This window comes from Enhydra lutris, unplaced genomic scaffold (assembly GCF_002288905.1).
Source record: "Enhydra lutris kenyoni isolate GAN:26980312 unplaced genomic scaffold, ASM228890v2 scaffoldscaffold16, whole genome shotgun sequence".
Classification (NCBI taxonomy): domain Eukaryota; kingdom Metazoa; phylum Chordata; class Mammalia; order Carnivora; family Mustelidae; genus Enhydra; species Enhydra lutris.
The window spans coordinates 20,751,123-20,823,211 of record NW_019154100.1 but is presented as its reverse complement, the minus strand read 5'-3'; the positions used below and the strand labels follow the sequence as shown (position 1 = coordinate 20,823,211).

At 36.7% G+C, this 72,089-nt stretch overlaps 1 protein-coding gene across 1 annotated transcript; it reads left to right on the top strand.

Annotated features, from left to right (window-relative positions):
* Positions 1-12,925: 12,925 nt before the first annotated feature.
* Positions 12,926-61,081, top strand: LOC111147178 (transmembrane protein 196). Its single transcript, XM_022503067.1, has 4 exons — positions 12,926-13,072; positions 52,677-52,733; positions 56,852-57,106; positions 61,022-61,081. The coding sequence occupies exons 1-4, from the start codon at positions 12,926-12,928 to the stop codon at positions 61,079-61,081; spliced, it is 519 nt and encodes a 172-aa protein (XP_022358775.1).
* The last annotated feature ends 11,008 nt before the right edge of the window (positions 61,082-72,089 follow it).

Genomic DNA, 72,089 nt, shown 5'->3' with positions numbered 1-72,089 from the left:
CACTCTTCTGCTGTCTTCTGATTTATAATTGTTTATTACATAAAATTGGCATAAACATTCTCCTGAAAACATATATTATATGAAAGATCACATTGTTTTTAATTCAAATTTAAATTACTATTTTCAGAGTTTCTCATAAAAGTCAGTATGATGGCGGGCCGGGAAGATATTTTCTCCACCCACGAATTGTGTAAGAGCTCAAGAGATCATACACAATCCAAAAAGTTGGAGAATAATTTTGTCCTGGACCCATCATGGTCTGTCCTGAGAGGGTTATTGTCCAACTCAGCTCTTCTCAACCAGGGGTTTCATAAGAATTAAGCCCTACAGTCCTAAGGTATTCATTATATATAATGAATTATCTTTTCTCCTATGTTCTGAAAATAGTACTGCCTACAAACCATCCTTGCTAAAATTGACAAAATATTCATTTTCTGTTAATTTTTTTTTTTTTTTTTTTTTTTTTTGCAGAACCTTGGTTGGGAAAGGGTGGCCTAATCCATACGTGATCCATTTTAAGCCTATTCCTTGATGACTTAGAGTATCCATTCATCTCCTCTCAGCTAGTGGGACTTTTTGACATCTCCAAGGATCCTTCCTGTACCAAGAATCAGATATAATAGCTCCATCAGATGTCCTTCCACCTCCCAAAATCCTGCATGAACACAGGGACCAGATTTTATCACTCACAGGGAAATTACTTCCTCTAATTTTCCCTGAATTCTGGGAAATTCAGTCTTCCCTATCTTTTCTTTCAACCCTACCAAGAGACCTCCAATTCTTTTCCTTCTACTAAAACAAAGCTTTTGGCTTTCTCTTGAAGCAAAGCAAGTCTCAAGATGAGTTTGCTCTTTTGAAAGAAAAGATATTACCCCAATTCTTTCTGAAAGAGCCTAAAAAGCAGTAGGGCAAGGTAAGTTCTCAGTTTATTTAGACATGAGCATCTGAATTATCTCCAGGTTCTTAACTGTTCCTTCCTGAGGTACAGTATTAAGTGAGTTTCCTGACCTTCCTCAAATCAAGGCACATAGAGAAGATGATGGAAGATGTACAGTCTACTGGGGAAATTGGTGGGAATTTGGGGACATTCTGGAGTTGTATCTGGAGTTGGGGATTGTATCTGGAGTTAACAGATTCAGAAATAGAATTTTATTAAAATATAAATCATCTTATGTCACTCACCTTCTCAAAACCTTCTAATTTATCATCTTAGAATTAAATACCAAATACTACCATGGTCGAGCTGCCTTAAGTAATCTAATCCCTGGCTACCTCTTTAACCTCATTTCCAGCTATTTTCTGCCTAACTCACTAGGCTTCAGCAATTACAGAAACATTCAGTGCCCATTTCTGCCCTTTGCCTGCTTTGCTTTTTCTCCAGCTCTTCATCAGGTTGTCACACTCACTGCATTCAAGTTTCTCTGATCATGTGTCACCTACTGGACACTATCAAAAATACCCATCTATCACTTCCTTCCCATACCTTAACAATTTACTTCACCATCTGAAATTATGTCATATAATCACTTATTGACTTGTTCATTGTATGAATCTCCCACAGAGTGTAAACTCTTTAGGGCAGATATTCTGTCGTATTTATGGTCTATCCCCAGTAGCTAGAACAGTGTCTGGTGCACAGTAGGCATTCCATGATGTTAACTATTATTCATCATCAGTATTTTCTCATGAACCAGTATTGCCCTATCCTGCTCAGAAAATGTTTCCAGGATCTGAGCCCATACACAGTCAAGATCTGTGTGTGGGGGTGTAGGTAAACTAATTACAATAACTGAGAAGAAAATTTAATTTAATTTAACTTGTTTTTGATATTACATAATTGTGTTCTTCCTAACTTCTGAAGCCCTTCAGAAGAGAGGTTGACCTACTTCTTTAAATCTTCTACTGTAATGGGCAATGCAACTGTCCAGTTATTTGGTAAACCTAAAATTTTTAACTGCCATTTGCTATGTACAGAGTTCTGAACAAAGAACACTCCTAAGTTATCAATGAAATGTGAAAGCTGCTTTTATTCTTCAAGATCTTACTAATTGAAGAAGCAGGAAGTAAAATAAAATAAAATACTAATTTTATTTGTGTCTCAGTGACCTCAGAAAGTGAACTGAACTAATGATGTTTCTTACTTATTCCCAGCAACTGGCATACAAGCTGAGAGGATAGAGTGTCAGCTGAACAAAAAGTGTTTGCTTTGAAATCTCAGAAACCTTATGCTTACTCAGTCCTTGTGGCATATGATCTACCACAGTTATGGCTTATCACTGGAAGAATAAACTCTTCTTCTCATTGTAATTTCCCTATTCCCTTATTATTCCTTAAGGGCAGAAGAATGTATATTTATTTTAATTTTAAGATTTCTGATTAAAAAAATTATTTTTAAACTTCTGATTTCTTAGCCTAGCTTCTTAAGCTGGGAATATTTAATATAACTTTAATTTTCAAACATTATCATTACCTTAGAATTTTAAACTAAATTTACATATAATGACATTCTGTGGAGGTATTGAGATTCATAGATATTTTCCCACCCACATTAAGCAACCCCAGACTGCTGTGCTTTTTAGTTCCTGTTTCTCATTGTATAACTTTTTCTGATTAAAAATTAATACAAGTTTTTGTTCACAAATTGAAAAGTACAGAAAGTATAAAGGAGAGAATAAAAACATCTATAATCACCACCTAGAGCACTAATAAAATGTGTAATTCCTTGCAGTGTTCTTTATATTCATACTTGTTAAGAAAATTAGGATTGTTTTGTTTACTTACGTGACTTTTATTTTTTTTAATTTTTTTATTTTTTAAAGATTTTATTTATTTATTCGACAGAGAGAGATCACAAGTAGACGGAGAGGCAGGCAGAGAGAGAGAGAGGAGGAAGCAGGCTTCCTGCTAAGCAGAGAGCCCGATGTGGGACTCGATCCCAGGACCCTGAGATCATGACCTGAGCCGAAGGCAGAGGCTTAACCCACTGAGCCACCCAGGCGCCCCTTACGTGACTTTTAAAGTGCAGTTTCAAGTCATTTATTGCTAGATAATATATGATTTTAAAATATAATTTTAATGACTGTAAATTATCCTATTTTATAACTTTACAGTTCTTTAGTTTTAGTCTTTAGCTGGAAAATTAAGCTGGTTTTAACTTTTTTCTTCAAATGATACTGTTATAAACATTTTTATATGTAATCCTTTTGATTATCAATAGTTTACTAGAATAAAAATGCATAAGTCAAATTACCAAGTCCTGATTTATATTACTAAATAGGTAAAATGTATAAATATATTAAATATATTACTAAATACCTTTTAAAAATATTGTACCTATTTAGATCTCTACAGTATTTATGAAAATAGCCATTTAACTTCACCCCAATGATACTAATTATCATTTTAAAATAAAAAACTAGCCATTTGTTATATTTGTTTGGGTATGAACATGGTTTGTTCATACATTGGGCTTGTTCATACATTGTGACATTTTCAATCAAGTTGCTTTCTTTTTGGCTGGAAATAGCTATTTATATGTGAAGAATGAAACTGTCATAATTGTTTCTCACTTTTTTCCAGGTCATTATTCGCCTTTCACTTTTTATTTTTAAATGAGTCGTGAGGGAAGCAAGTAGAGGGATTACCATGTTGATTTGATTTTTCGTAATAAATATAAGTAGTTGAAGTTGTGGATAAAGTCCTGGAAAAATAACATCTCTGTTTTCAGTCATTCTCTTTTTATTTTTATTTTTCATGTATTCAGCAGATATTTGTTAAGTATTTATTCAGTGAGTTTATAAGCTAGTGTCAACTCAAGATAGGGGAAACAAATATTGACCTAGTAAGATATATACCCAAATTTCTACAGTTTGTAAGAAAAGCCCCTAGCCAGATACTTCAGCTATCTGATAGCTGAACTGGACAGGAATCTCTTAAAACCAGTTTGATTATAACTATAATTCCCCATTTAAGGGACAAGAAAAGGGTAAAAATCATTAAATCTTGAACCTGTCCAAGAACGATTCAGATAAGCATATATTTGAGGGAAATATGAAAAGCTGAAAGTTGGGATGTATACATGATGATTAAACCCTAGAGTAGCTGAAATCTGGAAATAAAGAGCAAAGCAAAGCGTAAATGAGCAGAAGCTTGTTAAAAATGCCAAAGACAACAAAAATGACATTTTTAGAAATGTTCAGAACAAGAAGAATGAGACCAGAAGAGGCCCACTGCTTGGGGGCATATGACATATAATTCTGGAAGGACAAGCTAGTGCATGCCATGACAGAAAGAGCATTCAAAAAGATTCCAGCAGGAAAAATTTATGGGCCAAAGCCAACAAGATGAAATTAGATAGTGATAAATGAATGAACCTGCCCTTAGATTAAAAAAAAAAAAAAATCAACTGTCTGAGTACAAGATTGGGGAAACAGGACAGTCCACTGGAAAAATAATCTGAAGTTTTAATTGGTTGAAAATTTGGCCTGAATCAGTGGTTCAGAGGGCACATTTACAAAAATATAGAACTACTGAGAAAATTATCCTCCACTACTTGCTTCTTATTGGATGGTATGCACACGTTATACTTCAAATATGTATTTTTACTTTAGAGAAACAGGGACAAGTTAAAACTCCCTATTAGCAGTGGTCTGGGTCATTTTTTAATGATCTTGAAGGGACTTGGAAATTTCTCCTGTAAACACTGGATGTGACATAGTCATGAAAATTGCAAGATATTTGCATGATTATGACAATAAAAATAGTGTTTACTTGTTTTTTGTTATTCCAGAAGATAGAATTGAGTGCAGTGGATGGAATTCACAAAAATGTAAATGCTGGTTTAATATGCAGAATTTTTAAAATGTAATCTGTTCCTGGTGACTGGAAGAGTTGAGGAAGAAGTTAGGAATGTGGTAGAAAGGATCTAAATATAGAATGAAGTCAAACAAGAGGGTTTCTCAAGGTTCTATCACTTCTACCATTCTGTGCTAATCTACTTTTGTATTTATTAATGCAACCTAAGAGCTTGTTCTTATCAATTTCTTTGCCCCTGGAGTAATTATATAAATGGCCCCCAGTTGAGATACATATAACAGAAGTATTATATCTTAGCACTCATTTTTTTAAATATAAGGGTATCAGAAATTAGAAATGGGTGTAGGTTGAGAAGAATCGATATTAACTCTTCCTTCAGGGTTTGGTAGAATTCCCCTGTGAAGCCATCCAGCCCTGAACTTTGATTTGCTGTAAGTTTCTTGTGTACTGATTCAGTTTCATTACTGATTATCAGTCTGTTCAAGTTTTCTAGTCTTCCTGTTTTAGTTTTGGTGGTTTATATGTTTATAGGAATTCATCCATTTCTTCCAGGTTTTCTGATTTGCTGACATACATAGTAGTGTTTCATAATATTCTCTTGTAATTGTATTTCTATGGTGTGAGTTATGATTTCTCCTCTCTCATTTGTGATATTATTTATTTGGGTCCTTTCTCCTTTCTTTTTAATAAGTCTGGCTAACCGGGGCACCTGGGTGGCTCAGTGGGTTAAAGCCTCTGCCTTTGGCTCAGGTCATGATCCCAGGGTCCTGGGATCGATCCCCACATCGGGCTCTCTGCTTAGTGGGGAGCCTGCTTCCTCCTCTCTCTCTGCCTGCCTTTCTGCCTGCTTGTCATCTCTGTCAAATAAATAAAAATAAAATCTTTAAAAAAAATAAGTCTGGCTAAAGGTTTATCAATTGTATTAATTTTTTCAAAAAACCAGCTCCTGGTTTCATTGATTTGTTCTATTGTTTTTAGCTTCTGTATCATTTAATTCCACTCTGATCTTTATTATTTCCTTCCTTCTGCTGGCTTTAGGTTCTATTTGTTCTTTTTCTATCTCCTTTAGGTATAAGGTTAGGTGGTTTATTTATAAAGAACTAATAAAGGGGCGCCTGGGTGGCTCAGTGGGTTAAGCCACTGCCTTCGGCTCAGGTCATGATCTCAGGGTCCTGGGATCGAGTCCCGCATCGGGCTCTCTGCTCAGCAGGGAGCCTGCTTCCCTTCCTCTCTCTCTGCCTGCCTCTCTGCCTACTTGTGATCTCTGTCTGTCAAATAAATAAATAAAATCTTTAAAAAATAAATAAATAAAGAACTAATAAAGCTCAACATCCCAAAATCAAATAACCCAATTAAAAAATGGGCAGAGGACATGAATACACATTTCTCCAAAGACATCCAGATGGCCAATAGACACATGAAAAGATGTTCAACATCACTCATCATCAGGGAAATACAAATCAAATCTACATGAGATGTCACCTCACACCTGTCAGACTGGCTAAAATTAACAACACAGAAAACAACAAGTATTGGCAAGGATGTGGAGAAAGGCGAAACCTCTTGCATTGTTGATAGGAATGCCAATTGGTGCAGCCACTCTGGAAAACAATATGGCATTCCCTTAAAAAGTCAAGAATAGAAATACCCTATAATCCAGCCAATTGTACTAGTAGGTATTTACCCAACGAATACAAAAATACTAATTCAAAGGGATACATGCATCCCAATATTTACAGCAGCATTGTCAGCAATAGCCAAAGTATGGAAACAGCCCAAGTGTCCATCAGTAGATGAACAGATAAAGAAGAAGTGGTATATTTAGAGAAAATATAATATTACTGAGCCAATAAAAAAGAATGAAATTTTGCCATTTTCAATGACAAGAATGGAGCTAGAGAGTATTATGCTAAGTGGAATAAGTCAGGGAAAGACAAATTTCATATCATTTCATCATATGTAGAATTTAAGAAACAAAACAAATGAGCAAAGGGGGAGAAAGGAGAGAAACAAACCAAGAAACAGATTTTTAACTGTAGAGAACAAACTGCTGGTTACCAGAGGGGAAGAGGGTGGAGGGATGGGTGAAATAGGTAATGAGAATTAAAGACGGCACTTGTTATCATAAGCACCAGGTGTTGTGTGTTGAATCACTATATTGTACACATGAAACTAATATTACCCTATATTGTAACTAACTGGAATTTAAATGAAAACTTAACAAAATAAAAATAAAAAAGAAAGGACGTGGTGTGAAACCTGCATCTTTTCTGGCTGCAAGAATTTGGGCCTTCTCCTTTGTTTTAGCTGTTAATTTTCCTGGCTGTGCTAGAATTGGAAACTGTATCTTGCATGGCATCTCTGGTCTTGATTACAGAAACAATGCAAAAATATTGCTTCTGGTTACCAACATATCTACCATTATGATGCGCAGTATTCCTTTGTATAGACAGAAGTTTCCTTCTGGCATATCTTGTAATTCTACTTGAATAATATTTCTTTTAGTATTTCTTATGGTGAATATCTTATGTCTTTATTAAATACATTTACTAAGTAAATTATTTCAGCATTTGGTCTGAATGAATCTGTTTTCCTTTCATTTTTAAAGCATTTTTCTGTGTATACAATTCTGGGTTAATAGAGGGTTTTTGTTTGTTTTTAAATTTCAGTACTTTAAAATGTCATTCATTTGTCCTCTGGATTGAATAATTTTAAATGAGAAGTCTGGAATTCCTGCATCTTTTCCGCTGTACATATTTGTCCTTTTTCCTCTGACTGCTTCTAATTTTTAATCCTTATCACTGATTTCCAGCAATTTGATTGTAATATGCCTTGTTGTGTTATCCTACTTGTTATTTATTGAACTTCTTGGATATGTGAGTTTGTAGTTTTCACCACATTTGGAAAATAATAAGCCAGTATTACTTCAAGTATTTTTGCTTGCCTCTTCTTCTAGAATTTATATTATATCTATGCCTCACTTCTTGAATTCCCCTACATGTTAATGACACACACTCTCTCTCTCTCTCTGTCTTTCACTTTTAGTTTTTCAGTGATTAATTTATATTGTGGGCTTGGGGTTTTTTGTTGTTTTGGGGGTTTTTTTTGGCTGTAATTCTAATTTCTGTTGCTATATCTTAATGTTCACTGATCTTTTCTTCTTTAGTGTCTAATCTGCTATTACTTTCAAATGTACTTTTTTAAATTTCAGATATACCATTTTTCATCTGTAGAAGTTGTACTTTGTTGTTATATCTTCAATTTATATAGTATCACATTAATGTTTTCCTCTTCATTTTTGAACATATTTCTAATATTTATAATAGAGATTTTAAAATGTTATCTAATTTCATCATCTCTGATATCTCAGTTATCGATCATATTTTCCAACTTTTTTTGTATTTCAGATAACTGGATAGTGTATACTCTGACTTTTACACTGTTGAGTGATGGTTTATCATTTTCTTTAAGATGTGTTAAACTTTATTAAGTTACTTACAGAATAGACTGATATTTTAGAGGCCTGTTTTGAAGTATTTTCAGGTCAGATATAGAGTTGCCTTTACTTCAGGTGTAGGTTAGCCCTATTACCTATGTGTGCCCCACCTGAGTTCCACTGAAGGCTGAGTGTTCAACGAAGAGTCTTGTTGGCTGCTATGAATCTTAACGTTCTGTGACATCTTGTAAGCTTCAGATTTTAGTTTTCGAATCATTCTGCTTGAGGGCTTATGGAGTTATATCCCATGACTGTGTGGCTAAGAATTTAACAGCAGACTCAAGTGATCCCTATGGAGATCTATTTCTCCATGAAATACCCTCCTTTCTAATACTTTGTCCTGAAAATAGCCTCCAGAAACTCTGCTATATACCCCAGAAATTCAGTAAGACCACCATGTTCTGCTTGGTACTCCTTTTCTCATAGAAAGACCAGAATAGAAAACCTTGCTTATTTCTCCTTTCCTGAAGATTACAGTGCTGCACTGCTTGTCATATAGTATCCGAACAGTTTATTTGAATACATTGTATATAGTAGGGAAGTAGTCCAATCCATTTACCCTATACTGGCCAGGAGTAGAAATACCCACCCATACTTTATTAAGAGTAGAAATACTGTAAAATACATCATTTGGGGTTTTTTTTTTCATGATAACAGTTGTTAGTAATCAAAGAATATTTCAGGCATAAATGGGAAATTATGATAAATACAGTACTAAGTACACTGTGCTTTCTCTAATTTTTGTAAGCACTGACAATACTATTAGATAATGACTTCTAACATCTACTATCGTAGTAGATAGTAGAAAAGAAAAGACAAATTCACTTTTAATTGTCTCTGCTTCTTAATATTTGAATAAGAAAACATATCTTCAAAATATTGTTTTCTTTTTCCCTTTTTTAGCAGTCTCTTTATCAAATGCTAAGTCTTTAGATAAAATCATTTCTAACCATGTTGACTCAAGAGTATTAAGATATAGACTTGTAACACTTAAAAGCTGCTAAATTGTTTGTAATGATTTTGTGATTTTTTTTTCTTTTCCTTAATCTTTAGACTTCATTAGTCATTCCGTCTAGTGCTTGGGTCACTATATAAATTTAGTTTATAAAAGCTTGAACACTTTAAATCAGATTCCAAAACTGATCAGTTTAAAATTTTGACCTTTCAGTTACTAAATCTATATCAGTGATTGAGTTACTTATTTCTTCCACTTGATTCATTTTATTAAGACAGGTGGTATTTTTTTTTACCAACTCTTATAATTTCTGTTACCCATATATTAAAATTTCTATAGGTCTTATTTGGGAAGATGAAGGCACGAGTTTCTCAGAACTCTTAAGTACTTATTGGCAGAACGTAGGTCCTTAAAGAGGGTGATTATGAAGGATTTTTTCCTGATTAGCTAATAAGTTTAATAAGAATTATTTTAAGTTACCTACACATTCATGTTCACTGTATCATAAACAAGCCAGCAGGTGGCAAACTTGAGATTTTTCAAACTATGGCTTTTATTGAAAATGTGTAAGATTGAGCCTTGTATCGCTGGATCTCATGAATAGCTCTTATGGTGTAACATGACATAAAAAAAAATGAAACCTTTTTATTGTAGAGCCTTTGGTATTTGCATAACAATGTACCCTATTTATGCATATATTTATTTAGTTTTAATTTGATTTGCTGTTTTATCCTATAATTCTTTCTCTAACAAATAGTTTTGCAAGATATAAAATGCCAGTTTGAATCCATTTTTGTTATGGTTTCCATGATTATGAGTAAATTTTAGTGATCCTTTTGCTTACTTTTATATCATTTAAAAGGGTATGCAAAATAGACTTTTTTTCCCAGAACAGGTAATATTCTCTTGAAAGACTAATAGTATCGATCCCCCTGTTTTTAAACACAGAACATAATTTCCTATGGATAATTATTATTTTTCATTTTATTCCTATCAATGTTTCTGTTTAAGTGTGACTCACTTGTAATTATTGGTAAGTGAAGATGGCTATAGTTTCTTCCATATTTTTTGATTTTCGTAAGGTTTCGGCTTTGCTTTAATGACCCAGGATCACTCAAGGTTTGTTATATTCAGGCATATGATTAGGCTTTGGGGTATTTAAGTAAACATATTTCTAGCCATCACATTCAGGGATAATTCAAACATAATATGTGACTTACTCATTTCTTTCTCTCTTTGAAATCCACCTATTGTTAACACTACCTGTATGTTCCTATAAAATTAATTTCCCTTCCTATAAGTTACACTCCTCCCAAATGTCTGTATTAACCAATCTGTTTTAGTAATTACTGTAGCTTGTTATTCTCTTTCAAATGGAGAAGAATTTAAAAAAAAAAAGGAAAAGATGTAACTAAAGACAGACCAAAATTAGGCAACCTAGATACTTCATTATTTCTACATATAAATTGGACCATTTAGATGACTTCTACAAGATTTAAATAAAATCAACTGTGTTTCATTAAAACCCAAAAAATATTTGAAGGATTCTAACAATTGGCTGTCTGGCAGACTGAGTTTTCAAGATACAGAAAATGAATTCACGAATGAGCATAAGTGTTTAAGTTGTTCCCCAAATTTCACAAAAACTGAAGACTCTTTAAGGCCTAATAAGTTATCATTCTTCCTGCTTTTATATTTTTAGGAGAAGAGAGGACTCAAGTTTTTTAAAATGTAGAGTATAAATATAAAGAAAGTATATTATAGTGTAGAATTGAATTTACACTATTGAACAAGCCCTGAACCAAATTTAAGAAAACTGAAATTGGCGCTTATGCTGTATAGATTGTATGTCACTCAGCTTTAGTGATCTCAGCATTGAGGCTCTAAAAAAAGAAACTTCGAATCAGAGAGATGCCTGCATTGCACTGGTTTGCATGTATTCAGAGGTCAAGGTGTCCTGGTTTTGTATAAGGTTTCTTAACGGTCCTTCCTTCTATTTTCCTTCCATTTATCTCCAATTGTGAAACCCAGTTTTTGAGAAAGATGGCTCATACCCCCAAAACACCTTCTCATCTCCCCCGCTCCCTGAGTCTCCCTGATGAACTACCTTGTGATTTTTCATGAGGTAAAACCAGGGACATGAAAATGGGGCCCAGACACAGCAATTCCTAGACTTCCGGAGTCCCATATGCATCAGACTACAATACAAAACACCCAAGCTAGTGTTGGCTCCTGCCTTAATGATTCTGAATGACTGTCAGTTGTTCAACGAGCCAGATTTTTGTTTTTAATAATGCCCTTTCCAATGAAATACTTAAATGTATACATCTCTTGAATTCGAGAACACAGGGTTCCAGTTTGTGCTCAGTCTGACAATGTATCCCAAACGTGTAGCATTGCTGCTGGGTAAGAGTAAGGGTCTGCCGTTTGGAGAGGAACAGCGACCAATATCCCCACAGAAGACTGTCCCTCTAGTTGCGTCTCCACACCATTCTGCCACTGACACACAAAGGACAGGTCGTGACAACGGAGAGTAGGTACTCCTTATGAACAGGCTTGAGTCTCGCTCTTTAGAAAGAGGCGTTCCTGGGTGTCCTAGGGAGTCTTAGGGAATTTAGGAGTCTGGCCTTTCTCCACCCCTCTGCTCTTTCTGCCTTTCTTTGCCCAGTGCGCCCCCACCCTACCCCGTGCGCACGCAGAAGAAAGTTTCACACAGAATGAGCCCCACGTTGACGTAGGCATCCCTCCCCTTCCATCTGGATAAAAGCCCGGAAGGGAGCGAGTAGGGGAGATGAAGAGGTAGGAATCCTTTGGATCACTGTGGTCAGGGTCGCGAGGCGGGGCTGGTCAGGAGCCAGCCAAGAGTAGACCCACATCAGCTTTTCCTTCCTCCATCAACCTCTCAAATCCCAATGAGGTCACTGAAATGAAAGAGAATCAGACCAAGAGAGAGGGGGAGGAAGAGGACGACGACGAGGGAGAAGAAACCCAGACGGGGAAAGGCCATCAGACAAGGTCGCTTTTTCTGGCGACACAGCAACAGCGAGGAGCGTGGTACTGAATATATCCGCCCGCTCAGCCTGGGGACCGAAGGACTCGCAGAAGCACTTTGTGTTACCACGAAAACAAAGGAGAGAGACGAGAAGGAGAGAGAGAGAGAGAGAGAGAGAGAGAGAGGCTCTGAGCAGTTCCGCTTTGGATCTCCGGGAAGCAAGGTTCATCTCCTCCGCCAGGAAAGAAAGGGGAGTCTGAAGGGTCTGGGAGGTTAGAAGCGAGCAGGTTTCCTGCAGAGACTTGGGAAGCGGCAGAACTCTGGACAGCGCCTCGCGAGCGGGGCTCCTTGCTCCTGGTTTCTGGCTGCCTCTTGAAAGAAAGCCCTTCTACCGGTGCACTCTCTTCTCCTGGACTCCGACCACCGAACCAAGGAAAATTCCTGCCTGAACGTACCAGGGGGTGGAACGACTCTTTTGCTCTGGCCCAGTCCGGGAAGAGGGTCTCCGGTTCTGGAAATCTAGTCCTTGTGGATAATGCTTCGCTGGTGAAGAAAGAAAAGTTTTGGGGTCTGGTAGGGGGCGGAAGGGGTAAGGAGGATAGTGGAAGGAAGAAGGTAGATGGTTGGTTTCCCTCTCTGATCTGGAAGGAATGATGACCGAGGAAGGATGTGCACCAGCGGCCAGATTATTGGGAGCCTCTTGGTGCTCTCTGTGCTGGAGATAGGGCTGGGGGTATCCAGCGTGGCCGTGGGGGCGGTCAGCTTCAGCCTGGCCCTCCGAGAGCACAAGCCGCAGCTCGGAGACTCGTCCCCGGTATGGAGCGGGGTGTGTGTACGTTGAGCCATTTCACTCTCTCTTTACCTCTTTACGGTGATGGTCAGTGTGCGTGCGTTAGTCACTCCCTCCCTGGGGAAGAAAATCATAAATCTCCTCTGGCTTGCATGTGGGTTCTTGTTGGCAGACTCTGCCTCTTTATGTTGTCCTTTTACTTACTAATTGGTATTTTTTTTTTCTCTTACCTTGGCTTAAGACCAAATTAAATGGCTTTGTTTAAAGTTGGGGGTGGGGGATGGGAGTTTCCACTAGCTGAAGCTGCACAGGCTGCCTAGTGGTGCTGATTAGGGAGTCACACCTGTCAAGGGCAGACTCACTTAGCCTGTTTCTTTTACAAGGAAAAACCAAAATGAACGTGTTACATCATTTTCTTGTATCAGAAGCAAGAGTAGATTTATGCATTTATTTCTGGGCAACAGTGTCCAAGGTACACTAAAGGTAACACTGATAGAACAAAAATGTGTGAGTGTAAAAGGAGTATTTTATCCCAGAAAATATTGCTCTTAATCTCTTTGCTAGTTTTCTGATACTTAACATCTAAAAACTCTTTTGTAAGTTCTAGGCAGTAAGTTGAACAATGAATGCTATGATATGTAACAACATTCTAATTGGAGAATAACTCAGCTTAAAGAGTACCTAATGCTCAGAGAAAAGGTCATTAATTTCCTCTAGGTCAGATGTCAGACCCAATGACCTTGTTTGCTTTGGGTGAATCTCCAGGAAAGACTCAGAGACCCAATTCTTCCACCAACAATCAATAAAATAACTGCACTATTCCTAGTGTGGGCCTAATAGTGAAAATAATTTTTTCTTCTCCTTTAAGTTCTATAGCTGGTTTCTTGGTTTCTAGCTTGTTTCCAGTTTCCAAGATAATTTAATAGGATGCTGTTCTGTCACTGATGATCAATAGGTGTAATTAACAATCATGGTTTGGTTATTTGTGCTTTGAGTCACTGAGGGGGAAAAATGACTAAGTTTAAGAAAATCTTTTTAAAGTAATTCATTCCTGAAGGAATTCTAGCATTTTAAAAACTGGTACAATTGTGCTGTGGAAAAATAGTTTTTTTTATTTTAATTTTTCAAAATGAGGCAAATGTTTTTAAATTGCAAAAGTTAAAAGGAAAAGTAATGGTGGTACTCAATTTTTACACTGAGTTTTTCCTAAGAATCCTTGTTCTGAATTCAGTAAGTTACTATAACCTGCAAATAATTACCCTTTTCTTTATTATGTAATTTTTAGCAATATACACTTCAAATTTAAATATGAAAGGCTAAAAGGCAAACCTTAAATTTGGTCATTCTGTATCTTATGTGTTATTATTATTATTTAAACAGAAATAGACTTCAAAACTTCTGTGAGACAATTGTCAAAAAAATATATAATACCAAAATTTAAAACAAAGGTGAGAAAAAGTGACCTTTTGATGGCTTGCAAGAGAGGAGACACAAATAACTCTTCAAATTACTTCCCCTCTTAAATGTGAGAAATTGGGTGAATAAACGAAGGTTGTCTGTAAATGATATTAAAGTATCCATTTTATCTTCAAGAATTAAAAAAATGGTTATATTTGCTTGGCGTATTTAAGAAAAACATTTTTTTTTCTTCCCAGACAATTTACCATTATCTAAATGAGTCAACATACGTATTTGTACAAAAAAAAAAATAAATTTTTGAATCAGTTCTATAAAAAGCAAGTAAAAAAATAAATTTTTGAATCAGCTCAATAAAAAGCAAATAAAAGCAAGTCGTGATAATGACTGTATATATAGTCATTATCATGAAGAATTAGTTCCATTTTCAACTGGTTCTTTAGAGTAACCAAAATTCCCCTAGGATCCTTGAACAATGTTTTGAATTCTGTTTTAAAAATATTTTTAAATGTATGTAATTGAATGAATGAATTTTGAAACTAGGATGCCCAAATGGATCACTTCTTTGATCATTCTTATAAACTTAAGTTAAAAAATCAAATTTGTGAAGAAATACTCAGTCTTGATCATTACTTATTACATTATAGACGTGCTAAATTGATTTTTTAAATTGTTTTTCAGAGGTCATTTGTGATATAGTCTGAATTATCTCATATCTGTCAATGATGAATTCACTTAACCATTATCAATAGAGGGCTTACCATTGCACTCTTTGACACAAAGACTATTAAGATGAATCAGAATACCTAGCGGAGGAAATGAGAGGAGTACATTACTAACTTTATCAGTGGTGAGAAATTAAGGTTTGACTCAGGGAGATACAGGGGCAGATATAGTGGAGAGAAGTTGGGGAAGTCAATGAAATATCCATGGGAGAACAATTGTTTTCTCTAGACCTTGACAGTTTACTGGGACTTGTAATTTATGTATCACGGTGTTAAGTTAATGCATCACAGGTGAAATCTGAAGTCTACCTGGGTGCAGATCCCAGATCTGTCATTTACTATCTGGATGACTACCAAAGTTTCTCATATTCTGTAAAATAGGGTTGTTAAAAGGCACAAATGAAATAACGCTCTTAGTAAAAGCATTGTGCGTAGTAAGCATTGAATGAATGCAAGCCACTAATACTGGGTGCACAGACTGACAGTGAAGGGCATGAGAAATGAGAGCCTTTCAAGTAGCCTGGATGAAAGCACGAACTGGGATGGTATGGGTTATATTCCAGATGAAATAGTCTCCTCTATTTTTCTGGTGCTTATGTGTGAGGGGAAGATAAGGATGGAAAGAATGGTTGGGGCCAGACCACGAGAGGCTATGTGCCAGTTGGAGGCAACAGATTTATTTCCTCAGACTTTTAATAATAATAATAATAATAATAATAATAATAATGCCAATTCTCACTTCCCGAAAAGATTCAAGGAAATGCAAAGGAAAACTAGATCAACATTATTGATCTCTTTGGTATTTTAGGAATTTAAAAATCTGTATTATTTATGAACACTAGATGGGATTTTATAATAATTAACCTGTCATGATAACCACAGTCTATAATCAGTGTGTTTTGATTGGTGTCATGAAGTCTTTTTCAACACATTATTGTCATTATTACAAGATCTTTGAATTAAATTTTTGAAGTCAAATAAAAGTGTACTAGGAAGGTATTACTTTTTATGTATGTATTCTGACATCATAAGCTTTCTATCTAAGTCAAGTGCACTAAGAATTCAGGCAACTATTTTGATCTTTGAACCCAAATACACACATTTTTTTAAAATGTGCCTTAAAAATAAAATAGTAAAATAAAATAAAGAGCTTAAAAATTCATGAGATGGGTGCTTATATTTCCAGTCACTATTTCATAGTCAGGCAAGGGTGCTCCCTGTGATCAGTTAAAGGTGTGGACAATTAGGAAAAAAATTATTTCACTGAAATTGTATAGAGAAAGAAAGCCGTGAATTCCTTACAGGGTTTTAGCTTCTTCTTAGTTACCTCTTATAGCTAATAGAGTCACCTGTTGAAAGCCTAAAGGAAGACAATACTTTCAGATAACAATGAGGGAACCATTGGGTCAACTGCTTTGGAAAAGACAGTCATGTAAAATATAACTGATTGTGTAAGATTTATTGACCAGAGTTAACCAGACAGGGCTGTTTCCAAGTTACTATGCAATAGTCACTTTTCTCTGTCTCCAGTGCATCATCTCTAATGGAAATGGACTGTATTTAGTGGTACAGAGATTAATGGTTCCAAGAGGATTTATTTTTGTTGTTGTTGTTCTAGATTGGCACTTAGAAATATAGAGATTCAGATTGTTGTGTCCAGAACAACATCTGGTGCTAAGTTGTATTTGATATCTACCATCCCAAATTCCATCCATCTATATCTAATAATTATTCTATAAATTAAATGTGTTAAAAGGAAGTGTTCTCTTAAAGATTTTATTTATTTACTTGTCAGAGAGAGAGAGAGGGAGAGCACAAGCAGGGGAAGCAACAGGCAGAGGGAGAAACAGGCTCCTTGATGAGCAAGTTGCCCAATGCAGGACTCGATCCCAGGACTCTGAGATCATGACCTGAGCTGAAGGCAGACACTTAACCAACTGAGCCACCCAGGTGCCCCTCAAAGGAACTTTTCTAAGCCTAGTTTACCCCAAATGTAAACACAGTCTTCTTAAATAGTAATAAAAAAATATATACCTAAATCATACAAAGTTTGAATGATTCTTATTGCTTATTTTTCTAGACAATACTTTATTTGTATATTATAGCTTTCTCCACTTAATAAATCTGATACTTTAGGTGAGTGAAATTTATAGCATAATCAAGGCCACCTGTTATGTGGACTCCTGGTTCACCATGGCAACAACCCAGCCATTTGTAGGTTTGTGTTGAAATCCATCTACTGTACATTCTGATCCATACTATAGCAATATAAGAGAGGTGCTATACATAAATGAGAGCTGCCTCAAAGTATTAATTTTAATGAGTAAATCTAGTCCAATTCATTTAAGGAATAACAAACACAACAAGGTCAAAAAAGCCTCTCAAACATTTGACATTACTTCAAATATATAAAATTTGAAGTTAATATGTCTCTAACCAGATGATGTATCACTTTTTTCCAGATTCAAAATATATAACATAAAAGATTCATATTTCCTAGCATGAGATGAAATCATTGCCCCATCTTCATAAAATATTACAAATATACATTTATAACCAATTTTGGAGTTAGTTTTAGTCATATGTTATTCATGCACAAATACTCATTTCAAAGGATAAATAAGAATCAAAACTAAAAAGAATCAAAACTAAAGTTCTCTACCACCTCATCAAAATTAGTCACCATTATAAATTTAGTGTGTAATTGCACAGATACTTCCCCACATAGAAATAGTATCATTTGAACATACAGATCAATTTTAAGTTCTTGGATATATTAAAGCCCATTTGTGGACTCTGTAGACCCCAGATAAAGAATCTTCCTTATCTGATTCATACTGTTATTCTTAAGTGCCACTTTTATCTACTGGGGTTAAGGCTATTAGATACTTGGCAATTAAATCAGTTAGACAAGCCAAACTACTAGGAAGTGTAGTTATTATTCAAGGAACTATATTGTGTGCCAAAGAAATACACGTAAAATGTCTATATCTGGTATTGATTGATAATGCTATAAAAGAAGAAAAATGGTCACTCTTGCCATTATCTGATAAGATGTTTTGTTTTAGTCTGTATTTCATCCACATATAAGTGACATGTGTTTGAATTTCTGTCTACAGCCTATGACAAATTCTGTCTCAGGATTTTGGCTGGTATTCAAGGGTATAACTGATCTTAAAGACTTTGGCGTAGAACTATTAGGGAATAATTGATAATAGTTGCTTGGTCACCCAGTTGTTGACAATTTGCTTGATAGAAACATGATCTGAAGAGTCAAATCCCTTATTTGTATGATTTTGCTTAAAACACTCACGTTGGCTTTAAATATTGACATGATTATTAACCAGATCATCCAATGCGTGTTTCAAATATGGCCAAGAAATTTAACTTTTTGTATATTCACTTAGCCCTCAGATAATATTTAATTCTGTGGGTAGATGGGAAGCATAGCCCAGCTATCCAAACAGAAATGCTTGTCTTCAAAATTCCATAAAAACTAGAATAGAGTTTGGTGAATATGTGTGTATATACCCACTGAAGGGGAGAAAACCCCAATAATTTTATGTCCAAATGATGTTGGATCATTTACTTGTGAATTAAACAAAATTTCATTCTACTACTGTACTATATATACTTTTATATAATCTTATTCATTTAAATGGCATTTTGATGTATGAATAACTAAGGTCAGAGTCTTCAACTATATTTGATTTTACTGTTTTGGTAATTTGGTAAAATTACCAGGTGGTCACTCTGCAGATAGATGTTTATTTCAACATGCCAAGTGGACAATTCCAGAATAAATGGATGATAGTATATAAAGACTCTCATTCAGCATATTTCTAGGAGAGAGAGAAAGAAAGGAAATTGTATGACTGCTTTCCTCTAGGATATAGGATACTATGCGGATCTTCTCATGAATGCAGATCTAATCTATATATACTTTATTCAAATTGAATGACAGATTGGATTCATATATCACACTCCATATAACTGTGCTACTGGATCACTTATGTTTCTTCATGAAGTCAAGGAGAGAAACACAAGTACCAGTTTCATGGGTTACTCTCAGTACCAAGCCTGGCATAGAGTGTTCAGTGAGCATTTGTTGCTTCTTCTCTCTACTGTCCTCATGCTGTCCTATGTCTGCCTGGGACCTAGACCACACAAGTACTGGTTCTAAACATTTCTCTAGCACCTTCAATCAACTCTGCTCTAACTCATCTTTTTAACTCCTCAAAGTATGTGTCATTTGCTTTTGATTTAATTCATGTATATATGTTAGCAACTACAAAAATGCACCAAAATATCTACACTGGAGAGGTCATGTAAAATATTCAGCTTAAAACTGAATAGGGAAACAGTTGCTGCTATAATACACATAAAAATATTCAATAATGAGATAAATTAGACAATTATCTAAGTTAGGCAAGTCAAAAAGTGGGGATATAGGAACCACTATTTATGCCACAAACAAAGTCCTTGAAAACATTTAAACTATAGGAGCTCTTGTCATTAGTCAAAATAAAAGTACAAATTAATACTTTTAATAAAGATACTTAATATCCTGGAGACTTCTAAGTTTTGCTTAAACTATCCAAGCACTTTTGAAGCAATGTTTATTACATGTTGTATTATTAATAGATGCATCAATGAAATATCTAGATTTCAACAATAGTTCTTATAACATTAATTAGTGCTCATGGTTTTTAGCATCAGTATCAGAAATTATCAGTTCTGTTAGTTCATGATCTATTATTAAATATTGAACAAAATTATGTGGTCAAGATGTAAGAAAATATTAGTGGTTAAGAAGACCACCATGGGAGACAGAGTGCCTTGAGCTATTTCTCCTGTAGAAATAATACAAGATGTGATTTATTATTAGTTAACTGTGTTCCAGATGCTTTTATATAATTATTTTTTCCAGTCTTAATAACTCTGTGAAGAATGTAGTATTTTATAAAATTTATGAAGGGAAAGGGATTTACCTAGAACCCACTATTGTTTAATCAGCTGAGTTAGTATTTAAAGCTGACAGTCTTATTTTAAATCTGTACTTTTTCTATTGCATTGTGTGGAACAAGGGAAATTGTCATGAAAAATTCATTCACTGAAGTCTGACCTCATTATTTGCTTTCACCCCTGAATATATGAATCAGGCAAAATGGCATAAAGACCAAGCCCCATCACTGTTTGTCTCTGTTTCCCAGAAGAGAATGGCATAGTCAGCTGATCAACAAGCACAACCTCCATATTCCCGAAGAGTGTGAAATATTAGACTAAATTGTTCCTACCTTTAGAGCTTAGGCTTTAAACTTAAAAAGTAAAACAAAATTATGCATCTCAAATGATCATTAAATATTATGAGAGCAAGTCAGGAAGACATAAAACAACATATTTAAACATAGTTCAAAATGAGAGTTATCCGTGAGGGACCAGGGTTGACTCCCATATGGAGGGAGATCTTTATCCAGGCCTTGGAGATTGGGCAGCTTTCCAGTGGGCAGAGGAGAGAAGATGTGCTAATCAGAGCTATTAACATGTGTAAAGTCATGGAAGGAATAATAAAATGGAGAATTTGTGGAGTATTGAGGAGACTGGACTTGTTAAAGCAGAGATACGTTCACATAATAACTGGTGAGTGAAGATCTAATTCATCTAAATGCAACGGGACCAGTTTTTAAAATGTCCTAAAAGAGTAAGACTCTTCTGCCCTTGATTCCTAACTAAACTTGGTGAACTCTGCAGGGTAGAACTTGGTGATCAGAAGGCCAATGCGGTTGGGCTAGGCATTGCTGCTCAAATTCAAGGCAAAACACCAGCCCATGATTCCACAATGTGTGTCTTCTTTCAAAGAAAAGAAAGACTTGGAAATCTTGGGACTTGAGGGAAATGTAAATCTACCATCACAATCCTAACACCATTTCAAGTGACTTTCCTGTTGGTGCATTTGTAAGATCATAATTTCCTTGTGTTGAATTATTCTTACAGCTGCCTGACATATAAAAATAATAATGTATTTATTTAATTGGAGACATCAGCATGACATTAAGAAATGAAAATAGATTTTGAAGGTATTAAGACTTGGGTTCAAATTCTAACTCTAGCATTTGAAAGTTGTTTTAAGTTTGAATGAGTTACATTACCTCCCTGAGCAATCAGCTAACTTATCTGTAAAATAGCCATACTACTATCTATCTCACGGAGTTCAAAAATTTAAAAAGTAATATTTATATAAAAGGCTTTATACATATCAAGTGTTTAATAACCATGACTAGCCCACAGCAATGACTACATGCTAGTGCTGTATTTCTGGAAAATCAATTTTCTGTATGTGGTTTCTATTTGTATATTAATAGACATTTTATTTTTATACATTTCTGAGGGAGAGTTTCTTGTAAGGCCATTGATGAGATTGATCTTGGACTTAAGGCTTGGTAACAGTTAAGTCATATACCCTGTCTTAGAAAATATGTACTTTTCATAACCAATTTTGAACATTAATAGTTGTGATTTAGTGTGCATGTCCCAGGGTCCTAGGAATATTTTCTAGGTCAATATTGGGATAAAGAGGTACACTTTTTTTTGTTCTACCAAATGGAGATGTGTATTTGATTTTATCATTATTTTTGGCTGGGCTGTTGGAATTCCTAGTTCTTTCTACTTGTTTCCCACCAACTATTTTTGTATATTGTTTACACTGAGGAATTAAAATAATAATGATAATAATGATATTAATAATAGTAACACTGGCAGTTTATATTTACAATATACTACATCACCTAAAAATTCCAACTGCTTCGTTGTATCATTTATCTCAGCAGATGAGTTTCTTCACTTAAGGGATGAGAACCTAAAGGATTTAGGATTTAGCGGTCAAAATCACCTGCAGAGAGTGTACTCATGTGTTTGTGTGTGTGTGTGCACATGCATGTGCTCTTATGTGTGTGCAGAGGAGATGAAGAGATAAGAAACTCATACAAGGAAGTTGGTAATTGTCACTGATATGCAACGTATGCTGCATGTAGGCTGTTGTTTCCTGATTTGGGCACAAGTTCACGATGTTGTGATCCTCTGTGAGTTACAACTTATTTCCATTACTGGCTGGCTTTCAGAAACTGCCAGGCATGTTGGATGGACATTCTTCTGTGGTGTTGACAAATCTTGGGAAGAGCATAACTTCTACCCTCTAGTCCCCTGGAGTCCCTGGCTGTTTTCAATTCTGTGAGAACAGGTCACAAATCATAGACTCAAAGCTGACACATTCCCAAGGGAATACTTATTTTGGTTTCATCCTCACCAAATTCATCTCCTACATTATAAACTTTGTTGTGTTTTCCACATGTATCAAGTAGTGGGTGTTATATTTGGAGTATTGTCCAAATATAATACAGCATCTACATTAATTTTACTTAAAAGAGATAAGAATTCTTAAACATATAAACAGAAATAATGCAAATTGGTATAACCCACATTAGGTTAAATTACCTTAAGCCATACACAAGTACTTACTACATTATTACCATGAAATAGATCATACAGAGGTCCTGTATAATATATATAAACTAAATGTGTGTATATATATATATAAAGTAAATGTGTATAATATATATTATATACATATTTTATATATATATATGTATATATAAAGTTGTCTTAATAAACAGAATGTTATTGACAATATTTCCATAGTTGGGTGTTCAATATTGATTGCATCTTCTTTTGCTTCCCTCCAGAAATAATCATTTCTTTAATTTTTTTATTAGTTTTAATTTTAAAATTCATTTATTTATCATAATTGGCTAAAATAACAGAAATCTGAGCTCAGGAAACAAACTGCTCTGATTTTGTTACTGAAATCTATGAGATGGTTTTATTTTGTCTCATATTAAAGATTAGCATGAGTAATGACTATACATAAAAATTATTTGGACAATTGACACTTAAATGTACTGCAGATTCAAAGTCCTTCTTACCCAAAATTCACAAGTTTAGTTAAAATTCTCCTTTAGTTAAAATTTCCTCCTATTTTTGGAGCAGAAACAGCTCTAACATTAAAAAGCCTTATTTACTCAGCATACTCAAACTAGTCAACAAATTATTTTTTTTAAAGGAAAGACTATCACAAAGCAGAGGTGAACAGAACACAATGTATAATGCATTAAATACAAGAGAGACTGCATTTCACAAACACTGAAAGAGAGATGTGAAAGAATGGCATTCTGAGAATCAAGGCTTTTTTTTTTTTTTCTGTACACTGAAAGAATTGGGTACTGGGGCTGTGGGAAGTTTCTTAGGTTTTTGAACTTGGATTCATGTAGAAGAGTTTGACATGCCAATCAGCTACATACTATGTTTGATGATATCTTCTGGGATTCATTCTTGGGATTGTTGGTTTCATTCAGTTGCTTTACAGTCTCTGAAAAAGGTTTGTCTCACTACCTGCTGTGCATTCCCATTTACCACTGTGGGGTTTTTCTTTCAATCTCTCCCCTGAGTGCTTTTGGTTTGATTTCTTTATTCACTATGGTTGCCTCTTATCCCATGCTATCTGTTAAGCCACCAAGATGGCCTGATGCTTATCACAACAGTAGATCTGTTGTACATCTTAGCCTCTTGGTATTTTTTTTTTAATTGAGAAGGTAATCATATTTGTGAGGGGTCATGGCTTTATTGATAAAAATGTACATTTACCCTTTTCCAGTTGAATTTTTGAAATATTGAACATTTCAACATTTTCTGCAGTGGAGGAAGTATGATATACAAATCTATGTGCCTTGTTTTTTTCAGTGCTCCGTTTTGGGGTGGCAAATAAGAAATTAGTTCTAGCTTAAGGGAAAAAATAACACTGCATAATTAGCAGGGTTTTCCATGGACTAAGAAAAGAAAGAAATATAAATAGGAAAGTGGAAAAGTGACTTCTTTAAAAGATGAGCACTATGCTAAAAATGCAAAAGAATTGGGAGAGGGGAACACCAAGGCCATTGAGATCTGTAAATCTAAAAAAGGAAGAGAAATCTCAGGGAGCTGTATGGTGGGAGAGCATAGCTCAGGGCCTGGGATCCCTAGGGGTTAGGTTTATGGAGATGTTGTTGAGATCGGTGGTAAAGACACTTAATGGGCCTGAGCAACATGGTCTGCGCTGGGTTGGGATGAGTCAAGAAGAGGAATGACAATGTAGTGTGAAGTGCCACAGTAAATCAGAAGAGTCGGGTTCCTAATTCAATTCTCATGAGTCAGACGCTCATTCTCCTTAGTTCTCTTTCCTATAAGATTTAGTCAACAAATACTGATTCTACAGCTACAGCATTTTACAGTCTGAGTAAGGTTTTGAGGATTCTAGCTAGGAATAAAATAATCATGATCCCTGAACTTCTGAAGCTTAATCTTGAAAAATATATAAACAATGAACAAATAATGCACAGATTAACAATTACAGGTTGTGACATGTTAAACAGGAGAAATGTAAGCTTGTGAAGAATATAACTTAATGGGAGAATAAAAAAAAAATAATGGGTGAATCAGCAAAAACATCGCTGAAGAAGCAAAATCTTATAAAGGATATTGAGGCACTACCCAGATGAAGCTGGGGGGAAATATTGTTCAAACTAGAGGGAATAGCATGGGTAGAGACCCTCAGACAAGAAAGGTTTGATGTGTTTGAAAATCTGAAAAAAGGCCAGGGTGACTGGTTTATGGCAAATGAACAGGAGGAGACAGAAGGTCCTCACTGAGGTGAAGAGACAAATAGGGGGAGAAATCACTTAAGGCTTTATATGGCTACAGTGTTTTGATCCCCCCTTAATTATAAAAGGAGCCTATTAAAAGTAATACAATTTAGGCAGAAGAGTGACAAGATTATATTGGCGCTTAAAGAAGCTCGCTTGGGGCTGCATAAGTCTCAGCTGCCTGGGCGGCTCAATCAATTAAGCATCTGCCTCCAGATCAGGTCATGATCCTGGGATCCTGGGATCAAATCCCACATCAGGATGCTTCTCCCACTGCGTGCCACTCTCCCTGCTTGTGCGTGCTCACTCTCTCTCTTCCTGACAAATAAATAAGATCTTTAGGAAAAATAAAAAATAAAAAAAGAATGAGTCTCAGATTTGGGAACTAAGCAACTGATAGGATCCCATGTATTCTTTGGAGAATTAGATGATTAGAAAAGGAAAACCTGTGTGTGTGTGTGTGTGTGTGTGTGTGTGTTGATGCATCTGTGTGTCTGTGTAGGATACAGTTGTGTAGGGTGGAAGGGTGGGAAGAGATCAAGAATCTACTTGTGATCTATTAAGTTAGAGTCACCTGTGAGATTGGAGACATGCTGTAAACTATCAGATGGGTCTACAGTCCAGAACACAAGACTGTGCTAGAAAGCTAAACAAGGGAATAGTCTATTAATACATTAAGCACATTTAAAGATATTTTTAAAGTCATGTTACTGGTTGAAACCACCCAAAACAAAACCTTTAATTAATATAAAATTCAGAAGCTGGATCTTGATGAAGAGGTAGAAAAGAGAGACTGAGAAGTTGTGATCAGAGAAATGTGTGGAAAACCAGGAGACCGTGGTATCAGAGAAGTCCAAAGGAGAGAGCTTCCGTGTAAGATGAGGACTGTAACGTGGAAGTCATTGCAGATCTTAGCGAAAGCAGTTGAAGTAATTGGACATATACTCCAGTGCGAAGTCTGCTAAAGAAAGAATGAGAAGTAAGAATATGGAAACAGTAAGTAAGGTGGTGAAGGGTCTGTGTAAACAGAGCAATTGATGTAAAAGGATTTAGAGTCAAGGAAGGTTTTTATTTTGAAGGGAGATTTTGGAACACTTTTCCTTGCTGAGGTCAATAATGGAGGAGAAAATCTGAGTAGATGAAGGATGATTGAATTTAGAGATGAAGCGCAGGTTTTGTATTGCTAAATTTTATTTTTGTATATTAAGAAAAGAAAGCAAGATGAGTATGACTGAAGATACAGTTTGTCACACTTAATGGCAAACAGTGAGTGGAGTGTCTGATGGCTCTTGTTTTCTATCTGATCTGAGGTCTGGCATAGCTGAGGGTAAAGAAGAGACCACCATTAAAATGTTTCCTCATTCAGTTGAGAATTATAATTAAGTCACACAGTATAAACTGGATGGAAACATAGAAATAATTCATCCTTTTACAGATAAGTAAACTAAAGCTCAGAGAGTTAGCCCTGCTGTCTGACTGTAGAACCAGGACAATAGGGCAAGTCATCTAATTCTGAGTCCAACACAGTTCTCACAGATGCCTCAAAATATTAAGTAATCCCTAAGCTAAATGCTCAACCAAAAGGAAGATGCAGTTATTCGGTCACTGCCTCACATTGAACAGGAATGATCTCAAATTATTGGCACTGCTCAACTATCATGAGGATATAAGGATTTTAACAAATTTTAAGGGACTCCTCCCAGTTGGGAGTTTCAAGGAAACAGTTTTCTTCAGAAACTTTGGCATGTTCTCCATGGTGCTCTTCCAAAGCAACAGGGAAATTGAAGGTAATTTTTAAAGTTTAGCTAGTATTTCTAAACCCACAAGAGCTAGTCATCAATTAGGTAAGCAAGCAAACTGTGCTCAAGAAGCCTTTAAAAAAGAGATTCCAAAGCTCATTTATCAAACTATACACATTTGAAGAGCTTGGACAGAGAATGTCAAGGTCCTGTTGTTCTGAATACTTTCTGTCTGAGGGTTTTCTTTTTAATTCAAACATATAGAAATCCTAATTAACAATCAAATTTAGTACATAATTTGCCTGAAGCAAGTAGTAACAAATGTGTGTGTGTGTGTGTGTGTGTGTGTGTGAGTAGTATGCCTTCAACCAATACTGTTTTAAAAAATTGTCAAAATATTTTATAAAAATAGATGACTTTTAAAAAGGCTGTATTAACCTGTACCCCTGAAGCAAATAATACATTATATGTTAATAAAAAAGGCCATATTAAAAAAGGTACACTTTTCCATAAATGCATCCTTGACTACAGTTATAGCAGAGTGTATTTACTAGTGATAGGGTAAGCTGAATTTTCTATTGTGACATTAAGACATTTTCTTTCTTATGAATGAAAATCAGTATTCACCACCTTTAAACCCTAATCACTTATAAAGTAAATGATTTTCTCAAAGGGACAGTGTTTTTGAGAAAGAAATATAACTTTAACTCATGATTTTGCTAATGTCTTTTCAGCTGTAGCTGGGGGGTATCACCAAACATCATAGGGACCCAGACATGCAAAATAGTCTTAGAGGGATATATGAGGAGTTGAGGAAGTTTCAAGGTAAAAGTATTAGATGAGTTAAAGATAGAAGTTTGGCAGACATCCCCCAATGGGTTATCAGGAAAGCCAGGTCCTTGAAAGTAAGTTGCCTCTGGAGCTCACACATAACTGAAATTAACTAATTTAGGAAGGCTTCCTGTCTTCTGGGTGATTAGATATTTGGGAGGGAGGGGTGCCTAAGTAGCTCAGTTGGTTAAGCCTCAGACTCTTGATTTTGGCTCAGATCATGATTTCAAGGCCCTGGGATCAAGTCCCATGTCGGCCTCTATGTTCAGTGAATGAAGAATTTGCTTGAAGGTTCTCCCTCTGCCCCGTTCCTCTGTTCACAGGCTCGCTCGCTCGCTCACTCTCTCCCTCTCTCTCTCTCTTTTAAAAAAAAGAAAAAGAAAGAAAGAAAGAAAGAAAGAAAGAAAGAAAGAAAGAAAGAAAGAAAAAGATACTTGGGGTGGAAACTGTCTTCTTCAACTTGTGACCATAACTAGAATTAGGTATCATCTAGATTTGCACAAATAGAGTAGCCATTAGCCACATATATCTGTTAACTACTTTAAATGTAGCTGATCTAAGTTGAGATGTCCTGTAAGTATAAAGTACACACTTGGATTTCAAGGATTGAGTATGGAAAAAAGAACTATTAAATATTTCAGTTGTTTAATGTTGAGTCCATGGAGAAATGGTAATAACTTGAATATATTGAGTTGAATAAAATATATTATTTTTCATCTTTTTCTTTTTTAAGATAACTATAAGAAACTGCAAAGTTGTATAAGAGACTCAAATCTTTGGCTTATGTTAGATTTCTAATTTCTCTCATCTAGATACATTTTTCCTATGAAGAGAAGTAATTATCCAGTCAGAAAATCTTCATGCTTTGTTTATCTAAGATGGATGAGGAAAGCCTTCAAGACTTTGAGTTATTAGTGAACTGAATAATTTGTGAAGTGAATAATTTGAGTTATTAGTGAACTGAAAGGCTAAATTGGCTTAGTTGACTGGTAGAGACAGCAGAAACTACTAAGTTTTCCATTGGCACTTCCCAAAATGGACACCCAAGTTACTTGCCCCCATGACAAAGTGTTTCAGTCTTTCTTGTTGAAACGGTGAAATCCAAGTCTGCGGGTGACTTCTCATTAAGAGGATTACAGGTATCATTTGCCAAGTACCAAAAGTGTTTTGAGAGAAGAGAGGCTTTTCTCACTTCTCCTACTAACTGGAAATTCAATCATTCATTCATCCATTCATCAGCAAGTATTCATTGAACTTTTTGTACGTGTGAGGTTCTATGTTAGTGCTAAAGTTTTAAAGATTACAAATAGGTAATACCTGACTAACAGTTCAGAACCTTTTGGAATGACAGATGGGTAGTGAATAATTACCACAGAATATGATCAGTACATCAGTATTACAACAGACTTGAATATAATATATTTTGTTAGGTTCTGACTAGGAGTGCCTGGAGGGGTTGAAAAGGCTTCACAGACCAACTTAATATATTTACAGGATCTTGATGTTTAAGAAAAAAATTTCCAATTAGAGGGAGAATATAAGCTTTTATTGGCACCCACCATGTACCATAGGAAGAGCACTTTCACCTGGATTGTTTCTTTTAACCCATAACCATATGATATGGTTATGGGTTAAAATATGGTCTCCTCATTTCTGTAAAGGGAATGGAGAATATCATTTCATTACAAATGGCATATTCTGTGTCAGAGAGCTGTGATAGTGTCATGGTAGATACTTAAGAAATACCTCATAAATACTAGGAAATGTCTGCTAAAAATGAGTGGGGGGAGAAAACAGGGCCACTTAGATTAGTGATCAGAGAGTGTCAGAGCAAGAAGAAATGCAGGAATCCCATCTAATCCAACTCCCTCACTTTAAAGGTTAAGGCCAGGAGAATTCAGTTGAGTTGCCTAATGCAGTTAAAATGACAAAGGAAGACTGAATGGGAGCATAGGGTTCTGTTCTAAAGTACAGATTTTTCTCAAGAGTGCCTGATCATAGCCTCTCAGCCCAGGGATTACAAAGAAGAGTTCCATCAAAAGATGCACTTTGGTAACAACATTTACCAAGCCCTACTATCATTTACTCTAAGTCTTCAGCTTCTTTATATAAGATTCCTTTGTGTATTCTCCTGTTTAGAGTTGCAATTACAATGTTTGTGATAATGTTTTCACATCATCTCCCCTTTTTAAAAATTCTAATAATTCTCCCTCACCTTTCCTTGCTTTCCTAAATAGTTGCTCCTTTAACAAGACCTTTAACAAGATCTTCTTGAGGCAGTTGTAGTTATACAAAGCCTCAAGATATACAGGACCCTAGAGCTTCCCAATTAATCAATTTGACAATTACTGGTCTTACTTTAAATGAAGCACTTTGTTGATAATTTGGAGGTAGATAGAGATAATTATTTGTACTCTGGATCCAGGAGCTTTATAGCTGGTAGCACAGACGTATGCAAACAAAACAAAACAAAACAAAACAAAACAAAGAAACAGATATGGAACACTTAAATTTTTCTAAGTGCTTTGCCCCAATTGTTTTATCTAATTATTTACAGCAGTTCTATGAAGTATGTTCTCTTACGCTTTCAATTAAAGAGAAAACTGTGGCACATAATTTAAGAAAATTCCTCAAAGTCACACAGATTGAAAATGATGAAACCATGATTCAAACTCAGCCCATTTGACTGTAGAGAAGCCATTCTTATTCCTAAACTATATTGTCTCCTACTAAATCCAAATAAATACGGTTAAATACAGAATGCAGTGTAGGAACATCCTGTGGATACACAAAGGAAAGTAAAGAGAGACAGAAGACTTCATGGAGGATGTGCCTTTGGTGGCACGTCTGAAAAAATAAAGTAGTGAGGGCTTATTGGGAAGGGAAGAAGGAAACGCATTCCAGACTGGCAGAGACGTGATGCACAGAAAGCTTGAGAATGGTAAAGAGCATGTTGGTTTCAGAACATACAATGTGCCGAAAGAAGAGAGTATAGAGAGGTAGGCTTGACCTAACTGTGAGGAACTTGAGGAATATAGAGTATACTATGGAATTTGAATTGCATACTTTTTAAGAAATGGATGGTTCTAAGAATGTTTTAAAGGTTCTGAGGATAGGAGTAACATGAGTCAACATGTATTTTAGGAATAATCACCTAGGCAGCAGTGTGAAGAATTAGAGCCAGGGGGATTATGTACATCTTTCAGGTTAAAATTTAGAATCAGAAGGAAGCTTACTTTAGTGGGAATGGATATAAAAAGGGCATTCATGAGAAGTTTTATGGAGGCAGATTCAAGAAGACTTGGTGGGAAACAGCTATGAAAAATGAGAGTTGAAGAGATTGGAAATTAAGGCTGACTCTCTGCCCTGGTTAAAGAGAATGAGAGTATACTGTGCTCAGAAAAACAAAAACAGAGGCAGGTTTGTAGGGCAAGAAAACAAATTAAGTTTAGACAAGTTGTGCCTCTTTGATTCATTTATTCATGAAATATTCATCCATCAATTTATAATAGACCTTACGTTATATTCTAGAGTTACTGTAAAGAACAAGAAGATAATGTTCCTGCCTTCAAGACACAGTCTGTGGTAGGGATGCAAACATTAAACAAATAAATATACAAGCAAGTATTTAATTATGATGCTACAAAGGGAAAAAGTCAGAGTGCTGTAAGAGCTTAAAATGGGAACTCAGTTCAGACAGTTAAGAGGGGGTCTTCTATGAAGAAGTAATATTTAGGTAATATTTAAATTGGAATAATAGTTAGCCAGTCAGAGATGAATAGTAGTATTTCAGGCTATGAAAACATCAGATGTCAAGTCTTTGAGGGAGAAGGAATTTGATGAGTTCCAAGAAGTTAAGAGAGAAATCAATGAAGACTGAGGCTGTAGAAGAAAGCAGATTATAAAACACTTCATAGACCATGTAAAGATTTTGAGTTTTTTCTTAAAGGCAATGGAATAAAATTGAAATATTTGAAATGTGGAAGTAAGTTCAGAGAAAAGTGGGTTTGATGAAGGCAAGGATGGAAAAAAACAAATTTGGAAGCTTTTGCTATAATACGGTTGAGAGATGATAGTGGTTTGGAACAGAGTGGAAGCAATGGGAGTGAACAGAAGCAGATATATTTCAGCTATATTCTGAAGAAAAAAGAATACTGTGTGGTTCACTGACATACATGAGAGTTTGAATGAGGTGTCAGTAAGGAGTCCCAAATGTCAAGAGTGAGAAAACTCAGTGGATGGCTATGCTATTTCCAGAATTGAGAAGTTTTGGAGGAGGATAATATCTTCAGGGGGATGATGACAGTATTTTCAGGAGAATATTTTCTCAGTATCTTCAAGAAATGATTAGGACGTTCTGAGTGCCAAGTATTTTTGTGAGGCACCTCAGTGCCTGATTTTTTCTGGTTGACTAGCAGTTCTTGGATCACACCATCACCATGCCTAAGCCAGTGGAAAAGATAGTCTGCCTCCCTGAATGATGAAATAAAATTTCTAGAATTTATTCTCATTCCCTCTGGTTGGCCTTACTTGTATCTTGTGGTCATCTCTGAAGCAATCACTGTGATGAGGAGGATAGAACATCCAGTTCATTAAAGTTGGTTCACAGGGCTGTGGGAGGTAGGAAACACATGACTGAAAGTGAGGGACAGTGACTTCCTCAGCAGAAAAAAGAGGTAGGATTGCCAGAAAATGGGTAAATAAATTATAAAGACCAAAATAATGGCTTTCTGCCACCAAATATAATAACTGAAGCAGTAGAAGTGAATAAAGAAAGATAAAAATGTGTAGTTTGACATTGTGGGAGGGCATCTTTGTGAAAAATACAGTTAGAACTCTGTTTCTGAGTTCAGATGGAGGCCAGTACTCGATGTATAGATGTGAGTTTTTGGCAGAGAAGTAGTAGTGAAAGCTGCAAAGAGTACAGAGTGAGAACTGACCCTTCAGCAATACCAGCAGAGAGTAAGGGTAGGAGAAAATGAACCCAACAGTGGGACTGATGAGTGAAGGACAGAAAAGAAGGAGGGCAGCCAAGGGTGTGGAATGGAATCCTGTGCAGAGACTATTCCAAAAATAAAAGAATAGTCAGTAGAGTATCATTGATAATCTTGGAATGAGCAGTTTTACTGAAGGTAGGAATAAAAACTATATGTATTACTTTATTCAACAAACAATTATTGAGAACCTACTGCTTGATAAGCACCATGACCAAAGACCTTCCTCTTCCATTCCAACAATTTCCTAAGTGTGTACTGTACACCAGGGACCATTCTAAGTATTCTGTTTGGGAGCAGGGTCTTGGTGGTAGTTATAAATATGAAAAACATCTCTCAAGGAGCTTAATGTCTAGTGATAAACATAATAAACATGAAAATAACTGAGTCAAAATGTAACAAGTTCCAAAAAGATGCACACAAGATACTATGAGAAATCAGAAAAAAAGATGGAATCACATCTGGTCAGAAAACTTGAGATGGGCCCTGGAGAATAGGTAAGAATAAGAACAAAATTTTGTAAGTGGAAAAGTAGATATAAGCAAAGATGATACAGTGAATATATACAAGGATTATTAAGTCCAGTTTGGCTGTAGGCTATCAGCAGGAGACCAGTTTGCAAACTGGATTGGAACTATCCATCTAGGCTCTGATAACAAGCCAAGACATTTGATGAGTCATTAAAAAAAATTGTATGAAGGAGTGAGGTACTAAAAATCATGCTTAGAATGGACTTCAGATGATGTTCCAGAAAGAGAGGCAGAGAGGCTCTCTAGAAAACTCTAAAATAATCCAGGGGATTATCTGGCTGGCGAGGGCCTGAATGAAATAAGAGGTCCACTGTGGGTGTGTAATTCATGGCACACAGCAATGGATTGGTAGAAATGATACGGAAAGGGAGGGAATCTGAGTTTTGTGAAAACAGTGGTTAGAGTGATAGAAACAGGAGAGGAACGAGGGGAAGCAGATTTGAAACTCCTATTTTGTGAGTGTAATCTCCCTGCTGGATCTCTTTTGTTGACTCCCATGCATCTGGCTGTGAGCACACTGAGCTGTAAAATGATTGTAGGCTGAGCTAAAAATAGATGAAGCTTTCATGGTGACCAACATCCTGTGTTATTCTCTGGTCTCTTGGAACAGGGACCCCTTTAGATGTGACATTTTGCTTTGAAATACCACGTTCAGCGGCAAACATTATTGGGAACACTTAGAAGACTTTCTCTACATCAAATAGAAATTAATACATCTGATAATTACTTTCTAAAAGATACTCCACTAGTAAGCCTTAAAGTCTTGTTAATTGCTGCTCATCATATCACTGCTGGAAATTAGAGAAAATAATAGTGCATACATCAGTGGGTACATACTGATTTGATATGGAACAACCTACCTCCATGAGGGAGGGAACAAAAGCAAAAAACACAGTTTTTGGCCCATGGCAAGATTCTGTGAATGAGAAAAAGACAAAACAAAACAAAGAATGAATATCTAAAATATTTTTTTATAATTCCTGTCAGGAATTCAGATACTGGTCTGTACTTATCAGAAACTAAAAAAAAAATATATATATATATATATATATATATATATACACACACATATATATATAATATTAATAATTTATTAATAACTTCACGTATTTGTGGTTTATTGGGTAGAGAAATTATACCAAGTGTATCATAAACATCATAAACATTATCTCATTAATCCTTTTAATAGCGCTGCAAGGTAAGTTTTAAGATACTTGTAGTAGTGTGCCTATTTTACAGATGGGGAAGTTGAGATTCAGAGAGTTTAAGTAGATGCTAGAAGTCCCACTAATTTGTGTGGCATAGCCAAATTTAAAGCCCATGTTTTCCTTACTCCAAAGTCTGTACTCCTAACCATTGTGCTATATATATAAAGATATGCAGTATCTTTTAAGCTCTGCCCATAAAGAACAGTACTGATTCTAAATCCCAGACCCTAGTCGACAGCACCCACCAACTAACCTATCCCCAGATTGAGAAATGTCCTGGGGCCTACATATGACTCCTCTAATGCTCCAGAGTACCCCGCAAATTCAATATGAAAAGCCATCACAAATGCCTTTTTCCTACTTGTAATCTCATTCTGCCAGCTGATGCATAACCATCACACTATCTATCTTGTCAGGGCAAAGGGGTTATTTTCTCTCCCAATATATGTGTTTCCTCTTCATGCTATTTAGCAGAAAAATCATGCCAACCCCCTTCTTCCTACTTCTGCACTAAAACCCAAAATAACCGTAATATCCCTTTTATCTAATCGGATGTTCTTCTTACTGTTTCCCCCTGAAATCAGAGTAAAATCTTAAAATCACGTTACATTTTAACCAGTCCCTTCAGCTTGTTCCAGCCACTGTAGTTACTCCTCACAGACACCTTCGGGAACAAAACACTATTCATGGAAACGAGCATTATGAAATTGTAATCTTTAAAACAAATATTTGAAAAGACATAGTACATGATTGTTCCTCCTTCACAGATCCTGAAGCTGTATTTTGGTTACAAATTGTGCAAGCCTCACTTTATTTCTGAGGGAATGATGTCATTTCTTTTGGGTTCTGTAAATTATAGAACTACTCATAAAGGAAAGGAAATGGATAGTGGATGGTATTTGTTTATAGGCTTATAAACGTTGTAGACCCAGTATATTTTAATCTGTGTTGTGCTTTCCGAGAGTACAAAATGGCCGGCAACTGGTATAGAACACCAGAGGGCCAGCGCTTAAAAGTGTCTCCCACTCGACAGCCAATCTCGGTAGGTAAAGGCTGATGAGTGTTGTATCTCGTGAGATGAAGATACCAGCAGGGAGGGCAAATGTTATGGGCCAGAAGAAATAATGATTAGGAACATCAAAGGGCTGGAAATTTGTTAGAAAGAAATCTCCTGGCTAAAAGAAGGTCTGCCAATTTATTGATTTGCTTACCAGGCAATTCCATGGCTGGCATTTTTTTCTTAAAGAGACACAGAGACAGTGGGGTTACTGGGGTGGCTCAAGTCAGTTAAGTGTCCGACTTTTGATTGCAGCTCAGGTCTTGATCTCAGGGTTGTGAGTTTAAGGCCTGCACCGGGCTCCATGCTGGGTATGGAACCTACTTAAAAAAATGAAAAGCAATAGAGAGAGAGTCAACAGAAGGTTTAAGAAAGAATGGTCATGAAGATGGCATGCTTGCCCTAGAGAAAACACAAGGTTAAATGGTGTATTTGTCATACTCTGGGGGCAATGGGTGGGTATCACAGGCATAAAGGCTTCAGGCTTAATGAAAGAAAAAACTTTCTGACAATCAGAATGACTTTAAGTTGAAAAATCCCGCCTCCCTTAGTGAAAGAGATCAATCCTAAACTGAAAAGACTCTTGTCGAGTCAGAATTGCAAATAATATTGATGTTGGACACCTTACGATTCACTGGCATTCTAGTTTCCAAAGCAACAGATGGAGCTTAGCCTCAGTAAGCAGAATTGTTTGTGAAAGTTGTTTTTTTGGAAGAAAGAGGATTAAGGGAGGAGGGGAATCTGGAGGAGCTGTTAAGTAATACAAGGCAAACTCACAAAAAGCCTTGACCTTCACTTTCCCTGAAACCAGGACTCTCCAGGACATTTAGCACTGCTCTGGATTATTATAGAGGATTCTCACATACACATAAAGCAGGAAAATGGTGTTTTTCCCACATGGATACTAATTTTTTGTGTGTAAAACCCACCCAAGTTATAGGATGGATTTTAAATGGATGCCCTTTGGGGATTCTGTGACTTAATTCAGATAAATTATTCACATGGTGGGAACTTAAAAGTCATCAAGGAAAATATTTTGATGAGCTCTTTCCAAAGCATACTTTATGAGGAGGTTCTCTCCCACTTTTAAGAAAGTTGCCTCTGTTGGCTTTTTTCCTGTCTTGTTATGTTCATTAATTCCTAAATGCTAACGCCATAGATCAACATGGCGTCATGTGATCAGAACAAAGTTCTGGAAAGATTAAATGAAACATCCTATTATTTTATAAAACTTTACATTAGAGAACTGGGAAAATATAAAAGAGCTAAAATGACATTAAAATGACCAGTGATCCCACCACTCAGAGAAAGTCACTGTTTACATTGTGATATTATTGCCCTGGCTTTGCATGTATGAAAATAATAATTTTTGCAACGAAGGACAAAATGTGCCTAGTTTTGTAGTCTCCTGTTTTGTTAAAATGGTGTTATAGCATTTCATCATGGCCCAACATATTCTAAAAAGAGAAAAATACCATGATTTCAAGTCCTAAATTTTAGTACCTTAGTTCAGTCTTCTGCTTTCACATAGTTCCATACAACTATTTAAGACTACTATTACCTGCACCTCCCCAAAACAGGTTTGCCTTAGCTCATTTTGGTAGACTACTCTAACTTTCTACCTGACTTTAAAGCTGAACTAAATATATTCTTTATGACCATAAACTCATTTCTTTTTCTTGTCTCTATATTAGAGAGTTAAACATCCTTAGAATTTTAATATTCCCTTTCGATCCTGAAAATTAGAAATCTTTTGTGACTGCTTTCTTCCTTAGAATAATAATACCATTGTCAGAAAGGTAGGATGAGACAGGGAAGAGTGCACACACTTGGGCATCAGAGTGATCAGGATTTGAATTCTGCTTCTGCCATTTCTTAGCTGTATACTCCCGGGTCTCTTTTGTAAGATCACTTAGATTTCTCTGGACCTTCACTTATTCTTCTGTGAAGTGGACTGTACATGTGGATTGAGAAAACATGCTTGAAGTTTCTTGATTATTATAATCCCACGCTAATACTTATTGATTATAAGTTCCCTTCTATTTACGGTTTGATAAGCCGTCCTGTCTCTTCTTTCCAAGCTCTGTCATTATCCAGTTTTGGTCAGCCACTCAGCGAACACCTCTGAAGCTGTAAGGTTGAATGGAGGAAACTGGAAACTTTTCTATTGTCTTTACCTATGACTTTTATTCTAAAGGGAAATCCACAGAACTGAATGATGTCCAAGACAATAATTAATAATAGTAATAATAAATATATTTATTTATTGGAAATAAATGTATTACATGAAAAGGTTAATTAATTGAAAGGAGAAATTTTTTTTAAAGAACTGCTCCCATATAGAAGTAAGACTGCGACTTAAGTTAAATTGAAAAACAGGGCTGTGAATTAATTGGTAGCTACTGCCACCAAGTGGTAGGAGAATACTTCCTTAAAGACTAGGATCCAGTAGCCTTTAGGGGGGAAAGTTCCCTTACCACAATTTAGTAATTTATCTGTGGACCTGCACTTCCTTCATCTGTTCCCATTGCATCACTACCCTAACAAAGAGTTGGGGCAAAATTGTTATTAGAAAATCCTAAATTAGTTTAGCCACTAGAGTTAGAAAGGCCAGTGTTTACCAAATGCCAGCGGTATGGTATGAAAAATTTGTCTGAGGATCAATTTTCTCAACTGAATATGTGACTTAAATTAGGTGATGTGTTTAAAATGTTTAGCCCAGGGACGCCTGGGTGGCTCAGTTGGTTGGGCAGCTGCCTTCGGCTCAGGTCATGATCCCGGCGTCCTGGGATCGAGTCCCACATCGGGCTCCTTGCTCTGCAGGGAGCCTGCTTCTCCCTCTGCCTCTGCCTGCCATTCTGTCTGCCTGTGCTCGCTCTCTCTCCCTCTCTCTCTGACAAATAAATAAATAAAATCTTAAAAAAAAATAAAATAAAATAAAATAAAATAAAATGTTTAGCCCAGAGCCTGATATCTAGCAAGTGCTCAACAAATGTTATCTCTTATCTTTTTGATAATGGCCATCCTAATGAGCATGAGGTAATATCTCATTATGGTTTTAATTTGCATTTCCTTAATGACTATTGATGATGAGCATCTTTTCACGTACATGTTGTCCTTATAGAAATGTCGATTCAGGTCCTTTGCCTGTTTTTTAATTTTTTTTTTAACTTTTTAATATATTGAATTGTATGTGCTTTTTAATATATTTTGGATATATATTTAGATATTCTGGATATTAATCCCTTATCAGATATATGATTGCAAATATTTTTTTTTCCCATTCTGTAGGTTGTCTTTTCACTTTGTTGACAGTTTCTTTTGCTGTGCAGATGCCTTTTTAGTTTGATCTAGTCCCACGTGTTTGTTTTTTATTTTGTTGTAGGTGCTTTAAGTGTCGTACTCAAAAAATCATTATCAAGATCCATGTTAAACAGCTTTCTTCCTATACTTTATTCTAGGAGTTTCATGGTTTTAGGTTTTACATTGAAGTCTTTAATGCATTTTGAGTTAATTTTTGTGAGTGGTGTAAGATAATTTCATTCTTTTACATGTGAATATCCAATCATCTCAGCACCATTTATTTCTCTGTTGAACATCTTGGTTCCCCTGTCAAATATTAGTTGAGCGTATATGCTTCAGCTTATTTCTGGGCTCATGAGTCTATTCTATTGTTCTGTTTTTCTGTTTTAATGCCAGTACCATACTGTTTTGATGACTATCACTTTATAGTACACGCAGAATTCAGGAAGTGTGATGCCTCCTGCTTTGTCCTTTTTATCTAAGGATTTGTTTGGCTATTTGGAGTCTTTTTAGGTATCAGTTATAATGTCTCTTTTTTTTCATTTATAATTTGTTTATTGGGTCCTTTCTCTTTTTTCCTTGATTAGTCTAAGTAAGGGTTTATCTATTTTGTTTATCTTTTCAAAGAACCAATTCTTAGTTTGGTTCATCTTTTCTATTGCTTTTCCATTCTCTCCTATATTTGTTTCTGCTCTGATCTCTATTATATCCTTTCTTCTGCTGACTTTGGGCTACACATCTGGTACTAGCTTTGCTCTGGGGGCGTTCAGCTCTGCCTTCCTGCTCTCTGCTCGAGTGCCACTGGGCCGTACAGCTTCAGGACTTGTTGCCAGCCGTTCTGGTCAGATGGGCCCAGAAAACTCTCCCCACAGCAGGGAAGGCTGTGAGTCAGCTCTCTGCCTGGGCATGGGCAAATCAGGCTCTAGGGCCCGCAGAACTCCTCACTGGGTATCTGAATCGGGCATATCTGCACCCTGTTGAGTTCCCTGGTTAGTTTGTGTGTGCCTCTGACCTGGTTCTACAGGTGGACAGAGATGCTGGTTGGGGTTCCCTTGGGCAATACCAGCTCAGGTACAAACTCAGTCTACTGAGATCCATGTGCTGGGGGTTGCAAACCTCTCCCCTGCTTCTCTATCACAGTCACATTCCTGATGGTTAAATCCCATAGATTCCCCTTTAATCCTCATGGTATGAGGTCAGAGTAGGGGCTCCCACAAAATGACCCACAGTGCCGGTAGGGTTGGTTATCCCTCCTGGGTTCTCTTTTTTCTCGCTGGACGAACCAGAGACTCATGCAAGACTTTGCTGCACGGTGACGCGTGGTCTGGGGGAGGGGCAATGTGGTCAATATGTCGTTGCCTTTCTTACCCTACAAATACAGTCTGTCTTGGTCTCTGTGGGGCCGTGGGGTGCTTCAGTCTCACCCCCGTGTTCCACGGTTCTTTCAGTGGGGTCTTCTTGAATAGCTGTTACTTCTCATGAGGGGGAACGAAGTCAGGAACAATCTATATCACCATCTTGATCACGTCACCCTAAGTTCTAAATCTAGATCTGGCTGTAGTTCCTTCCTGCTGAGGTTCTAGGCAAAGTATTAAAGTCCCCCAACTCCCACAGCACTATAAAGAATATAAATTAACCAATGTTTTGGCAAGTGGCCTAAACTATAAAATCTGTCTGTGGATGCCAGTTATAATTTTATACACTAGGAACCATAAAGAGTCATCTATTATCAACCTTAAATAAAAAGAAAGGTAAAAATAGCACAGCTGTTTCTGCACTTACAGTAAATTGTTACCTGGCTTTCTATATTCGGTAGTGGCAATTAACCATACCTGTATACATTGTCCTGGCTAATTTATGGTCACAACAGCAAACAGCCCAAGACGCTGAGGAGCCTGAAATGTCTTCTGTTGCTTCAGAGATAGACTGCAGTGCCACTTCTGGTCACCACACTCCACTTCTTTGAAAATGGATCTTGTAGCCATGTGGTAAATCTCAATCAGAATGTCAGTGTATTTCATAGAATCCTACTTCAATCTCTTGTCAGAGCTGGACTCTGCACCCTAAGAGGAGGCCATTCAGTCACTCTCCAAACATTCCCAGAAGGACCTCACTCCTGTTCTGAGGAAGCCCAGGCTACATTGTGGACAGGTCTGTTCATGAGAAAAATGCTCCTGGTAATGAGTGGAAATTTCCCTCTGTCTAACTCCTAGCCCTTATTCTTGATTACAACATTTAAATCCAGAAACTATAGGCAACACTTTAAACCAACACCATTTCCCAGATACTCCAATGAACAGAATTTTTGATAATCCTGTTCCAACCTGTGAATATGCATGTCCTGCAGGACCAAATGTACCTATTCTTTATGATGTATCTTTCCTCAATCAGGTAATCTCATAGATAGGCATTTTTATGGTCTTGGTACTTTAAAATGAATAAAAATAAAGGTCCTCAGAGTTATTTCATGAAATCTGGATAGAAATCAGAATGAAGGGCACCTGGGTGGCTCAGTGGGTAAAGCCTCTGCCTTTGGCTCAGGTCATGATCTCAGGGTCCTGGAATCGAGCCCCGCATCGGGCTCTCTGCTCAGCGGGGAGCCTGCTTCCTCCTCTCTCTCTGCCTACCTCGCTGCCTACTTGTGATCTCTCTCTGTCAAATAAATAAATAAAATCTTAAAAAAAAAAAAGAAATCAGAATGAAATGCAAAAAAAAAAAACAAATCACCATTTTTATCAAATTAACTCATAGAATCCTCAAAAGAATAATTTTAATTGGGTGGAGTTGAACCCGAAAGTGGCCCCTGACACTTTGTCTCCAGAAGTTTGGTATCCTCTTGGACTCATCGGTCCTGGGTCCTTCAGATGGGACGTGGGATGGCCCGGGGCCTTCAGAGCTGACAAGCTATGCATCAGGAAGGGGACCACTGCTGTGCGTCGTACAATTCCTTCCCTAATATTGCTCTTGTACCCTCTTTGATTTTTTTATCAAGTTCTTTTGAAAATATCAGCTTATTTTAGTTATGGTAAGGTGATAGACAGGGACTTAACTGACTTTAAGTTTTATCCACAGCTGAGGCCAAGAATGATAGTGACTGTGAGGAAAAAGAGAACACAAATTCCAGACGAAGTTTAAAACTAAGGTGATGGTCATTCTTTTTTTTAAATTTTTTAATTTTTTTATTAGTATATAATATATTGTTCGCCCCAAAGGGTACAGGTCTGTGAATCATCAGGTTTACACACTTCACAGCACGGTGATAGTCATTCTTGTATAGCCGTTCTTCCCACCAGAGAGATTTCTCTCATAAGCTTTTCATTAGGAACGTTTTATGATTTGTCTATTAAAAAACATATTTTTTGACAAGGTGTTTCTAATTTACTTAGAGCTAACATGAAATGGGGTATAATGCACAATAAGTAATAATTTGGGAACCCCCATGTTCTGCTCTCATTGAACTTCTGCCACTGACTTACTGTATGATTTTTTTGGCTTCTTAATTCCTCTCCCCACAAAGTGGAAATAGTAGAGTGGTTGTTTTAGCCTTCCCAGAAATACTGGGAGAGAGAACCCAAATAGTAAGTGTTGTGAACTTCTGAAAAAGTAAACTTTGGAAATTTGAGAATTTATCCCAACAGAATACTTGAGAAAGTATTTCCATGTGGGGTCCTTTAACAGGAATCAAACTAAAAGAACTGGAAGATGAGGGTAAAGGTCCATCTGCTAAGATATCTTGTAAACTTTATTCCAGTAAGGCAAATAATCTTTGTGCTGAAGGATCTTGCTGGAGAGTGCAGCATTTAATATTTTCTCCAGAGCCCATTACCCAAGTCTGTTTTTTAATGCTCCAAAATTATTTCTTTTTTTCTACTTTATTATTTTTTCCTATAATCTTTGTGGGTTTTTCGGTAAAAGCACACCTTAACTCTAGGAAATAGAAAATCTGTCAGGCTTAATCTTTTTGCCCCTTTAAGAGCCAGTACCTAATGTCTGGCTCTCTGACGTAACATTTTCTTATTCACTGTAGTATCACCTTTTAATACTATGAAGACTGTCCATGCAACTTTACTGGGATAATACAGTTGCTGAATAATAAAGAAATGAATCAGTGGGAGGTTGGAAGAAGGGTTCAAAATTATTTTATGATGGTCCTCTTTATCCAGAGAAAGCTGAAAGCCATCACATCAATAACATAAATCACTGAGGCTCAGAAACCACCATTCAGAACTGTTCTGAAGCAATTCAGAAACTCAGCATGTTCCCTGGATCCTTTATTAACTTAAGTTTATAAATCTTCTGCACCATTATTGTACTTCAATTAAATGATTCCTTCCAAAATTTGGTCCTCAAAAGCCTCACTCTCCAGAGTCGCTTCCCAGAATCTGTTAGTGTTAACAGCCTAATTTGTGTTCTTAAGAGATATTATTTTAGATCTTTAAAGGCAATGAGGAATTTTTAATCAGCTCTCAGTTTTATAAATTTTCCACTGACCTCTTTTGAGGATTGATTTACAAGTTTCCCTATTTACCTTGCTTGAAGGCTCTCTGGCAGATTGAATGAGGTTACAGGAAAGATGTCATGCATGTTTGCCAGTATTTAAAATCAGTTTGAAGTTAACTAAATAGGGAAGTGGAGAGAAAGGACACTTGTACCGCTAGTAAATTTCAGGTGTGTTAAAAATAGTGCTCTGCAACTGTGATTACCCATGGAGTTTGGAAACATACTAGCTTACTCTTTCCAACCTAATGGTTTTCACAGTCCAATTATGTATGCTGACAGTCTCTGGCATAAATACATTCAGGAAGAAAACTATTATTTCTTACCTGATCCAAAATATTCGTTATGAGAACTGTAGCAGACATAGAAACTTGGCTAAGTCATATAAACTATAATGCTGAACCACAGAGTGGGAGTAAAATTCTTCTCTGTGTTAACTTTTGCAAGACTCTAATCACCTGTTCCAGACTCTCTTAAAAGAGAGAGGGAGACAGACAACAATAAAGAGAAAAAGTTGGGCAAGAAAACTTCCCTTTGTTAATGTCCTTTAAAGAAACAGTTCTCTTCCTTAGAGGCTCTCTGTGGAGCACGGAGAGCTCCACTTTTGTTTCAGTCTAGGTATTCTGATCACCAGAAGTGATTTATCATCGGGAAAATGGGGTAGGGGAGGAGAAAAAAGCATAAAGACCTTAAAAGCCACTATTCTTTGATGGGGGAAGTGAACCTGTCAAAGAGAAGCCACATAAAACTTGCCATGCAAGTGCGTAAAATGTCTACAGTAGGATCCAGAGAAGACAACATCAGTTTCCTTCCCTACCCTCCTAATCATGGTTGATAGAAATATGAATGAGCAAAACACCCTTACTTCTCCTGGGTTGCTTCTGATAACTGTCTTTGCCCCTGGGAATGAAGAGACAAATACTCTCCATTAAATCCTTCAGGAAAGAGAAGAACCTTCCTTCATCATATAAGCCTAGGGAGTCTCTGGAGTCTGGTATTAGACATCCATCTGTCGCTGCCCCCTTCAGGCCTTCTATTCCCATGGTGGGTCCCACATGTGGCCAGCTCCGGGTGGCGCCAGCTCACCTAAGCCAAACGGGAGAAATAAATCAGTCCTGCGATTCTATACCTAAGGTTCTCCTGCTCTAAGGAGCAACACAGTTACTGCGGAACTTATCCAAGATGCAGATTCTGGGACCCCACCCCACCAAAATTTGATTCAGTGGGGGCCCATGACTGTGCATTTATAACAGATATCCCCATGTCATTCTGATAAAAATGGTTCACAGAGGCAATTACTTGAAAAAGTCTTGTCAAGGCTTCGTAACTGAGGTCACATAATCTGAATTGGGTCTAATCATGAAGGCAGCCAAAAGTGTTTACTCGGATTATCTGGTTGTTGAGGGAAATCTTGGTACTTGGAACTGGATAAATATTCAGATGGAATTACTGTATGAGACATCTGCCCTCAACTGGGAAGAGATCCCTTCACTTTGAGATCTTACAAAAGATTTCAAGGAGGATTCATGTGGTCTGGATTGTTATACTTGTGACATAAGCTCTAAAGTTTGATGAAGTTGTTTTTAGGGACCCTACTCTGCCTACCATAGCATTCTCTTTTTCCTCAGAGGGAACATGTATAGATGGTAGTTACCTGCCTTTAGTTATGGTCCATCCAGGAACAGGCCATGGCTTATAATTATAAAATGAGGAACTCTTCTTTTTCCTTTAGAATCTCTGCTTTCAGGCAGAAAGGCTTGCCAGTCATAGTATCCAAGGGCTTGAAAGAACCCCAGAGTAACAGACCAATTGATCTCACGTTTCAACAAATTTTATTCTGATGTTTTTAATGTCCTGAAGCTTTTGGTGATACCTGTTGACTGTTTTTTACATTATTTGATCTTGACTAAATGACAGGTATCTGATTTCTTCCAGGAGCAAGTTTCTGAATGTGACTGGGATAGTATGTGCATCAAGGGACAGTGCCTGTATAAAGGACATTTAAAGGGGAGATTGAATTATAATCAGTCAGAGCTGTTTATAGAACAGACTATGTGATAGTAAGTAACAGCATTCAGTTGAGAGTGTTGAGACACTGCCCAATTTCTAGTTACACCAAGGGGAAATACCTATGCTTTGTCTATTGAGAGAAAATAAATCAACAGCTGGGATATATAATCATAGGGCCCTTTCCCAAGCCATTTTCTGTCTCACATAATTAAGAATACAAACTAATATAATGTTATATGTCAATTATACATCAATAAAGATTTTTAAAAGATTACAACCTTTTTTAGTTTGGGAAGTTACTCACATTTTAAAAAGATCTTCTGGCAGTTATCATTCAGTGTCAAGGTAATATTTTTTTCAGCAATTTTTTTTTTAATAGAAAGTTCTACTCATGCTAACATCTCAAGGACATCTGAGGTTTGGGAAGGAAACTTTTGAAACCCACAAAACTAGGATTGTGACATTTAAAAGGTCAAAACCATCCAAATTATTTTCAAATGCCACCATTGAGAAGAGAATTAACCTAATCTGACCAATCATGAGTGTTTCAAGAAAACAAAAAAGTTAATGGGATTTGATTAAATGAAAAGAATAATTGCACCCAGTTTTGTATCTGTAATTGGCTAAATCTGATTAGTTCCTGCCCCTCCCCAGGCATCCTGTGATACATTCATCCACCCATCTACCAATTCATTCATTCAGTTTAAAATTCCATCTTGTTATCTAGAAACTTCTTTTCAACAGCATAGCTGTGGCAAAGTTGGATATAAAAATAGATGATCTCTCACCCTAACAGTACCAGTAATGGCAAATGAAATAACACATTCAATTGCACTTTTATGTAGCATGAGGTTCAAAACTGTTTCTTTGCTCCATAATTTCTTTTCTTCACTCGCTCGCCCATCGTGAAAGAAAATTCCCTTTTTCAATACATTTTTTTCCCTAGAGAACTGAGAGACAATCAAAATGCTTTGCAACATAAATACTGTATTTCAGCCACTACTATGACTGTGTTGAACTGAAAAAAACTTTCCAAGTAAAAATGAAATGTGGTGGTCATGGAAGCTACATCTACTTTATGCAGTGGCTTATGATTCATTATATTTAACTGATAATAAAACTATTCATCCTGATAAGGACAGCCAGAAAATCACTATCACATCAGCAACAATATCAGGGAAAATATGAACTACATTAGCACAGTAGCATTTTGTGTGCTAAGCTACAAAATAATTCTTTAAGAGACTCCAGTTATCATACTTGAACAGGTGATTGAAGTAGAATAAAAATATACAAGAACGGGGACGCCTGGGTGGCTCAGTTGGTTAAGCAGCTGCCTTCGGCTCAGGTCATGATCCCAGCCTCCTGGGATCGAGTCCCACATCGGGCTCCTTGCTCGTCAGGGAGCCTGCTTCTCCCTCTGCCTCTGCCTGCCATTCTGTCTGCCTGTGCTCGCTCTCTCTCCCTCTCTCTCTCTGACAAATAAATAAATAAAATCTTTAAAATATATATATACAAGAACGGGTGGTAGCAAAGCGAATCATCAAACTTTCAATCCATGTACACGGAGAGATACACAGTTTAACCAGAAATAGATTCCTTTCCAATCAGTCTCCCAAAATTTAATATTTGTTTTCTTGATCATTTTTCTCTGTCTTTTAAAGAAACCATTAATTTTGACAAAATTATATAAATCATTAAAGCTTATCAAAGTATTTTTTTAAAAGATTTTATTTATTTTATTTGACAGACAGATCACAGGCAGATAGGCAGGCAGAGGTGGGGATGGGGGAAGCAAACTCCCCACTGAGCAGAGAGCCTGATGCGGGGCTTGATCCCAGGACCTTGAGATCATGACCTGAGCCGAAGGCAGAGGCTTTAACCCACTGAGCCACCCAGTTGTCCCAAAGCTTATCAAAGTATTAAGTTCAATTTGTGGTTCAGCTCATTATGTTGAGGGGGGCAAGTAGCATTGTTTCTACTTTCTAGTATGTGTATCTTGTGTAATGGGCAGTGAATTTCAGTGAAGATTGTTTCATCTGAGATGGTTCAATGTGATGTGCCAAAAATTTTAATAGCTCTCTTAAAACAAGATTGGCCCACTATCTTTCATAATCCCTTCACCTAACACTTCCTTGTTCTTCTGGTCCCTGTTTTTATCTGCTTCCATTACAACCACGGTTTCAACATTTTCCATTATATAATTTAAAATTGAGAAATTCTACAAAATCCCTTTTTTTACTCGTAGTCTTTTCCCAGAATAAACTTTTCTTGGACAGAAAGAAATACTCCATAAAGTATTCATTAACGAGCATCTAGGTCAGAGAGAAATGAAACAGAAAGGCAGACAGAGACAGAAAGGCAGAATGAAAGAAGAGGTTTTCATTCATTTGTTCATTTTAGGGATCTTTTAGCAACTCCCTTTCGTTCTTTAACTAGTGGACTGTTTTTTCCCTTCTATTTTCCCTCTTATGAGGAAAACTGAATGCATTCACATTTAGTCTGATTGCTTACACTACTGAATTACTTATTCCAGCTTATTTTATAGTTTCACTTTATTTCCTTTCACTTTTCTAAACTTCCCTGACATCTGTTGGTTCAGTCCTTACTATCAAATTGTATTTTTCTCTTTATTTTTATTTTCTCAGTCTCTGTATTTTAAGGCACAGATTTAAAGTTGTACTTTCCGTCAATATCTAGAACTAGTTAGCTATTCTAGTTATTATTAGGTATTATAATTATTATGTTATTCTGCTAAATGATAAGACTCTTGGAACTCTCTTTACATCCTCTTTACCCCCACCTCACCCTGTATCAGGCCAGAGTCGCTTGGGATATCCATTCTAAACAGATACTAATTTTTCCAATCAATACTTTTGAATGTAAAAGATTTATCGTTTCGTTTTCTTTTGTGTTTTTCTCCTACATTTCTTTCTTATCTCATGGTTTTCCCTGCTTGTTTTCCTTAGCAACTTCTAGTAATTCTTGTAGAGTGTGTCATGTACAATGTTTTGGAGCCTGTATTAGCCTATTGCTGCTGGAACAAACTGCCACAAACTTAATGGCTTAAAAAACAGAAATTTATTCTCTCACAGTTCTGGGGGCCAGAAATCTAAAATAGGTCTGTGGGGCTAGATTCCTTGTGGAGGCCGCAGGAAGGAATCCATTTCCAGCTCACAGAGGCTGCCTACATCCTGGGCCTCACAGTCCTCCTCCCCCTCACAGCCAGCAGGGTGGACTCTTCACATCTCCTTCCCTGTGTCTTCTTGGAACCTTCGGTCTCTTTCCGCCTTCTTCTCTTCCTCTTAAAGGACCCTTGTGATTATATATTTAGGGCCTACCTGGACAATCCACAAAAATCTCACCTTGAGATTCTTAATCATATCTGCAAAGGCTTTGTTGTTGTTGTATAAGGTAACATTCATGGATTCTGGGGGATTCGGACATACGTCTCTTGGAAGAGCCACAATTCAGCCCACCACAGTGCTTTTGCCCAAATGATCCTGTCTTTTTTTGTAATCTCTTGTGTGAATGAGAATTTGACTGGATGTCAAAAGTTCAAATGTACTTTTTTTTTTTCAGAATCTTGTCTGTATTTTTTCTTCATATATTCTCCTAGGCTGTTAGTGCAGAAGACAGTCATTCTAGTTAGGAACTGATTGTGCTATTACAGTGATTATCTTTGGTGCATTTATCTTTTCTATAATTCCTCTAGTTAGAGTTGCAATCTGTATTTGCATAAATCCTGGAAATGATAAGCTTTGCTACCCCTTTGCCAGGGGCTTAAAGCATTTGCTTCATAACAAAGAAAGCCTAAGGACAGAGCAGAGCTTTGCTCTGCCTACCCCTCCCTCACCCACACCCACTTATGCGACAACCCACATCCCCTTCTCCTGTCTCTGCAACAAAACACACAGCGTGTGTCCAGAATTTCCTTACAGAGCCTTATTCTTCTTTGAATTGCAGGTATTTCATTGCCTTGGACTTCAGCATTCTGATGGGCTCTCAAAGTTACCCTGTCTTTGTTTTTTGGCTTTTTCTTATTGTTTACGTGGGATGACATCTTTGTTCTTTTTCCATCTTAAGCAAAAGCAGAAGGCTCTGTGCATGAAGAGCATCCACTCAAAATACAGAATGCTATTTCCATTACAGCTCCATTTCATCCTACAATGAATCACACCCTTAGTCATCTATTGAATTTAATCTAAGTTAGAATCAGATGAATTCCGCTCAGAGGGCTAACTAGCTTCATTACATAGTTGCACTCCCTGTCATTAGATCATTTCATTTATATAACTTTAGAGTAAAAGCAACGCAAATAACTCTCCCTGGGTTTACATAGCCCATTTTCTCAGAAATACAATTATTTGTCTCATGTAAAAGTGTGTCTCTAATTCAGATATACATGTTTCCAGCTGTCAATTTTATTTTTTTAAACAGATCTCTTTTTCACTTGTTTCATAACGTGGTGTGAGCGCTTTGCACCCTTGATAAAGTTATATTGAGAAAAAAAAAGTATTTTGAAATATAACAAATTCCCTATATAATAAGTTTCACTTAATTGTAGACTGTTTTATGATTGATCTTATAATCATTCTTATTACAACAAAAATTAACAACAGGAAGGGCAAAGAGAGCAATTATAGATGACCAGGTGTTCATTGAACACTTCTGGTTGGATTTGCTAATATGATGTCCTCTACTAGCACTGAAAAATCCTTTTGAAGAGCATTTCATTACATTATTAGAAATAAATTAACTCACTTAAAAAAGCCTTAGATTACTTGGGTGATTTGTGACCTTGATGAGTGACCTTGAGCAAGTCACCAAGACTGTGTGGACCTGTACTTCCCCATGTACAAACTGCAAGGACTAAGTTAAGTCATCTTTTAAGATCCATTCCAGTGTTGGGCGCCTGGATGGCTCAGTGGGTTAAGCCGTTGCCTTCGGCTCAGGTTATGATCTCAGGGTCCTGGGATTGAGTCCCACATCAGGCTCTCTGCTCAGCAGGGAGCCTGCTTCCCTCTCTCTCTCTGCCTGCTTCTCTGTCTACTTGTGATCTCGCTCTGTCAAATAAATAAATAAAACCTTAAAAAAAAAAAAAAGATCCATTCCAGCATTATGATTTGGGGTTACAGACTGCCCGTGAAATTGGAAGATCGTTTACTGCTTTCTTGTGCCGTTTTTATACTTCTCTATAAACTGTGATGGCTAAATTTCAGCTAACATCCCTTAAAGCCTCCTCATAAATTTCATGATTTTATATACTGCCCATTACATGTGTAGATGTTTTCTCAAACTACAAGTTTCCTCCAGGGAATGAGGATTTTGGATACCCTGACAGAAGTAACTATCAGGAAGTATTTATTCTCCAGGCCTGATTGAGAGTAGAAACATACTGTTTGATTCCCCTTGTATTCCACCTCCCCCACACCCTCAAGCCCAGACCTTCCTTCCTTAGTGGACCATAGAAGGAAGTAATTTTATTGCCACTTAGATGTTCTAACCAAGTGGCTGGGAAGGAGAACTGGGCCTAAGCTCCTGAGGACCCCTCGAGCTTGGCTGTGAATAAATAATGGCAATGTTTACAGATTTCAGAAGAGATCCAAGGAATGCAAAACTACATTGCTTTCAAATTACTTCAGGAATGAGTTCTGGGTGAGTGGACTTTCAGGGTGAGTAATGGGTTAGTCAGGCAAGCAAGGACAAGGGCATGCTGATCTGAAGCTTGGAAGCACCAAGGGGTACAAAGTGGAATGGCTTGAGCACAGCCTTAATAGACATGAGACAGGATCAGTAAGGAAGAGTCCTAAGGACTCTTAAGGACAAGTTCATTTGGACCCAAGATACAAAGGTGGGGGGTGACCAGTGGTTACTCAGAGGTAGCTTTTTAAAACTTCTGAAAACTATACGAGTATTCAAGTTTTATAAAGTTCTGAATTTTTATGTTCTCATGGTTTAAGGTATTAAAATTACTTTATTAGATTAATAATATGTTAACCCTTGTTTGTCATAGGCTTTCTAAATATGATCCCAATTTATTTTTTGCTTTTGAGAGGTGTGTTATTTTTTACTATACTTGGTTTTTTTTATACATTTACATATTCAAACTGTTTCATAGCTATTTTGGTGTATTATGTTAGGGAAAGTTTATAAACTGCCCTAATTCCATTGGATCTTGATCTTTTTGCCATTAGTTTGAAAGATCATCTATGTTTTAAGCAATCCTTATATATCCTTGTGCTCTGATCTGTCTTGCTGCATCATTGCCTGCTTTATAATTATTTTGTTCCCTTATATGGAAAGATCCCTGCAAAGGGAAACTTCAGTAACTTATTATTTCTTTTTCCAATTTTGGTGATGTTTCTCACAAGCATTTTATTTATTTTAGATAATTCTTAGAATATTTTTATGTATATATTTATAAAGTCTACCGATGTGTGAAACCCAGTTAAAACCACTTATATTATTAGTTCTGACTTGAGACAGCACAATTTTAAAAGAAGATCAAAAGGAAAAACTTAACTGCACTGCAAGCTTTATTTGCTAGTCTGAAAGCCCTTAGTGAGCTTATTATTTATTGACTGTATTATTATTATTTATATGGTTTGCTTCCAGCCAGATGTATGTATAAATGCACATTCAAATGACTCTGTTTCTAACCGAGTTAAATGATTTACCATTTTCCGATAACCAAAGTATCTAATAGTGTGTCATTGGTAGACTATTTGATGCTTCTTCTTTGCAAAGCAATTATGTCACCAATGTGCTTATTTACAAGAAATGACAGGCCATCAACAGCTTCATCTCCTTGAGTTCTTCCAACGTGTGCACAAGTACCATATTTCTGGTAGAATGAGACATAGTTTGAGAGGTACAAAGAATGTCCCTAAAGGACATCTCCCTTTCTGATGCCTTCTCTTTTTGTTTGTGTGAGATTCACTACCTGTAGTAGAGCCCATTGATTTCTAATTGCTTAGAAATCAATTATGAATGAATATATCACACCACTTTTCTCCCTAAGAAAGTAGAAAGGGATAAGAAGACAATGAAAGAATACTGGGTGCCTGGGTGGCTCAGTGGGTTAAGCCGCTGCCTTCAGCTCAGGTCATGATCTCAGGGTTCTGGGATCAAGTCCCGCAGCGGGCTCTCTGCTCAGCAGGGAGCCTGCTTCCCTCTCTCTCTCTGCCTGTCTCTCTGTCTACTTGTGATCTCTCTCTGTCAAATAAACAAATAAAATCTTTAAAAAAAAAAAAAGACAATGAAAGAAAATAGGAGGAACAAAACTCTAAATCTATTTACTTCATAATTTTGCCTGATATAAAACTGACTCCGGTTTTGCTTAAGTACCAGGATTACCAATATCAACTTGGCAAAGAACAAATTTTCACTAAAGTTAGCTTTTTTATCTCTTACTCTTCTAGAATGAGGTATTTTCCTTTCCAGCTTTTGATGGGAATGTAAAATTTTCATTCTTCCCTGGAGCAAGTGTCATGAGTGAGCTATAAGCTAAAAAAAAAAAAAAAAAAAAAATAGAGGTTTTCTTATCTTTGAATATAGAATAATTTTTGTTCTTTTCCCTTCCAGTTCCTTCTTTGTGGCATATGTGGAATATTGTGCGCCAAAAAAAAATCTGGACTTGTCGTAAGTTTCTGCCTTGTTTGTATTTTGCATTGAAGTATTTGAAATGTAGGAACCCGAAAATGGAAATGATGACAAGCCAACTTTCACGTACTGAATATTACTCATTTAGGATGAAAAGAGGACTGACAAATAAATAGTGGCTTTTTCATTTAAAAAAAAAAAAAAGCCCATCAAGAATATTAGAGACTATGACAAAAGAAAAAGAAAGAAAAGCTTTGAGATACTCTTTAAATGCATGAATATGGAACCCATAATGACTGCTGTGGTTAACAGTCTCCACTTTTCCAGTTTATAGATGCCTAGACACTCAGATACATGAATCTTTCAATAAGCTAAAAAAGACATGGCTTGAGTTCATGGGAAATTTAACTGTTTAAATGTGGAACTGGGCCTACGGATTACTGGCTTTGACTGTGAAGTCAATTTTGCAATGCAGCAAAACAGCTGTGTTGTTATAGTTACAGTTACTTCCCAATGATTTTTTTAATTTAATTTATTACTGTGAATGCAAACATAAGTGTTTTCAGATGTTATACAGTACTATCATGGGTTTCCGGGGTATGGAACTTGCTCCCAGTTAACTCTGATAATGGCTGGAGGAGAACTTCTGTATGCTGAGGTGGGGATTCCCCACTTCCCTCCATGATGTTTTTTTGGAGAGTTCAAAAGAGGGAAAAAGCATTTTTTATTTTTTTGTGTGCGATAGGAAAGATCAGAGACCGTTGTAAGTTAGCAAAATTAATACTACACTTGGACCCTAGAAAGCGGTCTTTGATCCTAAAAGGAGGTTTCCAGGGGGAGGCCAGTTATCTCAGGAGGGCAGGGATGGGAGTATTAGTTATTTTTGTTTAACTACTTTTTCAAATCACATATTGTGTGTGTGTGTGTGTGTGTGTGTGTGTGTGTGTGTGTGAGGATACCTCTTGTGACCAAAAAAAATGAAGCACCTATTGCTTTAGCCATGTGAGATGTAATTTTTAAAAATTACCTAAACAGAAACTTTTAGATAAAAATTTTTGGAGGCTTGTAGTTTGCATCTATGAATGTCCCATCACTTTTTAAACATGACCTTCATTCTCTCCCTACTTTTATTTTACCGGAGTCTTTATGGCTATATAATAACAATTTTTTGGGATTTGGAAGAAAGAAAGAGAGAAAGGGAGAGAGAGAAGGAGAGGAAAGAGAGAAGGAAGGGAAGGAGGGAGGGAGAAAAGGTGGAAGGAAGGAATGAAGAGAGAGGGAGAGAGAGAGGAAGGAAGGAAGGAAGGAAGGAATAAAAGAAAGGGGGAGAGAAAGAGGAAGAGAAAGGAAGCAAAGGGCAAAGACAGAATGAGGAAGGGAGAGGAAAAATAGGGTGAGGCAGAGGAGAAGGAACAGGGGAAGGAAAGGGAGGAGAGATGTCTTCATCTATTTGGGCTGTTATAACAGAGAACTGTAGCTGGGTGGCTTATAAACCACACAAATCTCTTTCTCACGGGGCTGGAGGCTGGACCCGGTTAGTGTAGTTGGGTTCTGGTAAGCTTCTCTTCCAGGTTGCGGATGTTTGACTGTGTCCTCATTTGGCAAAACGGGAAAGAGAACTCTCTAGAATCTCTTTTCTAAATACTGACCTTAATTAGGAGGACTCCACCTTCCTGACCTAATTATCTTGCAAGATTATCTTCCTGACCAAATTATCTTCCCACCTTCAAATACTATAGTATTAGGGATTAGGCTTCAACAGTTGAATTTGGAGGGACACAAATATTCAGTTCATAGGAGAAGGGAAAAGAAGGAATTTTTAAAAAGGCACTAGTGTCTTTTTTCTGTCTTTCTAAATTCTCTTAAGAGTTATAAAAAATTCATTAGAGCTGAACTTTTTATAAACTACCATTCACTTTAACCTCTTTTACTCTTTGATATTCCCATAGATGACATTTAGCTATCAAGTGTTCTCTACCCTTCAATCAAATTGCATGATAATTTCTCCACTCCAAATATCTCTGGAGTTTAAATTCTCTAGTCTGGTGAGATTTGAAAATCATGTGTGGTTATAAATGTAGGTATAGATTTTAACATTTTAATTCCTAGGTGAGAATGTTCTGTTGGCACGTGTTAATGAAATGTCATGACTTTCAAGACTGAATGAGACTAATAGCAGGAGAGATTACATGTTTTCTTATAATAGTCAAATAATTTGTCATTTACTTTCTTAATTAACAGTATTCATTATTTGAAGGCTAGAATGTAACATCTTCCCGTATTTTCTGAGAATGAGCCAACACCAAAGTATTTCCCAAGAAACTGCATACTGTCTGAATATACTTTAAAGATAGTATATTGACTCTATATGAAACTGGGAGCAACAGGTTCCCACTTGGGATGATTCAATTATTTGGTCATTGATACTCAGTATTATATTTAATCCACCATAAAAATATACTCATCCATCATTGGATTTGCAGTCGTGGAGATAGATACTGCGAAACAGACACAATAAGAATGCTGAATTAAGTTAGAGTTACAAGTTGCAAAGTGCTTATAATTCTTTCTGCCCATCATGCTATTTCACTAAGCTATTTCAGATATCTGGGGTCTTACCCTTTTCTGGGAACTGCGTGCCCTTAGTTTAGATGACATGTTATCAGGGAAGCTTTGTCTGAAGCTCCTGGTTGGGCTACGTTCTCCTCCTCCTTATTCCAAGGGCAACCAATTCATCCCTCTTTCTTAATATTTGCCATGCCAGGTTGAAATGTTAGATCTCTCTCACATAAGACCCCAACATACTCAAGGGCAATAACTATGAGTTACTCTTTTTTTAATAATGCCAGCAGCTGCCTCACTCAGGGCCTAAAAGATGCTAGGTGCTCAATAAATGCATTTTAAACTCAGCTCACATCAACAGCAAATAATTCCTGATACTGTAAAATTAAATGCTATATTATGTTACATACCTGTTTGCCCAATGGAATTTTGCCAAAGGAGGAGAGCAGCAAATCCAGGAAGACTTTCCGAAGAAGATAGGACTGCCTTTCTGTCTTCCATCTAGGAGTCCAAGAAAGAAGCGACATCATTTCCAGGAAATGGAAAATGTCATTGAGGTGGGAATGAACAAGCTGTAGGATTGGCAAGACAGAGGACTGGAGTGAAGACCATGTTCTGGAGAAAAATGGAAATAAGTGTGGATAATTAAATTAGTATCACACTATAAAGTATAAGGAGAGCCCATGGGGGAATTTGAACTAAATGCAAATATAAATAAAATCATTAAAGCTTTTGGAATATTCAGTTAAATTTGTGATATTTAGGTAGAATAAAACCCCCAAGGTCTCTTAACAGAGACCCAGATCAAACCAGTAATAGGATCAAAAGCAAAGCCCCATCCTGTGTTTCCCCCAAAACAACCAGAGGGTATTCTTGGAATGTCTATTGTGTATTCTTCAATGTGGTGCCACAGAGTAACAAAAAAATTGTAATATTAAGGGCCAGTTCACAGGGAGTCCCTAAACTATCATTTGGGGAGACAGATACACAATAAAACTCCCAGGAATGAAAAAGAGAAGGAAACAAACTCCCACACCCACATAGCTAGAGAAGTATCACGATCTGAAGTTTGGTGGGACTCATGACAGTTCAATGAGAAGATATTTATATATTTTAGGGGGATTAACATAGTGAAACTGGGTTTAGAGTCAGAAAATCTGGATTCAGTCCCTAAACTTGAGTGTTACCTGCTCACCATTCATGGTCCAAAATGTATATTACGATTTCTCTCAGAGGTTTGCTGGGTGAGATAGTATCTGTACAGGTTCCTAGCATAGTAAGCACATAGTAACTAAATATGATTTAAGTCTGAATCTACCTTGAAGACAAATTTTGCTTACTTCAGGGTTTTCAAAAGATGTATCCTTAGCCTTTATACAGTCAGCTGTCCTGAAACACTGCGGTCTGTGCTCTCTCCACTGAGTCTGCTTGCACAGAAACTTGGTGAAAGGAGAGCGCCTGCCCTCTGAGAAGCACCAAAGCCCCTTCCCTTTACTGTAGCTCAGACATCCTTGAGGTGCAGCAGGACAAGGCACTGTGTTCTGGGTCAGCCTGGCTCCCTCAACCTTGACACTCCCTTTCTTTTTTCTTCCCAGATGATCCTTTTCTCTGCCTGCTGCATCTGTGGACTCATTGGGGGCATCCTGAATGTTCAGTTCCTTCGGGCAGTGACAAAGAAAACCTCTTCCCTCTATCCTCTGCATCTTGCCTCCATGTCCCTTGCGTGCATCGGGATCGGCGGCTGCACCCTCTCTTCCTGGCTAACTTGTCGACTAGCCAGCTACGAACAGAGGAGGATGTTTTCGGAGAGGGAGCACTCGCTGCACCACTCTCATGAAATGGCTGAGAAAGTAAGTTTTGTACCTTTTCTGCTCACCGCTAGCATGTGACGAAGACTGCAGTCAAATCTCGGTCAGTCAACTGGCAGCTTTAGACGAGAATTTGAGGAATTGGATTTTCTACAACTTTGGCCCTATTGGGCTAAGAATAGAAATTTTGTATTATTTTTTTTCTCTGCTATTTTGGGCACACCTATTTTCAACAGTTTCATAGCTCTCTATCTATACCAAAACACAGTTCCTAAAATAGCATTTCATAAAATAGTGAATGCCTTATAAATATGGATTTTTATGTATTATACGGAGGAAAAACACATAAAACTAAATACCCTCTCAACAATGCCAGTTTTAGAAATCTGATGAATTCCCCTTTCTAGCTCACCTCTTGTGCTTGTAAGTAGATGCATCTGATTATGTAAATTAGATTTTGAAGCATAAAAGGACCTTTTAATAAGGCAACAAAAAGCCTTGCCTGCCAGTGCAGATAGTACAGTCCACATAAAGCTTCATTAAATTCTCATCTAAACTTCATGCATATTTGGGTAGCTTTGCCTATATGTTAAATAATATTCTTGCCTAATTGTTTCATAAAACTCATTCAAACAGGAAGTAACATTTACTGCTTGAAGGACAGATGATATAGTGAGCTGTCTGTGTTTTGTTGCATTTTGCACGTATTTCTTAATTCAGTTCCTGTTATTGGATCTACGAAGGAAAAGATAAAACATCTGTAAACTAAACTGGCTAAGATAATATTTCACTTGATATCATGGAAATAAAACCACAGAATAGAAGACAGAGTAAGCAAGAGTTACTACCTCATATTCCTTCGTAATGTGATTCTGAAGAAAAAATATGTATTACATAGTTTTAAGTGTTTCTATTTTGTATGCAATCAATACATTCAAATAAAGAGAGTAGATATTCTTAAATTGCTCCATGAAAAAAGTGATTTGGAACTGATGTACACATGTTCTTAAAAAAAAACTATGGTATAATTAGCGGGACTGATAATTTAAAGAAATGGGTTGTTAAAAATAGATTACCATTAAGTATTTGGATAGTAGCTAATTTGCTCTATTTTTATACTACTGTGATTTAGTTTTTGTGTGTGTGTATGTTTGTACAATATTTATTGTATGATTGTTATATTTATATTAGAGATTGAGGGCTATTGAAATAACCGACTTGCCCAGCTGCCCGGTGGTGCCCCCGACACCAGAGTTACCTACAAGGTACGCTGATTTCTAGGGAGTTACCATGTTGTAATGTCACCGCAGGAAGCGATGCCTCTTTCTAGGAAGCCATGATGTCAGCAGATCAGTCTGGACTGATGCTGCGATGTTTGTTGCTCCTCAAAGTATCACTGTCACGAGAACTACTTTGAGGACCCAACAGAAACCTACATGGCAGAGTCTTGCAGCTTGAAAGTTGGTAGAGTATTTAAACTATTCAGCCTCCTATAAGCATCCAAACACACTCCTGTTTGGATGATTCATGACTCCTTTATTTTCTGCTACATCATGATTCTGACTCAATACCATCATTCACAGACCCGAGTTCTGTTTTTAATAATAGGCGTATCTGATCATGACAAACAGTATCTCCTTCATGCCAAAGTTGCATGAGCAAATGACATAAGTTTGACACTAATACAGTAAAAATGCTGTGTGAGACCTGTCTTTTGACAAAATGATCTGATGTGATACATTTCACATTTATTTCCTATACTTTCGGTTGCTAAAAATAAATGTCATTCTCGCTTTGGTTAAATGATATAATTGGAAATCCAGAAAGTCTCATTGATACTATGGCCCAATGGTGGAGAGTATATCCACTTGCAAATAGTCACATTTGGTCCTGCCCAAATTTAGAACATATTCTTCTTATCAAATTGGACATGCCTATTTGCAAATAAACTAAAATGCTAATGCGTTTAAAACCCAATTTTTGCTCTTTTCTCCTACCCTTGATTTTACAGTGTCCACATTAGTATGAATTTAGTTAGGAAAATGCTTTTCATTTTTAAGCTTTTTGAAAACTGGATTTTTTTTCTTAATGCTGCAATTAAGTATTCTACATTAGATTAGTTTTTATGGTTTCTAAGCTACTGTTCTGAATGCAGATTCATTTAGAGAGAAGAAGCACCTAAGAATTTTACTTTTATTAGTTCATTAGGAAATTGTTTTTGTACTCGTATGCGGAATAGAAAAAGCCATATGAGTAAATTTTGTTAAAGATCATTTTTGAAGAATCGCTTCTATTTAACTTGCCACCCACAGTGAGTTTTTGAATGAAGCCTCAAATCAGGTTTCCTGCTGATGAACTTAATCTCAGCCCAACAACCCCACTGTGTTTCCACGCCTACTTTTACCATCTGCACACCCAGTGAGCCAGTCACTGAACCATCACCAGGCCACAGAAACAGGCTGTTGGCGCCAAAGAACCTTCTTCACTTTCTGTCAGAGTCTTCATCCTAAAAGAGTTTGAGTTTCTCGGCTTTTTTCTTGTATTTTCTTGGCACCTTACCAGGGAGATATAGTGGATAGCCAGCCAGGTATGAGATTACTCCTTAGGACCTGGAAGAGGCCAGGCCCTTTGCCTGGAGAGACAGAGCTTGATGTGATAGTAGGAAACGTCCCCAGTGCCTCTTGTCTCCTTCCTCCCAATTTTCTTGGAAGAAGTTCCACCACATCTTTCAAAACAACAAAGTTTTCAAAAGCAAAGTTCAAAAGCCAGGCCAATTTCTACCTTCCCGTCCCTCACAGATCCTCTCCCCGAGCAACTTTCCAAACCAGCCAAAGCAAGAAGCAAGTATCTTTATTCTATTTCATCTCCTATATTGAATTGTCTAAGAGAAGAGAGTCAAAATAGGGCATGGATACCTTTTCATTTTTCAAATAAATATTGGGAAGAATTTCTAAAGTTTACAAAAGCACACATTTCTAATTCTCCCCCAAATGTCAATCAAATATAAACTGATAGGCTTAAAGTAAATGAACAAGAATTTGGATTTGAATTTTCCTTACTACACTTTTGCAAATAGGCTTGTTCACATGTGGAAAGATTTTTAGATATTTTTGCTTAAATATTCTTTATAATATGGCACACTAGCCATTATAAATGTGAATGGGCTTCACATCTCATTACCTTCTCATATTTAGGGGAGGAGTTTAATGTTCAATGATAAGTATGAATTCAAAACATCTAAATTTTTCTTAAATTAACATTTTCTCAAATTGCAAATGGAACTTAACGTTAGTTCATCCTTTCTAAGTTTTCATTTGCCTTCCATGTAGTTTTCCTTATTAGCGTCCTCGTAATTGATCCCTTAAGAAACATATTAAGAGGTTTTACTATTTGTTTGGTTGGGCTTTTTTTTTTTTTTTTTTTTTTTTACTGTATGAATGATAGTGTCATGAAAACCAATCTTCCCCACTGTGATCCACCGTTGCATATAAGCAATAATCCCCTTGTGGACCTATTTCAGTTCTTTGCAAAAATGCCACACATTTTTCTATAGAATGAGGTAACCCCTAGGCTATGTGGGCACTTCGCTGACACTCTCAGCAGAGAAGCCAATGCAAGGGGTAAGTGTAGGCATTTAACCATCTTCTTTCTAGGTGAGGTCTTTCCAAAATAAAGTTGAGAAAGAAAAGAAGAGACTCAGGGCACTGGGGACAGACTGAAGTGTTTTTGTGCATAGAAGACTTTGGTCTAACAGACTATCATTTCAGCATTTTCATGTGCTCCAAGATGCCATGAAATTTCATTTCTCAAATGCAACAACAGTATCAATCCTTGCCCTTCCCCAAAACGCAGGAAGTTTTTCAGTGGCTTGAAATTTCTGTTTTGCAAACCCATTAGCCAAATCAGTATCTTACTCTGAAAGTAAATTTTAACTAATTCATCTTATTTTCCTAACAGGAAATGACAGACAACATGAGCAATGGAGGACCACAACTGATATTTAACGGAAGAGTATAATCAATGTTTTAAAGAACTGAACATTTTTTAGGATTTTCATGAGGAAAGGAAATACCAAAGGAGTAGGGGATAAAATTAAAGCAGTTCTTATATTTGCTGTTTTCTCTCATGGGCACCCAGTATAATCATTCTCCCTCAGTTTGCCTCACTTACTTCTTCAGCTTTTTTTTTTTTTTTTCTTTTTGGGTGAGAACCTTCCAGAAATGTTCTGGTGCAGTAATTTGAACAGACATTCCAGACTGTTCTAAAGACTTTTCAGGAAAAGAAAAAAAAAGGAATAAACAGAAAGAAAAATTCATATTCTACAAAAACACTATTTGACTAGCATGAGTATTAAATTTGTAATGACATATTTCATATAAATAATCAAAGTACAAATATCAAGAAATAACAATAAGTTATTTATGTCTTTGTTTTGAAAGACAGTGGCTTCAAGAATACCACAATTCAAAACCTCAGTAATGCCTTGTTGTAAAAACATTAAAATTATTTCCAATTTGTGAATGAACTGTATTTCATAATTTATTTGTAAATGACAAAAAAACCCTAAAGCATAAAGAAGAAAAATTTTTTAGAGAGAGACCATACTAATCTGTATGATATTTTTGCATTTTTGCACAAGGGTGAAAAGTTATAAATGAATATCATTTAAGGAAAATAAATATGTTTTGATTATACTGTGCAGATTGATCTGCATGTTCATGAATGAGCCTAAGAATAAAATAACACATGTGTGTATGTGTGTGTATATATACTGTAAATATAGAAAATATATACAGCATATATTTATAGCATACATGAATGTAAATAGATAATCAAAAAGAGATTGTAATGCTGTTGGGGTATTATCAGGATTCTATTCCCAAAGAGATGGGAAAGCAATTTTTCAAGGCTTTTCTATGCCCACAAAATCACATGTTTGATTTCTACTAAATTTGTTCATTTTTATTCTTTTTATTATGTCTGCTGTGTGTAAATATCATTATGACTGATATTTATGGAGTTGAGTGATCTGAATAGTGTAGTATAAAGATAGATTACTTATCTGGCTATTTTACTATTAATGGCATTTCTGTAATAACGATGATTAATACTGATTTATAAACATAACTTTAAATCACATACTTCCACATTTATTAATATAGACATAATGACTTGTGATTTTCATGATACTTACATTTCAAACACTTTGCAGCCCAATTAAATTATATAAAAGGACAGATGATGTATGCCCAAAAGGTAAAGTTATAATTTGCTTTGCTAGAATTTTAGATCTTTTTAAAATTTTATAATTTATGAAAATAATATAAACAGACCGTTTTTAAGAATATGTACATCCAAAGAACCTGAAAGAGGTCTTTGTAGAAGGAAATAAAAAGATAGGCTTACATTTATGTAGTTAGATTCAGTCCTTCTTTTCCACAGGGAAATGTTAAAATAGCCACCTGTGACAATATGAGTAAGCAAGAAAATAGCATGGTCTTTGAAAATATTTATGAGAACACAACCTCTGATAACAGATAAAGAAATCTAATATTTTAAAATATGTGGTTTTCATTGTATTGGATACTTTCATTTTTCCCCAAAGCTAATCAATTTTCAGGTCATTTGTATGAGTTATTAATTAACCACAGGTAAATTCAACCATTAATACTCAGGATGAGAACATGTTATCATTTAGAAACAAAATATGGGTTTTAATTATGATAACAAAATAATAACTCCAGTTAATGGAAATCTGAAGGTCTTCTAGTTTTAGAGTATCGTGATCATCACCTACCCTATTTAAGTTGACTCATAAAAAAAATTCTGGCTGTAGATAGTCAAAAGAAATAGCTGGGCTATGGTTGTTTGCTGTAGTGCTTGAAGGCTCCTAACTCATATGAATAACTTCAGTATCCAGTAGATTACAGAAGTTGCCCATAAATGCAACCTCAAATAGTGAATTAACATTATCACTGTTCTTTTGATGCCATCAATAGGCATAATCTTTATCACTGAAAATCTAAACTGTAGATGCAGATATTTTATATATATATAGCTCTACTGAATTTACTCAAGGATGTAGTTTTGTACTGAAGGAATAACCACTGACTCTAGGTAGCATTTCTTTGTAGACATATTTGTATAATACAGAGTTCTAATACATCAGTAAGATGTTTTAATGCCTTTTGAAATAATTTATGAAATCACCCATCAAAGGACAAAGTAGGCATATCACTGCTTCAATATAGAGTTAAGAAGAGATGCAATCATGACAGTTACCCAAATAGGCTACCGTGTATATAACCAGACATAGATACGTCTTTAAATGTAGTTCTTTTAACCCAATATTTTCAGGGCTCGGTTATTTAGAAGCGATTTATTTGGGATGTAGAGTGATTCTTTCTGAGATAAGTAGGGGACGTTTGGAAGACATTGTTCAAGTACTTGAAAATTCAACTTTCACAATAAATTGATCTATGAACTAGAATACTTTAAGTGACTACATTATAGTTTTAGTATGAGCCTACCCTTGGGGGAAAGTAAATGAAGAAACAAAATATGTGACACTAGTGTGGTGGTGTGCTGTAGAAACTAGCTACAAAAAGGTGAATTTATTGTAAGCATAAAAGAATAAAAGTGGATTCTGCTTGGAAACTTAAACGTGTGTGTGTGTGTGTTTAAACACACACACACACATACACAGTTGTTTAGAAGTGGAACATGGTATGATGACTCTATTGATGTGTCTATGTAATAAAATGATGTGTTTTGAAACTGCATATGGTGTGAACTCTCTTTTCATCATAATAGAAAAAATAGTTTCCCCCACCAGGTTCTGGGGGACAGAATTGTCCCCTAGATTGGCAGAGGTCAGGGTGCTGTGAATGAAGAGGAGAGAGAGTCCCAGCTAGTGGATATGGAATTCAGACAGGGTATTTTCTGAGACAGGAAATGTAGAGAAGGAGTGGTTGAAGATGCAGAACAAAATGACCATAAGAAAGTGAGGTTCCCCGGAGGCAGGCATTGATAAGATACACATTGTAGGAAACAGATTTAGCTATAGATAGGACTGAAGTTGCAGGGGATCTCACAGATGAAATCACAATATTCAGAGAATTCTGCTGACCTGGTGCTTTTCAAATTGTTGCTACTGGCTTTTGGGGTAGACAGTAATTGTGCAAACTGCCTTTTACATTTTAAGCCATTAAGCATCTCTGGTCCCCCCATCTAGTAAATGTCAGGAGGATACCCCAGGACAAACAAAAATGTCCTAACAAATTTTTACTTCTCTCTTTGGCAGGTAAGTATTGCCTCCTAATTGAGAGCCACTGAGGAAAACCCTAGAACACAATCCAAAGCAGCCCATGTTAATGCTATGTGAAATGTAGACGTGAATTGCTCAGGGTCATAAACTCACTTTTCTAAGGTCTACCTATATTCTGATAGTGTAGCCACTAACCTAACCATGTGTGATTAAATGTATACATAAATTAATCAAAACAAAATTAAGTATTCAGTTTCTCAGCTGAATAGAGCTAACCATACTCAATACCACACAGGGTAAACATCACCTCAGAAAGTCTTATCGGTCAATGCTAGTCAAAACTACAGTCCTTATCATTAAAATAAAATGTAAAGAAATTGGTAAACTCTCCATGAAATTTGAAGTTGATGGACCAGTTAAGTCCATAGACCAAGAAGAACAAGGAAAAATACAGTGTAGGCCAAATCCATAATAAAGTCTAAAAGTTGCTAGAGTTTTCATGTTTAAAAAAAAAAAAATTCTGGTCATAGAAATATTCCAGTAAATAACTAAATATTTTGTGTTTGACAGGTAAAATGAGATGTTGTGTAACTTCTATTTTTGAAGAAATTTACTCAGCCTATTACCATGCGTCAATGAAAAATTCTGCATTTCTTATGCTTGGGAAGGTGAGAACAACAATCTGTGGTCCTCTACTCTTTTCACTGACTTAAGCTCAAAAGTGGCATGTTTAGAAACCGTATGTCCAAAGCTGCATTTTCAAAGATTATTTAGCAAACATGTTTCAGAAATTTAGATAGAGCATCTTAAGTACCATTTGGTTAGAACACGGTTTCCAAATAAAGTTTTAGAACTTGGCCTCACTTCATTCTTGCCTTCCTTAAATCGTTTTCCTGGAAACATATGTAATCCTTCTTACTCAAAGTATGTAACAGCCAAGAAATTCAATTATTCCAAAACCATAAATCACAGGTTGTGAGTTACTCAGAGCAGAGGAAACCGATTCAGAAATTGCTTGAAATGTGGATGCCTAGTAAAATTATACAAAAGTGTGTCTTTTTATTATTCTTTATGCCAGGAAAAATATTTACTGAATATAAGGGTCTTTTACTAGGAATGTATTTCCCAGGAAATGTATTATAAAAAGTCAAACTCTAGATCGAAACAAATTGATTTCAATATTTTAATAGTTCAACATTGTCTATATTAACTAGTTATAAGGACGTAGCCTTCATTTAACTAGATATCCTTAAGAACTAGGTTCCATCTTTAAACTTTTCTTCACGTCAGCTAGGGACTTTTGATTTCAAAGTTTTTTCTTCATTAACCCCCAGAGGCTCTACTCTCTTAGCCACATAATATATTGCAAGCCCTACCCCTAAAGCCAAAATGTACTACGCTACTGAAAATTGCCAGAGAGACTAGAATTTGGCTAGAGCTTCACAGAAAATTCTAAAATTTTGTCAAATTTGCATCAAGTGTTTAGCTAACCTCAAGGAATCAGGACTCATGACTGCTCCTTGTTACTAATCAATTAGGATATTTGTCCTCCCTTCCTCACTAAGACAGGGGTCCTCCAATGTCATTTCACAACATCCTGATGGAGGACTAGAAGATATCCCTTGGGCTCTCCAAGATCATTGCTCAGGAAAGAAAAGCTATAGTTACCATTGTGGGGGGCTCTACCATCCCTCACTCTGTCCCTCATTGTCAGTCAGCCAAGGAAAGAGGTGATTTCAGTCTTACTCATACTAAGTCCTTGAAGTGTACGAATGCTGTCTAGATGTGCACTTCACTCCTTAATATCTAAAATACCTTTTGAGATCTGGACTTCTGTGTCTTTTTTATCTTCTAATTATATCAATACTTTTACGTTGATCTTTGAGAAGAAAATTTTAAACTTATTAAGAAGGTTCTAGGTCTTCTAAGATAAAACAAATTGCTGGAAAGAATGTTGTTTCCAAGACACAACAGAGTAAATAGTGATAATACTAGCCTAGTGCTATCTACCAACAAAAAGGATGGTAGTGCAGCAGGTGAAAACCATTTATCAAGGGTTATGATAATGTGCAACTATAAATGTGAATATTCCTCAATCATATTAATATAATTTATTTAACATGAAATGTGGATAACGTGGTAAGACATTATTAATATTTCACCTGAAAGGTAAGGTCATTTCTTGCTGTACCCATGAATCTTAGAGCCATTCAATCATGTCATGTAACTTATATACCCTCAAGTCCATAAAACCATAACTCCATCCCCTTGGAACCACAGCCCTTTATTTGTTCAGCTTCTTCTGATTTCAGATCCAAATTTCTGGTTCTGTGGCAGTGCTTTGATTTCAGTTTCTGGGTCCTGCATTTGAACCTGAGACTTTAATCTCTGTAGTTGTCAAGTTTTGACCGCTACAGCTTCTCACCTCGCTCTAGGCACTCGGATTTGTTTCACGGGTCTCCCACCCCTGAACCAGCTGGTGAAATCCAGCCTTGGTCACCAAGCGGGCCGCAGCTAGTGACAAAAGCAGCTTCAACAAAAATGTTAGTCACCAGCAGACAGGCGTGTGCTCCAACTGGAAACAGGAATGCAAAGGAAGGATCCTAAAGGACAACTAAAGAGAAAACAGGAGTTCTCCATATCTTGAATGTAAAGAGGATGGAAAATCTATGAGGTCATTGGAGACAGGCAGGAAGACATAAGTGAGAAACTGAGGCAAGATTATTTTCCCCCTGGGTTTCTTGAGGGGATGGGATCAGCAAGCTGTAGAAAAAACTAATTTTGTCATAAACAAAATTTTGCCTTTATTTACCAGGTAAGTTCATTGCTTGTAGTGTCTGTCATTTTCTTCTTTTAAATCTCTAGCTTAGCCTACTCATCTGTGCCAAGAACATAGGAGGAAGAGGTTTTGTTCAAGGGAGCTGACACTTTATACAGTGTTTGTCTAAAGCCAATATGTGCATGACAGCAGGTATCACAAGAAACATCAAGGGAAAGTGAGACACAAGGGAAACTTTCATTAGTCATTGGTCCTTCTCAACAAGGAACACTCCTTTCAGTGTGAATATTAGAGGTCTAGATTTTTATTTTATTGAAAAATTGTGGTTTTTATGTAATATCTTCCCTTGTAAAGTTCTGCTCACTGTTGCATTCTTTCACAACTGGGAAAGTCCCCTTTGCCACGGGATAAAGATGAATTCATTATTGTAATAATTTCCAAAGTGCAGAATTATTAAGAGCCCCCTGTGGCCGTAAGAGGGAGTCTGGATATGATCCATTAATATGCATTTTGTTTAATGACTTGAGAGTAAATTGTGTATCAAAATACATCGTGTCTAATTTTCATTTTTATCTACTTTCCACCCTCAAACTTTCCATATCACATTCTTCGGAATCCATTTAGTGTCAAGGATCTGTGAATTCACGCTCACACAGACTCTGCAGGCAGCAGGTGGTTTATTAAACTACAGCTTTAAGGTAATGGTAAAAAAAAAAAAAAAAAAAGGAAATGGTTTTCTATTTTTGTTCTGCAGTGAGCTAAAGGCAGATGGAACTAAATGAGAATGTCCAAAGGTATTCTTGAAAGCACCATGGTTAATATTACTGGCTAATTCCTTGGATTTGAAAACCTTTCAAAAGATGTTGAAACTTTGTTGCAGTAAAATCTAGTTGGGGGGCACCTGGGTGGCTCATTTGGTTAAGCCTCTGCTTTCAGCTCAGATCAGGATCCCAGGGTCCTGGATAGAGCCCAGCATTAGGCTCCCTGGTCAGTGGAGAGTCTGCTTCTCCCTCTCCCTCTGTCTGCAGCGCCCCCTGCTTGTGCTCTCTCTTTCACTAACTCTCTCAAATAAATAAATAAAATCCTTTTTTAAAAAAAGTCCATTTGGAAAGGAACTAGGGCCTTAGAAGAAATACCAGCCGTAGGCCTCATAAAAGGACAGTAAATTATATGAAGATGACATCATAGCTTTAGTAAGGAGCCCCACCACCCATCTTATACCTCCTTTACTCCTCCCCAACCAACAGTGGTTCTCAAGACCACACACACACACACACACACACACACACACACACACACGTTGACTATTTTTTCTTTCTTTTAAAAAAAAATTTCATTCCAGTACAGTTAAGACACAGTGTTAAAGTATTCTCGGGTTTACAACTGAGTGATTCAACAACTGCGTACATCACAGACATCACCCAGTGCTCACCCTCATAAGCGCACTCTCTAACCCCATCACCTATTCCCCCCGTCCCCCCACCCACCTCCCATCTGGTAATCATCAGTTTGTTCTCTATAGTTGAGTCTGTTTCTTGTTTTCTCTTTCTCCCTCTCTCAAATCTCTCTTTCTCCCTTGCTCATTTGTTTTGTTTCTTAGATTCCACGTGTGAGTGAAACGATATGGCATTTGTCTTTCTCTGACTGACTTATTTCACTAATTGTGCTACTGGGTATTTATCCCAAAGTACAAAAACACGAATTCAAAGGCATACATGCCCTCCTATGTTTACAGCAGTATTATTTACAATAGCCAAATTAGGGAAGTAACCCAAGGGTCCATCAATAGATGAATAAAGAAGATGTGGTATATGGTCTCTGTCATTGCCTTTCTGTTAATAATTGATACCTAGATAGATACTTGCAACCTCAGGTAAGTGGAGTTGAAAATTAATATGATTTTATATTCTAGGTAATAATCAGAGCATCTAAACTATAGCCAAGAGGTAAAATCCATGCATACAGATCAAGGTGTTTAAACATTATATTTCGTTACCACAAAAGTGAGAAAGACACAATTCCATTGTTAGAGAGTGAGAATACAATGACTATTTGTGGTCTTTTGCTCTTGTTATTTCCCCCGTAAGTACCTACTATGATTTACAAATAATTAACACTGTAAAAACTATGTATACATTACGAATAAAAGCGGTTGCCTCTAGACTGAAGAAGTTGAGCAAACACTGCCTTTTCATGGGAACCAGTGCTTTATATGTGTTCTTGGAGAAATTCTGAACTAAAACAAAAATTAATAAAACATTTTTCAGGTAGGAAGGTAACTGAGGCAAAGCAATGTTTAAAATGATGACAGTGATAAAGAATTTTTGCCTACCTTCTCTTATTTACAGAAGAAAATGTGGCTTATTTGTTGTTAATTTAAATGGTTGTGCCTCCTATTTCAGCAAAGGAATTGAAGGAGGATTTAACAATGCCTGAGAGAGAATGGAATACGCACACATGTTAATACAAATAAGAACAACACCTGTTTTTTTTTTTTTAAAGACTTCATTTATCTGTCAGAGAGAGAGAGAGACAGAGAGAGAGCGAGAGCACAAGCAGGCAGAGGCAGAGAGAGAGAAGCAGGCTCCCCACTGAACAAGGAGCCCCATGTGGGACTCGATCCCAGGACCTGGGGATCATGACCCGAGCCAAAGGTAGCAGCCCAGCCGACTGAGCCACCCAGGCGTCCCAGAACAACACCTGTTTTATAGGGAATTGTTTTCCTTCCTTCCTGAAGATTGTTCTATACTCCTTGGAAATAATTATATTTTGACTTAATTTTGTTAGTTCCAACGTACAACTTACCATAATGTTATCCCTTCCAGTACCATCTAGAAGGATACATAAACTGAAGTTTTTCATTCAGTTTACAAAATGTGTGGAAATTAACCACTGGCATTCTACCTCTCTGAGTCTATGTAAATTGTATACTATTTTATGCTACTTATTTTGCAAACTCTACTGTGTTTGCTAAATCACATGAAAGAAATAATCAGCTACATTGTTAATTACCACTGCATTTATGTCAATTATACCTGAATAAAAATGATCAGTTCAGAACCTCTCTCCTGCATTTCAAGATGCTTTGAGGCATTGGTTCCCAAACTTTGCAGGTATTACAATCACCTGGAGGGCTTGGTAAACAGATTGCTGAGCTCCATTCCCAGAGTTCTGATTCAGGAAGCCTAGGGTGGGGCCTGAGGATTTGCGTTTCTAACCACATTTCAGGTGGTGCTGATGACAACCAAGAACCTGACCGTTAAGGATGAGTGCAACCAAACCAAAATCCATCTTCCTGATGGACACACAGTAAAGCCAGTCACTGGGACATCAGGTATGTAGCAAGGAAAAGGTCTATTTGAAAGGGAGTAAACCAGGAAACCAGAGGACAAGTCTCAAATCCACTTGCCTGAAAGGGAAGAGAACAAGTTTGTTTTGTTTCGTTAAGATTTTATTTATTTATTTGACAGACAGAGATCACAAGTAGGCCGAGAGGCAGGCAGAGGACAGAAAGGGGGGGAAGCAGGCTCCCTGCTGAGCAGAGAGCCCGACACGGGGCTCGATCCTAGGACCCCAGGATCATGACCTGAGCCGAAGGCAGAGGCTTTAACCCACTGAGCCACCCAGGCACCCCTGAAAACAAGTTTTTTTTATAATCATGGGGGTTGAGATTACATACATGTTGATGAAAAGGGCAGGAAAATGGATGACTATTCATGAAGAAAGATGGAGCACGTGCATTGAGCAAAAGTGTATGTAACAGACATCCCACATTCACTTTGGGCTGGAGACTTAACACCGGTGAAGCGAAATTTAGCCCCTGAGGTTAGAAAGTTATGTTAGGACAAGGAGAAGGGACTGTGGGCATGCTCCGAGAGCCAGTATAAAATGGGGTCTTGGGCTCCTTATCTCTGGTAAGGAATGCAGGGTGCTGCATGTTCACAGGCTGGAGCTAGATCAGTTGACCTGGAGTCCAGGCTTCTGCAGAGATAGTTACTGAGTTTGTTAGTGGAGTCTGAAAAGACACAATAGCTTAATGGGAGGAAACCGTTCTCTGGAAAACAAGCTTTCTACTGCTGGTTTCAATCTCATTAATCCTATGGGGCATGATTTCACTACCAATAAAACATTACCTTATTAAATAAAGCAGCTGGGTTTTAACTTACGGACAGATACATCTGAATGATTCCATTTCTATGGATTTTCAGCAACAGCTACAGTTCGCAAAATGTAAAATCTTGTATATCTGCTAAAATATAATGTACTCTCATTGTTTTTCCTTAGTGTAAGCACGGTGCACATCTGTTAGTTCAGCAATATAATAAGCATGTAGGAAGAACATTCAGAGTTAAAAATTGATGCCAGGTCCTTTTTTTGAAGGATCGTAGGTTAAAAACAAACTGTCAATTCAATATACAGGTGCTTTGATTCTTGCCACTCTGAAGTACTTTGGGCTAAAGCTAAACTTTAGAAACTTAAAGCTCACAGTTGCCATCTGCTGACATATTTGTGAATTCCATGTAGTTAGCATCAACCAGTAGCTGCTTGGTACATTAGTATCCTGTTCAGACTTTTTTTGGTGTAATTTCCAAAACTCATTAGGCAAATTTTATTTTTTAAAAATATTTTATTTATTTATTTATTTGACAGATCACAAGTAGGCAGAGAGAGAGAGAGAGAGAGGGGAGGAAGCAGGCTCCCTGCTGAGCAGAGAGCTCGACACAGGGCTCCATCCCAGGACCCACAGAGCCACCCAGGCGCCCCTCTTTAGGCAAATTTTAAACATGCATTTCCTGCACCCCCAAAACTATTCTCAAACTAAGCATATTTATTTCAAACAACTAGTTTGTACTGAAGATACTTTATTCCTACTGACAAAATTTCAGGGGTGCATAGATGGCTCAGTCAGTTAAGCATCAGACTCTTGATTGTGGCTAAGGTCATGATCTCAGGGTGGTGGTATCAAACCTCCCATAGGG

Coding starts and splice junctions, on each gene's coding strand:
- LOC111147178 (XM_022503067.1), top strand. CDS start 12,926: ATGTGCACCAGCGGCCAGATTATTGGGAGCCTCTTGGTGCTCTCTGTG. Junction 52,734..56,851: donor AAAAAAAATCTGGACTTGTC/GTAAGTTTCTGC, acceptor TTTTCTTCCCAG/ATGATCCTTTTCTCTGCCTG. Junction 57,107..61,021: donor CTCATGAAATGGCTGAGAAA/GTAAGTTTTGTA, acceptor TTTTCCTAACAG/GAAATGACAGACAACATGAG.